The following is a 72,089-nucleotide window of genomic DNA, read 5'->3' on the forward strand; positions in this document are numbered from 1 at the left end:
TTTCAAAAATTATTTGTATAAGAGTTGGTGATAGTTATGACCTCAGTTATAAATATCATGGAATTTTAAATCATCGAAAACCATGCTCATTATTTTCTCACACGTGGAGGAGAATCCAGATCTTCCAAGAATCAATGTTATTTTTCACAGATAGATTGGAAAACAAATTGTCTATGTTTCAGGCTTCCAATGTAGGAATGTCTCTAATAGGGTTGATGCTGCTATCATTTTTCACACAGTGAATGTATGAGATTTGCATCCTTGTAAAGATTGCGTTCTTCCTCAATGGCCCATGAAAGGATTCCTTGGAGGTGTTTTGTGTACTTTTGGCTTGTGGAATTATCTGAGTGACATTTTTACCCATACCAACTGATGTCATCTAAACTCTGTGTTCTAACTCTTTTCCTATTGGCAACATAGTTCCTTATCACAATTTTCAGCTTTCTGCTTGTGTTTTTTGATAGCACTGCCTGATTGTTTACTGTGATAGATATCTCTGTTACTGCTGAAGATAGGAAAGTTGGAATAGTTTATATGTGAGTTAAAGAAGCATTACTGGGAAATTGTTTGTGTAGATTCAGTGCGAGTGATCACTAATTTCAGCATCTGTAAAAGAAAAAAGATAATCCACTGATCTAATCCTGAGCCTTCTCTGAATACTATTATAGTGACCTCAGCTATGTGAGAAGAAATAGTGGACAACAAATATCATATAGAGTGTTACATTAGAGATATCATGACAAACACAACTTATTAAATAGTACAGTGTAGAGATAAAGCTAAGAAATCTACTGACTATTACCTAACACCAGGCTGAGGGTCAGCTCACAGGGGTGTCAGCAACATATGATGACCACAGGGAATTCATAGGTTGATTGTACTCTGGACATGAGAATTTTTTTGATTAACTTCTGAGTAGCCCCATGATATATTGAAGAAAAAAGATAAAAATATTAGTAATATTTAATGAATGAGAAATGAGCTTGTTTACCTTGGATTTGAGTAAAAACATTTAACACAGATATGAGTCCAGTTGATACACACTTTGTAAGTGCTAACATTTACTTAAGAAGCCCAGATTGCCTGATTATGGTCAGTGAGAACTGAATCTTAAGCAGGCCATGAAGGACAGGCCACAGAAACACAGATACTGTGACATGTTTATTGTCTTATTTATTATCAGGAACAATACAAAGGTATTTTCTAGAATATAATGACATTTTCAACTTACATGAAGTGTGAAAGATTATTGTCTAATATCAGTTGCCTTGTAAAACTTCTACATGTTTTTAAGAGTTCTAGAAAACACAGAGAATCAGAAGTGGTTTAAAAGTTTCATGCTTAAGGAATGCCTACATTTCTCAGGATCTTAAATACACACTTTACCAGGTACTAAGGACTTTAACCTGAAAATCTCTGACACATGCCTTTCAATGAAGATAGACCAGGGCAACTCCATGATTCTGTGCAAAACATGATATGTCTAGCAGAAACAAGATGCTTATTTTTCTCCTAGGTACAATAATTTGACATGTTGTGATTTTCTTTTTTGTTGTTGTTGTTGTTTTTTAAATTTTATTTATTTTATATACCAATCACAGTTTCCCCTCCCCGCTCCTCCCACTCACTCCTAACTCTCCTCCAACCCATCTCCCACCCACTGCTCAGAAAGGAAAAGGCTTCTCATGGGGAGTCAACAAAACCTGGCACATTAAGTTGAGGCAGGACCAACCCCTCTCCACCACATTAAGGCTGAACAAGACATCCCATCATAAGGAATGGGCTCTAAAATCCCAGCTCATGCACTAGGGATAGATCTTGGTTTCACTGCTAGCAGCGCCTCAAACAGAACAAGCTACACAACTGTCACCCACATGCAGAAGACATAGTTAGATCCCATGCTGGCTCCCTAGTTGTTGGTCTAGAGACCCTGAGTTTTCAAGACCTCTGGTAAATTTTCTCTGTGGATTTCCACGTCATGATCTTGACCCTCCACTTGCTCATATAATCCCTTGTCTCTCTCATCAAGGAAGTTTGGTACAGGTTATTGATAAAAGAATACCTGGAGTTTGTTTAAAATGGAACATGATTAATTACTGTCATTTTTTGTATATTTTCCATTGTAAAACCTACTCTAACTGTATTTCAGGAAATCCTTCAGAGGGAAGCCCAACACTGCTATGAGCTCTGGGTCGTAATTATTAGGACTTCTCTTGGTCTATTCATATGCCATATGAATTTCAGTCGATTTTCAGTACTGATAAGATAGGGTTCTTCAGCCAAGAATGACATTTCATGAAGATTCTCCCTTATCTTTTTCTTGATGAATCAATATCTTACAAAATTCTTGGAACATTGTTTTTATGCTTGAAAGAATTGTAGAGCGATAGTGTTTTTCTTTTTTCTTTTTTTTTGAATATGAGTAGTTTCACAGGAACAAACATTAAGGTAATAAATGCCATGAATTTTATCATCATGTAATCATGATAAATGAATTCGCTGATGCTGAGGTGCACTGAAGTCCATTAAACTGTCATCTACATTACACCTACATATTTCCACGTCCATGTGTTTAAAAGATAACAATATCCATATTTGTTAAGAGGTTAACTAAGGGGACTACATACGCACAATGCTCAGATACTTTTACATGATGTGAAGGGCCATATTTGTAACTTAGCTCTTCTCAGCTCACTCAAATGCCTGCACAGAAGTACAATAAAGTGGTGATCCAAAAAACAGGACTTGGTTTTATATTGGCATACTATCTGAGATCATGACCTTTGTTCATTACCCTTCAGAGAAACTGATAAATAATTAAGGGAGTTTCTAATAAAATTAATATAGAATTGCTTTATGATCCATAAATATTATTTCTTGGGGTTTATCCAAATATATTGAATTATATGGAAGTATCTTGTCTCCACTTACTATCACATTGTATATATTTTATTGGATAAAACTTAACTATTTTGAACTATTCTTGCACTATTTCTAATAAGAATTCCACATGGCCATAGGAAAGGTACTGCACAAATGATTTCAAGACCAACAGGACTGATAAGAAAGGGCAGCCGATATAGTTCAGTAACACAGTTCTAACCTAGTATATTTTAGGCCCTGGCTTAAGTCTAAAATACCAAAGCAAAAATAAGATTGAGTGTTGGGAAAACAACTCAGTAGGAAACATAGTCCTATGACCAAGACAATCTAAATTTGGCTCCCTAATATCCAATTAAGAAGCTGGGAATAGCAGTGGATAGCTATAGTTCCAACACTGGGGACAAAAGGGGCATCATAGGAGCATTTTCACATGCCAGTAAGGCTCAATTGATGAAATCCACGTTGATTTATAAACTTTAATCTAAAGAGGAGTTATTATTGGTTGAAAGAAACCCAAGACCTCCCTCTAGCCTCTATATGTGTGTTTACACACAAGAACAATCACTTGTATACACAATTGTACATACCCACAACAGTTAAAAACACTTCACACACACACATACACACACACACTTATACAAAGAAAGAAAGAAAATATTAAGTGGACTTATAAAAAGCGTTTCAATACCCAAAACAAAGAGTTAACATTTGGTCCATCAATTTTCTTCACTTTGGTAAACCATAAAATACAAGCATTTGTAATTACTACAAGAAATTTTACACAAATTATCATCTCCTTATAATCTATGCTATTCTACTCTAGAAACCATCATCTGTTGATGGCTGAACATGTGTGCTATTATGATCTACCATGCCGTGCTTTCAGCATTTAGCATGCATGCACTGATTTTATTTACACAATTTGGATGAATTTGAAGGAGATTAAAAGTGAAAAGTTTATTTCCATTTACATGAGACTGAAGGATAAATAAGTCCATAGAGGTAGGCAAGGAAAAGAGGAGGTGAACAAGAGATGTATGGCTTTCTTTGATTTCAGAATAATGGTAAAAGAAGAGAAACCACCATTGAAAATTTTATCATTGTTAGGTTTCTGCTCAGTTAAGTGGTTACTCAAGTGATTACACACAAAGCTGGAGCATGATGAAGAGTTAGAATTAAATGATAAACAATGATTTGAATTGAAATTAATATACCTATGAATGGTACAGTGAATATATTTGGATGCTCCCATAGTGAAATATACATGTAGTTCTGTGTGTGTTTGTGTGAGTGTGTGTGAGTCTGGTTGTATCTAGATTCTTTGTATGAGGTGCTACCATCAGTGTTTATTTGACCTCAGTTACTCTTATATCTATTGCTTTTTGGTTTGTTACTTTTTTATGTTTTAAATACAAATCGCAGTTCCCTCTACATACTCACCTACCACACCCCACTATTTTACACTCTATATCCAACCATTTCCTACAAACTTCGTAATTTCATTATTCATTGGAGAGGAAAAATATTTTCCTATTATATGTAACTCATATACTTTATTTTCTGGTGTGCTTTTGAATAACTTGATTAATTTTAATATTTTGCTGAAATAAACAAAACAGCCACAAACATAAGGTTGTAAATATAAATACATAAGATATAAGATGCTCTGAGAATTTTTCCAATACAGAGACATGAGGATCGTATGTTAGTTCTAGTTCTAGTTTTATGAGAAATCTCCAATCAGAATTCTACAATGGTTGAACCTGTTTTTGCCACCACCACTGTATATGAGGACTACTGTAGTAATAGGGGTGGCAGGGCTGCGTTCCCAACACCCCAGCCCGGCTAGCTTTACCCGAAATAATTACACAGACACTGTATTCATTTAATCACTGCTTGGCTCTTAGCTCTAGCCCTTACTGGCTAATTCTGATATCCCAATCAACCCATCTCTAACAATCTGTGAGCACCGGTCTTACCGGGAAGATTCTAGCCTAAGTCCATCCTGGGTCGGAGCTTCATAGCGTGCGTCTTCCCTGGAGCAGGTAGCATGGCGTCTCTCTGAAGTGTCTGCTCTGGAGAGGAGAGCTGTGGAGTCTGACCTCACTTCCTCTTCCTCCCAGTGTTTTGTTCTGTTTACTCCTCCCACCTATCTCCTAACCAATGAGAGCCAAGCAGCTTCTTTTTATTTAACCAATGACCTTCCTCCATCATTTCCCCTTTTTCGGTTTAAACAAAAAAAGGCTTTAACTTTAACATAGCAAAATTACATATAACAAAACAGTTATCAAGTAAAAGTTACATCAGAAACATTTATACATATAACAAAATTGACTGTAAATCTCTATCAATAAAGCAAAATCTATACTAATGCAAATTATTCATGTCTATATCATATCCCCCTTTAAATGTAAAAGAACATTTATAAACTATATTTGGGAACATAGGCGCAGTTTTTTCTCTCCAAACTGCTTCCTGCTGAATGGGGGCGTCGTTAATCAGATTATTTAGGGTGTAACCTGTGTGCCAGGTTTATCTCAGTTGGCAGTTGAGCAAAGCAATTTTCTGAAGATGTTCACAGCAAACCTTCAGGAGGACGTGGTCCATCATATCAAATCGGAATTGAAGAAATCCATAGAGTCTCATCCTCTGTGAAAACAAAAAAAGAATCTCTTTTCCAAAGTATCATATCCTTAGATCCAAATTCTGAAATCATACCCTCATGATATCCGTTCTGGTTCCACTGGGCAGCCCATATAATGAAATGTCTCTCTGTACTTAGCTCCTTCACAGTCAAAAATTTTAAAGAAAACACAATGTACATAATCCAGACTCTCTGTGAATTTTCCATCTTTACGCGGCTTATTTTTATTTATATCTATAACTATCTGTACTCTGTCTCTTTAAAGACTTTACTTTTTTTTTAACATTAACTTTATTTTCTATATTCTTTTTCTTCTCTCTCCCAAGCCAACGTACATTCATCCAACAGTGTGACTCATTTAGTGGTCTGAATCTGTCCTATTGTGAATCTGCAATTTTTTACTATCCAGGAGCACTTTTGACTTGCGCCTTTAAATCACTAGGCGCTTAAGAATCTAAGCTGTGACATTCCTAGGTTAACTTTTTGCTTTTTGAGCGTATATCTTTGACCTGGAATAACCCTGTAGACCAGGCTGTCTTTGAACTCTCGGAGATCCGCCTGTCTCTGCCTCCCAGGCATTGGGATTAAAGGTGTTTGCTACTACACCTTGAACTCACAGAGATCCGTTTGTCTCTGCCTTTTAGGCACTGGGATTAAAGGCATGTGCTACCACACCTTGAAGTCACAGAGGTTTACTTTAAGAATTTTAACTTTTAGTCTGCATATATTTTTAACACGCTGTAAATCATTCAGAAATTTTCTCTGTCTTTGAATCTCTCTTTACTGTATATCTCTCTGTTTTTTGACCACATGAGTCTTTAATTTACCAAGCAATCTCAGTAGGACTAAAGGCGTGGCTTTGCCGGCTAGATGTAGCCCATTCCTTAGCTTTCCAGCCTCATGGCTGATATACAGTCTGCAGCCATGTTTATAGCCACACCTCTATGGCGGTTCAAGGTCCCTGCCAGCCAGCAAGCTACAACAGACAACACTCAAATCCTCTCTCAGTAGCCGGCCCTCCTGCCTCAAACAGTCAGAGTTTGCCCTTGCAGGATGGCCCAGAAAGCCGGCATTTTTAAACAACACAGGTTTGTTCCTGCTGCTGAGTCAGGAAAATTTCAAAATGGAGGACGTACCATTTTGTGCTAGCTCTGGGGCCACCAGGTAGGAGCGGCACTCAGCACTTTAATTCTGAGACTGAGCGTGCAGCACAGAAATTCTTTTCATCCAAGTTACATCCAAATCTGACACGCAGAGCACTGCGCAGTCTGAAAACACGTCCCTGTATGGTGGCAGGAATCTGCCATGCTCTTCCGCCTGCCTAAGCCTGATTCTGCCTTCTGCCCAGGAGCAGGCGGGGAGCTCTGAGTCATTGTCACAGTCTCAGAGCACTCCTTTCTGATCCCAAGCGGGAATACAAACATAAAGCCAGAGTTTGCACTGGGGGCACAGCCCCAAGAAGCTGTGCTTTAAAATGACACAGCGTTTTTTCTGCTGCAGTTGCCGAATCAGGAAATCTCTCTACAGCACGCCACCAACAAACAGCAAAAATCTGTGTTAAACTCTCTCTCCCTTATTTTTAAGCCTTCTCAGGTTTTTTAAGTGGGTTTAGTCCATCACGTGGGGCGCCATCTGTAGTAATATGGAGCGGCGGCGGGGCTGCGTCCCCAAACACCCCAGCCGCCTGCCCTGCCCGGCTAGCTTATGCCCCGAAATAATTACACAGACACTGTATTCATTTAAACACTGCTCTGGCCCATTCCTATCTAGCCTCTTCTAGGCTAATTCTCACATATTAATTTAGCCCATTTCTAATCATCTGTGTAGCGCCCCTAGGTGCGCTTACCGGGAAGATTCTAGCCTAAGTCCATCCTGGGTCGGAGCTTCATAGCGTGCGTCTTCCCTGGAGCAGGTAGCATGGCGTCTCTCTGAAGTGTCTGCTCTGGAGAGGAGAGCTGCGGAGTCTGACCTCACTTCCTCTTCCTCCCAGTGTTTTGTTCTGTTTACTCCTCCCACCTATCTCCTAACCAATGAGAGCCAAGCAGCTTCTTTTTATTTAACCAATGACCTTCCTCCATCAGACTACTTTCTCTCAGGATCTCAAAAATTTGTCAGACTTTTTATAGCAGCCACTTCTACTTGGGAAAGCTTGTATTTCAAAGTGGTTTTAATTTGAATTAGCATGATGTCTATGAATATTGAACACTTTTAAAAATATTTATTGATGACTGTATGTCTTTTATTTCATCTGTCTGTGTGCTGCTTGGCACTTATATTTCTCTGACCTTTAATTTATGCAATGCCATGTAATTGGATCTTACCCCTTGTGTGATGTGTAGCTGTTAAAACCCCGCTCCCATTCTGCTTTCCATCTGTCTCATTAGTTGCTTAATTCTATTGATTTTTTTTTAGCAATCCTTGCTTTCCTGGTGTTCTCTTTCTTTTGAGACATGGTTTCTCAGTGTAACCTTGGCTGTTCTGTAACACTCCTGCAACATGCTCTATAGATCAGGCTGATCTCGATCTCACAGAAACCTGCCTACTGCTGGCTCCCAAGTAGGCAGGTACAACTAGTGCCCAGATTCCCTAGTGTTCTCTTACTCCTCTTTAGACTCTTACATTCTATCTGTCACCTGTTCTACAGAGTTCCCATTTAGAACTGACTCTTCTGCTGTGTCTCACACTCTGCATATTGTCTGGCAATGGATTTCTATACTTATAATTATCTTATAAAGAGGAAATATGTCTGATTATGACTGAGCTAAACACTGATCTATGAATATTTTAGAATGTCATCAGGAATAAATTTTTGCTAGGTTATTTTAGAATAATACTAGTATTTGACTTTGCCATAGGTCCCTGATCTGTCTCTTCTCTTGTTCTTGGCAATAAGGCCAGTGCTATAAATATATTTCATCTCATAGGGTAATCCTTAAAGGAAATCAGACATTGGTTGATTATTCCCCAGAGTTTTGTGCCAGTATTATGCTAAAACCTACTTCATTCAAGTATATGCTACAGTAATAGCTGGACTGGAATTTATATTTGTCCTCTGGTAGCATGCATAATACCTTTCAGTTCCTGTGAATACTAATCACCAAGGTGGAAGACTCTAGATAGGCAACGGCTCAAGTTATCTATTTTCTTTTTTTTTGTAATTATCTTTTTATTATATAGAGGAAGAATCATGTTATGCTTTGAAAATAGAAAGAAATGGTTCTCACTGCAGCAGTAAACAGCTATGGAAATTAGTAGAACACATAGGTAAAATACACTCAGTAATTGTGCTCTCCTAATCCTTTCGCATATACATCCCTGGTGTCATTCAGTGTTGCAACTGTGCTTTGACAATTTATATACATGAAAATATTTTATACAAGAGAATGAATGTCAAATATATATTTTAAGAACCAAGTTCATTTTTCAATCTCAGTAAAAATATAGCATATGTTAATTAATACAAAGCTAAAATACTTCTTTTTTTAAAATATTTATTTATTTTTTTGTTGAAAAATTTTCTGCCTCCTCCCCACCTCCCATTTCCCTCCCTCTCCTTCCACTCCTCTCCCCTTTCCCCACTTCTCTCTCCCCCTACCCTCACTCCTTTCCCCCTCTCCCCACTCCTCTTACTCTCCACCCACTCCATCTCCCTACCCTCTTGAGTCTGATGAGCAGTCTGGATTCCATGCCCTCTGGGAAGTCCAAGATCCTCCCCCCTCCATCCAGGACCAGGAAGAAGAGCATCCAAACAGGCTAGGATCCCACAAAGCAGGTTCATGCAGTAGGATAGAAAACTAGTGCCTAGCCAGGCGATGGTGGCGCACGCCTTTAATCCCAGCACTTGGGAGGCAGAGGCAGGCAGATCTCTGTGAGTTCAAGACCAGCCTGGTCTACAGAGCTAGTTCCAGGACAGGCTCCAAAGCCACAAAGAAACCCTGTCTCAAAAAACCAAAAAAAAAAAAAAAAGAAAAAGAGAAAGAAAACTAGTGCCATTGTCCTTGGCTTCTCATTAGCCCTCATTGTCCACCATGTTCAGAGAGTCCGGTTTTATTGCATGCTTATTCATTCCCAGTCCAGCTGGCCTTGGTGAGCTCCCAATAGATCAGCCCCACTGTCACAGTGGGTGTGTGTACCCCTCGCAGTCCTGAATTCCTTGCTCATGTTCTACATCCTTCTGCTCCTCAATTGGACCTTGGGAGCTCAGTCCAGTGCTCCAATGTGGGTCTCTGTCTCTAGCTCCATCCATCGCCAGATGAAGGTTCTAAGATCATATGCCAGATATTCATCAGTATTGCTGTAGGGTAGGGACATTTCAGGGTCCCTCTCCTCAGTTGCCCAAGGTACTAGCTTGGGACATCTCCCTGGACACCTGCGAGCCCCTCTAGAGTCAAGTCTCTTGGCAACCCTAAGATGGCTCCCTTAATTAAGATATATACTTCCCTGCTTCGATGTTCACCCTTCCTTTATCCCAACCATCCCATTCCCCCAAGGTTCCCCCATCCTCCCCTTCTCACTTTTCTCAGCCCATTTCCCCTTTCCCTCATCCCACCTCACCCCGAGTTCCCAGTTTTTGCCCTGCAATCCGGTTTACTTCCCATATCTAGGCAGATGACTATATGTTTTTCTTTGGATTTACCTTCTTATTTAGTTTCTCTAGGATTACAAATTATAGGCTCAAAGTCCTTTATTTATGGCTAAAAACCAATTATTAGTGAGTACATCCCATGTTCATCTTTTTGGATCTGGCTTACCTCACTCAGGATAGTGTTTTCTATTTCATCCATTTGAATGCAAAATTCACGATGTCATTTTTTTTTTTACCGCTGAGTAGTATCCTAATATGTATATATTCCATATTTTCTTCATCCATTCTTCCACTGAAGGGCATCTAGGATGTTTCCAGGTTCTGGCTATTACAAATAATGCTGCTATGAACATAGACGAACAAACGCTTTTGTCATATGATAGGGCATCTCTTGGATATATTCCCAAGAGTGTTATTACTGGATCTTGGGGTAGGTTGATCCCGAATTTCCTGAGAAATCGCCACACTGCTTTCCAAAGTGGTTGCACAAGTTTGCATTCCCAGCAGCAATGGATGAGTGTACCCCTTACTCCACAACCTCTCCAGCAAAGGCTGTCGTTGGTGTTTTTGATTTTAGCCATTCTGATAAGGTATAAGATGTAATCTCAAAGTTGTTTTAATTTGCATTTCCCTGATTGCTAAGGAGGTTGAGCATGGCCTTGAGTGTCTTTTGGCCATTTGAATTTCTTCTGTGGAGAATTCTCTGTTCAGTTAAGTGCCCCATTTTTTAATTGGGTTAATTAGCATTTTAACGTATAGTTTCTTGAGATCTTTATATATTTTGAAGATCAGACTTTTGTCAGTTGCAGTGTTGGTGAAGATCTTCTCCCAGTCAGTGGGTTGCCTTTTTGTCTTAGTGACAGTGTCCTTTGCTTTACAGAAGCTTCTCAGTTTCTGGAGGTCCCATTTATTCAATGTTGCCCTAGATGTCTGTGCTGCTGGGGTTATACGTAGGAAGTGATCTCCTGTGCCCACTAATTGTAGAGTACTTCCCAATTTCTCTTCTATCATGTTCAATATGGTCAGATTTATATTGAGGTCTTAATCCATTTAGACTTGAGTTTTGTGCATGGTGATAGATATGGATCTATTTTCATTTTTCTACAGGTTGACATCCAGTTATGCCAGCACCATTTGTTGAAGATGCTTTCTTTCTTCCATTGTAAACTTTTCGCTCCTTTATCGAAAATCATATCATATCATAGGATTGAGGGTTAAAATCCTGCCCCCCCACCCCCACGTTCTTCCTTTTGTCCAGGGCTCATTGGGCTACCAGGCATCCCTGTTTTGGTGCTGAGGAGTTCCATCTGGATGCGTGAGTGTGTGCTATCCAGGGCTGGCCTCTCCCAAAAAAGAGCACAACCCCCCGCCTCCCCCAGCTCCTGCTGCAGGGCTGTCTTTCTTACACATGACCCAGCAACTCAGCCCCCGCCCCTAACCCTGCCCTGCTGTCTGCTAGGTCCTTAGCTCAAGAACAGTTTCCTGATCCTACTCTAAGGTTACCCACCCAGAGAGGTGAGTGCCTGCCTACCAGGCAGGCCTCAAGGTCCCCCACAAGGGAGCACAGGCACCTTCAGCTTGTGCTGCAGGGTCTCTTGTGTTCTACTCTACCCCGTGCTACCCCCTAAGTTCTTCCTTTTGTCCATGGCTCATTGCGCTACCAGGCATCCCTGTTTTGGTGCTGAGGAGTTCCACCTGGACAGGAAAGGTTCCTGCTTCTACACTGAGGAGATCCACCCAGAGAGTCAGTCACAGCAAAGACTTGACCTAGACACCAAGCCTCTCCTGTCTCCATTTGAAGGAAGAGATGGGCAGGTGCCAATACAAGAATTCCTCCAACAACCTGAAAGGCAACATGACATCATTAGAATCCAGGGATCCCTAAACAAGAAGAATTGAACACCTTACTACAGAAGAAATAGAAGAAGTCAACTCTAAACTGAACTATATGAAAATAATAGAGGACCTTAAACAGGAGGTGAAAACTGCCATAAAGAAATAGAGATGACAAACAAAAAAGTAGAGGAAATGAATAAATATCTCAAAGATACCCAAGAAAACCAAGAGAAACAAGAAAAAGCAATCAAACAGGTAAGGGAAATGGTTCAAGACTTGAAGAATGAAATGTAAGTAATGAAGATATCTATTTTCAATGATTTGTATAAGTATTGCCTTTGTCAATATTACCTTACCTATGTGGGCACCAAGTAATATATTTAGCAGTAGACTGGTTTGTTTAGGTGTTGCATGGGACTTGCTTGACAAGTAATCCAATTAGACAAAACCTATTCCTAGACTTGGAGGCCTCATTTGATTATGAGAGATATCCATCTACATCTTCATCTTCCCTGTTATATGTAAATCTATTTAGATTGCATTCATATATGTATGCAAATTAGGCAGCTTCGATTTCATTGTTTTTCATATAAACCTCCAATTGGCCTTTAGTTTTACTTTTCCCTCTCCATAAAACCTCTATTCTTCCCTCTTCTAACTCTCTTACACTTTGATCCTATTCCATTGCACAACATCCCAGTCCATAACTCTGCATTCCATTGCAGCTTCCTGTATAGATTTAACCGGACTTCCTAGTCCCATAATTTAAACCTAAGATGTGTGGTTATGTGGGATAAAACATACTTACCTAAACCTCAAGAGCAAATATCCTCATGTAAGGACATGTATACGATGTTTGTATTTTGGGGTCTGGGTTATCTCACTCAGTATGCCTTTTCTCCTAGATCCAGTCCTCTGTCTTCAAATCTCATGACTTTGAAATTTAAACATCTGAATAAAATTCCATCGTGTTAATGAACCACATTTTCTTTATCCATCCATCCACTGTAGAACATCCAGGCAGAAATAAATATGTTTGAGCAACTGTCTTCATCTTAGTTTGCAAAATCTTCCAGATAACCTCTACTATGATTTCTATAATGGCTGTACAAATTTTTATTCTCACCTGTAAGTGCTCCTTACTCTACTTGACCAAACAATGAGCTGTCATTTGTTTTATTGACCTAGGACATTCTGAATTAGTGTATATTTAAGTCTCAGAGCACTTTTGACTTGCTTTTCCTTCATGGTGGTGAATTTTGAATATTTCTTTTCATCCTTTTCAACGTTTTTGAGACTTCTCACTTTGAGTCTATCCCATTTTAATTGATTTGCTTGTGTTCTTGATACCCTGTTTTGGGGGGTTCTTTAGATATTCAAGAATTTATCCTCATAATGGATGAGAAGTTAGTAAAACAATATTTTCCACTTTGTAGCCTGATCTATGTGTGTGGAGGGAGGGTGTAGTATATTTTTTTTACATTCTTCTACATGAATCCAAATAATTTGGCCAGCTTTATTTGTTGAGGATGATTCCCTTTTATTTCTAGGGGGACTATTGGCTTCTTTTGGGAAAAAAAAAAGGTAAGTGTCCGTAGGTGTTGGAATTATGTAAGTGACTTCAATTTTTTCCATTGATCAACATGCCAAGTTTATGCCAAGACCATGTTATTTTTATTACTACAGCTCTATAGTATGATTTGATATCAGGGATAGTAATACCTTCAACAGTTCTTGTATTTATTAGGATTATTTTAAATTCCTGAATTTCTGTTCTTGTTGTTTTCAGATGAATCTGAACATTGTCCTTTCAATTATGAATATTTGTTGTTGAATTTTGCTGAAGCTTGTATTTAATCTGTAGATTGCTATTTATAAAATGAGAATTTTAGCTGTATTAGTCCTACTAGTTCATTTGAGAGGGAAATCTTTCCATCTCTATTAGCTTTTTCAATTTTTTTCCAATATTTTAAAGTTTTTATCATACAAATATTTTACTTGGTTAAAGCTACCAAAAGATATTTTTGAGGCTCTTGTGAATGTACTGTTTCCTTGTCAAGTTCTATCTCAATTTCATTATCATATGTATATAGAAAGGTCACTGATCTTTGTGAATTTATATCATGTCCTGATATTTAATAATCACATTTCTTAGTTGTAGGAGTTTTCAGAGGGTATTTTAAGGTTAGTTGTATATTCAATCATATCATCTACAAGGATAAATACTTTGAGTTCTTCCCTTTCTAATTTTATCCACTTTATCTCCTTAGTTATATTAATGTTCTAGATAAGACTTCAAGTAATATTTTTAATTGGTGTATAGAGAGTGGATAAGCTTGTTCCTGATCTTGGTGGAAATGCTTATAAATTCTTTAAATTTCAGTTGACATTTGTTGAGAGCTTCCAGTGTATTGCATTTATTATGGTGAAGTATATTCCTTGTTACCCTAGAATCTACGGCATTTTTACGAAGAGATATTAGATTTTGATAAACTCATTTTCCAGTCCTATGATATGATCATATGGATTTTGTCTTTTAGTCTGATTGTGTTATAGATTACATTTGTAACTTTACATATGTAAAACTTTACTTCATCTCCGGAATGAGTCTTACTTCCTCATGGTAAATGATATTTTTCATTTATTCTTATATTAAATTTACATATTTTATTATTAATTTACACACAGAAATCCCCTTTTGTTATCAGAATCCTAGTGTCTTTACTGTAAGACTTCCGCAGAACATTTACAAACATATTAGGACATGCTATCTCTTAGCTACCGCAACAGAACGTATATAGCAGGAAGGCATGCAAATAATGCCCATTTGTTCTCATGAAAACCAGATAAACCCTGACTCTGAAGCTCAGGCAAAGAAATCAGTCCTGGATGCCCAGGTCTTCCCATTCAGTGATCAGCACTGAAAACAAAACACACAATGGATTTGGTGATGATTTGGGTTTTCCTTGTTGCTTGTTTAAAAGGTAACTGATGAAGAAGAGATACTGAGTGTGTTAGTGAACATGAACAAGATATGTAAAAGATAGAGCTTCTGTGGTAATTTACTAACAACATTCTCTGTGTTTGCAGGTGTCCAGTCTGAGGTGAAGCTTGTGGAGTCTGGCGGAGGACTGGTGAATCCTGGGGGATCCCTGAGACTATCCTGTGTTGCGTCTGGATTCACTTTCAGTGACTCCTGGATGAACTGGGTCCGCCAAGCTCCAGGGAAGGGGCTGGAGTGGGTTGGAGAGATTAATAAAGACAGCAGTACAACAAACTATGCACCATCTGTGAAGGATCGATTCACCATCTCTAGAGACAATGCCAAGAACACTCTGTACCTGCAAATGAGCAGTGTGAGATCTGAGGACACAGCCACTTATTACTGTACCACAGTGATGGGACTTCAGTATTAACTCAGACATAAACCTCACTGTTAGGCCACTCAGGGCCACCAGGGGGTGCAAAAGACACAGAATACAAGGTCATCTCAGGAGTTTATGCAGACATGATTAGATTAAGAACTCTTCTCAGGTGTTTGACCTGCATTTCTTTTACACTTTCTTTGGAATTCTCTCCACATGTATGTTGTGAGGGGATCCAATGTCCTCAACACATTATATGTTCTTGTGCTATTTTATCATATGAGGCACAGACTCCAATGAACAAAGTGTAAACTGACAACTACATAGTACCCTACATTAGTCATTGAAATTTCATGAGAAGGAAATACATGGACACTTTGAGTTTTTTCATATTTTAGGCAGAGGTCATGTTTTTGATTATAGAAGCATTAATGTTTGAGGGAAAACCAAAAGGAAAATGACACCATGATCATTAGGTAAAAAAAAAATCCTAGCATATTTGGATGTCCTCTCTTCTCCTTGAGGATTGTGCACTCAATTTCAAATGAGAGCCTGGTGTGTTTCTAGTTCATTTAGTTTATTATTCCATGATTTTCATCTTGGTTCATAATATAAATTTGTATAAATAGATACCGTCAAGAAAACTTAATGGGAAGTGTGATCTACCTACTTAGAAAATCAAAAACACACAATTTGCCATTGTTATGTGAATCTACCATAGGTCACATTCGGTCTTTGAGGTAAAATCTGATCACTGGCAGAGGAAGTTCATTTCTCTTAGATTCACAGAATTCTTCACCATAGTGCAAAACACTAAGGATATTTGCCTTGGTTATTTTTCTATTGCTATGAAAATACACTAAGATAAAGGCAACATATAATGGACACATTTATTATGCTTAAAGCTTCAGAATATTAGAGTGGACTATGACTGAGTCAAGGCTTAGTGCCTGGAACAGCAGCTGAGGATCTCAAGTTCAATCTGAAACATAAAGCAGAAGTCTCTGAACAAGCAGGAGTCTTTAATATAATCTAAATTTTCAAAATGACATACCTCCTACAAGATAAAATCTCCTAATATTTACCAAACATTTTCTCCAAGTGAGACCGGTATTTAAACATACATGTCTATGTGAGGCTTTCTTATTCACATTTATATATCCAATGAAGGGACGACAGTTTGGGCCTCATGTATGAGAAATATAGAGTTGGAAAAGAAGGGGACTGTTCTCAGGATCACCTTTCCCAACCTTCCTAAATTCAGTTAACATTATTCTTCATGTCTTGCTGTCCCTGAGAACAGTCTCCTTCTTTTCCAGCCTCTATAGAAACCATTTTCATATCATACAGAAAGACATTCTACATGATTTCCTTTTCTATTTAATCAAAAAGGAAGGCTTTAACTTCATTATTGTAAATTACATATACCAAAACAGTTATTAAGCAAGGATTTCACTTCCAAGATTTAGTGTATTTGTAATTGATAAAATTAAATAAAATATTCTACCATCCATCCTATTTTTACGAGTCTAAAGTTTCATATTTAATTTATTATTTTTCCTAAATAAGGAAAACAATCATTACAACTATCTACTCTTCAACTACATCAAAGATCCCAGAATGATACTGTGTTATGTAATTAAAAAGAAAATTTATTGTAAATAAATGACTAACCTCTAGGAATGGCAGAGACATTAGGCTGCCCGGACAGTCACCCAAAGTTCATAAGTAATGTTGGGGCATCCATTTCCAACTTATAGACTGACATTATCTGGTAGGTTTCTCAGTGATGCAGAGAATCTGAAGTACTATCTTTCCTATTTTGGTAACATTAGTCTGTCACTTTCTTTTGTTTCTTGAAGAATGTCTGACAGATTCTTCCTTGAAGCAGGATCTGTGACGTACCTGTCTCACCTTTTTTGGCAAGTCCCAGTTATCATTTCATGGGTCCTGCATTCAAGATTATACAAAATTTTGTAAAGCTGTCCAGGAAACAATACATTCTTGACCAAATGGTTAGCCTTGCCGTTTTGAAGGCAAGCTGCATAAAGGGCTTCTTTGATGCCCATTATATTCTTGAATTAATTGTTGCTGCCAGAAGCAGTCATTTCATGTCCAAAGAGTTCTCTGTTATTAAAACATTTTTAAAGTCATATTCTAGAGAACTTTGAAGTGTCTGAAGATTATCTATTCTTATGAAATGTATTTTTGTATAGTTAAAAAAATTAATAAGTCTGTATGTTTCACTATTATAGATGACTATTGATTTGGGTTCTACACTATATCGCATTTTAAATGATCTGCATAAATACAATACCTTAAACAAGAATAGAAATATACATATAATATAAAATTTGTCATAAATTTGTATCAAACAAACAAAATATATAACCATGTAATGTATTTTGAGATTAATAGTTGGTTTTGAATTAAAATAGATTTAATAACCTATATTTTTATTGTTTTACATCACAGTCACCTTTTCTCTTTAGAAAGAGATTGATTATGACCACTCACCATTTATAACCAACCTCCTTTAAATAAAATTAAACCTTTATTTATTTAACATTTGCATATTGGAAATTTGGGTGTAGTTTTATTTTGGGGGAATGTAGTTTTCTATACTACTTCCTGTTGATTGGTGGTACTGGTAGTCTTACACTGATTCTGAGAAAATATAGAATTTTGGCTAAATATTTGCAGTAGTATTCTGTGTGGATCGAATGTCTAAGTCAGTTGACTTTAAGCTGTTTTGGATGTTAAATCACCTGGGCTATTGCTCCCATGGAGACATCTCAGGTGTCTCAACTTGTTCAAACCATATTAACCTAGAGGAACCCACAGTTTCTCATTTCAGTGGAAATAAAATCATAAGTGTTTTCCAAAGCAACCTATCCTTAGACACAAATTATGAAGTCAAGATACCTTTATGTTTGTTTATCTAGGCAGCCCTCACAATCAAATGTCTCTCTGTAGCTCGCTCATTAATAGTCAAAAATTTAAAGAAAAGCCGGGCGGTGGTGGCGCACGCCTTTAATCCCAGCACTTGGGAGGCAGAGGCAGACAGATCTCTGTGAGTTGAAGACCAGCCTGGTCTACAGGAGCTAGTTCCAGGACAGGCTCCAAAACCACAGAGAAACCCTGTCTCAAAAAACCCCCCAAAAAAAATTTAAAGAAAACACAATAGTATATGTAATTCAGACTCTCTGGGTATTTTTCATCTTTATGTGGCTATTATAATATTTTGCTCTATTTTATTTTTATGAAATTTATTTTTCCTTTTAATTATATTTTTATTAATATCATCTTTATTGAGCTCTACATAATTCTCTGATCTCCTCCTTATCTTTCCTTTCCTGTCTTCCATCTCCCAAGATCCCCATGCTCCCAGTTTACTCAGGAGATCTTGTCTTTTTCTACTTCTCATGTAGCTTATATCTATGTTTGTCTTTCTTGGGGTCCTCATTTTTGTCTAGGTTCTCTGGGATTGTGACTTGTGGGCTGGTTTTCTTTGATTTATGTTTAAAAACCACTTATGAGTGAGTACATATGCTAATTGTCTTTCTGTCTCTGGGTTACCTCATTCAAAAAGATGTTTCCTAGCTCCATCCATTTTCCTGCAAAATTCAAGATGTCATTTTTTTCTGCTGTGTAGTACTCCATTGTATAATTATTCCACTCTGAGATTCCATCTTACACCTGTAAGAATGGCCGAGATCAAAAACACTGATGACAACTAATGCTGCAGTGGTTATGGGGTAAAGGGGACACTCCTTCATTTCTGGTGGGAATGCAAGCTGGTGCAGCCTTTTGGATATCAGTGTGGCTGTGGCTATATCTCAGAAAATTAGGAAATAACCTTCCTCAAAACCCAGTAATACCACTTTTGGATGTATATCCAAATGATGCTCAATCATACTATAAGACATTTACTCAACTATGTTCATAACAGCATTGTTTGTTATAGCCAGAAACTGGAAATAACCTAAATATACTTTTAATCTATGACTCTGTCTATCCTGTATCCTCTATCTCCCAAGACTGCATATTTATCAAACACATTATGACCATTTTAGAGGCTTTTTATGAATTTCTCTTACTGCATATCTGTAATTTTTTTCTTATTTTACCTGAAGAGTTTTTAGAACATTAAGATGATGTGGGTAGGACAAAAGTTGAGGCTGTGGTTGTTGACTCTGACCCGTTTGGCTTTCTAACGTGGTGGAGCTATGTTCACCACAAGCTTCTGGAGCCATGTTTACTGCCCCAATTCCAGGAAGCAGTAGTAAACATCTTGTAGCTATGCTATGCTTTTCACCCTACAACTGTGTTCTCAAGCCCACAGGCAGCTGATGGGATCCTCTTTACTGTATCACATTAAGAGACTGAAGGACTCTACCATGTGTTCCAGCCCATGACAACGGGATGCCAGTTACATCTCCCAGGCAGTTGTCTGGACATGTGTCTGTGAAATGGCCAGCATTGAGAGATTAGGGTGCCCAATGTGACTCCTTTTTTTTTCACTTAGAATCTTTAGAAAGCTTTTAAAAGTCTTATATGGATCCATTCCCCATGTTGGGTGCCATATGTAGTTGGAGGTTTCTCATCCCACCTGGTTCTGCACCTGCTTTTAAATAACCATTCAGAGGTTTAATATTAATTATAATTGTTTGACCCATGACTTGGGTATAGTTATGCCAAGGTTTTATGTATAAATTAACACAGTTCTATTAGTTTATATTTAACCATGAGGTTCATGACTTGTTACCACACATCTTGCTTCTCTAGTGGCTACTGGCATCTCCCTAACTCTGGTATTTTTCTCCCAGTAGGCCTGTTTGGATTTCTCACCTGGCTTTATTCTGTCTGGCTGTGGGCCAAATCGGCTTATTGTTTAACCAATGATAATAAAATATATTTACTGTATACAGAAAGAATCCCATATTACATGTCAGGAATTATGCTCATGTATCCTATTCAAGTATAATAATGTGAAAATACAGTAGACATCAACAATGACTTTCCACACTATCATCTGTGTCAGACATTTAGTTTTAAAATATTTTTAGTTGTTAAATAATAATTTCTTATAAATAAGTTATTATATTGTTTTAATTTATGAACACAGTATGGAAACATAAACAAAGTCAATTAACATGTTGTCTCATATCATTATTTCTAGTTCAAATATGTAATATATATCAATGAAAACTTTTGAAATTTAAATCTCACCTGTGTTGTCTGAACTATAAAACTGGGAGTTTCACACATCCAATATCAACTCCACTTTGGACTTCATCCTCTGCTATTTAGAACAAAGCTCTCCTTTCCAGGATGTCCACCTTTCAATACTCCATCTAACCAATCAGGCATCATTTCTTTTCACATATCTGTGTTATCTCACTTGCTGTAACTTAATTGGGTCCATTTTGTTCTCTCATAGGACAGCACATTCTTCACCTCAAGGTGACATAACAGTATTTCTTCATCCATTCCTTCAAATATAAACAATGATTAATTTTTCCATAATTATTATATTGCATTTTGACTATCTTATAACACACCATTTTTTATGATAATCATCAGCCATTGTTCTGGCAAACTCTTGGATTCCTACACCCCACATATCTATCCCTATTTCTTAAGGAATTAAATATCTTATCTTGGCTTCTGTAAATAATCATGCAATGATTGTGTCAGTTGGTATAAATAGTTCATTGACACAAGTTCCTTTCTTACACACATATCCACTGGAGACATCAGAATTTATGGTGGTGCTCTTTTGCTTGTTGAAATGTACACGTCATGTGACCACTCTTATCTACAGTAAAATTAATGACATATTCTTGTTATATCATAAGATGTGTGATGTACATATCTTTTTATGTTTATTTTATGTTTCAGTGATGATTAATAATTTGGGTTATTTTTATATATTTTTAAGTATATGTAAATGTTGTTCAGAAAAATTTCTCTCTAATATGTCTACAAATATTATAATCCTCTTTGATATGTCTCAGTCATTCTCAAGATTTGTTTGTGTTTATCAATGTTAGATTATTTTATATGATTTTTTCTGTCAAGAAACAGATTTAAAACTATGCCTACTGATGAAAATAGCTTTTGGTTATTTTAATGTTTTCTATGACTTTGGACAAATCAGTTTTCCATTGCTATTTTTTCCAAAATTGAAGGTATTAGATGTTATTGTACCAGGGCTGAAGTTGTGAGGTTTAACATTCCTAGTAGCTTGACTTAACTTGAGATCATCTAAGTCTCTTACTCAGTAGATGTGAGAGTATTTTCACAGAGGTGTAATGGAGAAGGGAAGATTCACATTTAATATAGATGGCACATTTTTGTGGGCTGCAGGTCTGCAGTCAGTAGAATAATAAAAATGGGAATACTGCCTATCCCCAATTAATTCATTTGTATATTCTATGATCTTTGCTCAAGAAAGAAAAGAACATAAATGATAAGAGAATGCCATTAAAGCTTTCATGTGACATGATGATCACATAACGCACATAGATACTGATGTAGAAAAAATATTTCTTGTTATAAATTAGGTTGATCATTTTGAAGGGAATGTTTACTCTGTGACAATGTATATAGGAACAAATTTCTTTTTCTTATTTATTCATTTAAAAGGAATTCCGATTTGCTGCCCATTGATTTTGTGCAGAAGCACATACAATTTTTATAAAGCAACTGTTAGAATATGCTGGTACCCTAATATAGACTTTTGGAGACACAGTTTGTAATTGGGACTTCAACTCCAGCATCATTCTCAGTAGGGATAACTCCTATAGCTAAGTTTTCTTAACTTTGAACCATGTACCATGTCTTACTGTGGTAGAAACATGGGAGATTTTAGTGTGAACTCAGACACAAACCTTCATAGGCAGGAGCTCAGAAACAGCAGAGAACCTAAAGAACTACTAAAGCTACTTGGAATGAACAGGTGCCACTAATATTAAAGGCAGTTTTGAATTTCTATCATGTGATTTCTTATAACCAAGCACATGTCTGTTTACATTTTAGAATATGTGTTTTTCCCTTCCTGTTCAAAAAATCTGTTTGCTTTGTTGTATTCTATGACAATTATGATGTGCTTAATGTCTAACAAGCATATTGCCAAATGGAACATCTAAGATAACCATTTGTTACTTGTTATCAGATGAAATGAACATAAAATCTTTTCATGTTTTTCTACAATGTCTATAATTTTAAGAGTTGGTTATGTTAGTTTTAGTTGAAAACTACTTGGAAATTTAAATAATCTGAAAATCTTTCTATTTATTTCCTCTCATGATGAGTAAACTTCAGATCTTCCATGAAGGTGGGAATATATATTGTCTATTCTTTCCAGATTCCAGTGTGTTAATACTCTAACAAGGTAGAAATGATTAACATTTTCACACAAAGCATATTTAAAATATCATCCTTCTAAAGATTATTTTACAACCCAATTTCTCACATAATGATTCCACTGGAGGTGTTTCTTGTGTCACCATCTGGTTGAAAAGTCTGAGTATGAATGTGCAGCTGCGAGGTGATATGGCAACAGAGTTCCTTGTCACAGTTTTCTGCTTTTTGCTAGTGTTTTTTGTAAACATGTCGTGCATGACTGCTGAAGTGGAACTCTTTATTGCTGCTGAATATAGGAAATATTGAATGTTTTACGTCTCAGTTAGATTAGCATTAGTGGAGAAGTGAAGTTTGGTGTTGGTCCAGTGTTAAGAATTACACGTTTTAGGAATTTGGAAAAGGAAAAAAAGACTCTCCTGGTCAAGACCTGAGCCTTCTCTGGATAGTATAATAGTGATCTCAGACTTATATTAAGAATTTTTGTAGAACAAAGAGGCTATAGAATATGGGATTACTTAGATGTAGACAAACACAGCTCAATGAACAACACAGTGTAAGGTGAAAACCAAGGAATCCACAGGCTGTTTCCAAATGACAGGAAAACCAGCAGCCCACATTGGTGCCAGTGACCTATGATGACCACAGTAAATCTGAATGTTGGGCACACTCTGGATTTTAGGATTCCATGGAATTACTTCCTCATATCTTCCACATACATTGAAGAAAAGATATAGATATATGATCCATGTTTAATGAATGTGAAATGAGTTTTTTTTGGTTAGTATTGGGGAAAATAATTCTTCAACAATGAGATTACTACATTTGATACAATCCTTGTAACAGCCAGTACTTACTTACCAAGCCAGGGTTTCCTGAGTATGGTCAGTCTGTACTGAATTTTAACCAGATCAGTATGAAGCACCCACAGCAAGACTGAAGGTGTGACAAGTTTATTGCTAACAATCTCAATTTTTACACTCTTTTTAGAATGATAAGTGTAAATAATAAGAATATTAAAAGTGTATTGGTAAGTTCAGTTACATGCCAACTAGAAGGGTGCTCAAGACCAGCAGAGGGCACAATGGAGCCAACAATCAACAAGACAGAAATGAGAAATGGAGGGGATTCCATAGACTCTGTGAACTCACTCCTTAAAGTCTACTAGCTGAACAACACATGCTACAATTGATACGAGATGTCTCAAATTTTCAAACCCAGTAAAAATTCATTGTTAAATATTCCACTGAAGTTTTCTCATTTTTTAATTAAAATTTGTTTATTTTTTGAATATTTACAAGTTTTTTTCAAAAAATATATTAAGAATGAATTCCATACCACAACACCTCTAAGAACATTACCATGTTTGTATTACTAAACTACAAAATCTTTGTTTCTCAATATAGAAAGCAAACAATAGACTAAAAGAAAAAAAGTCACCATATACTAATAGCTTAAACCTAATGGAAAAGCAAATATTAATTTCTTAAACGTGAAAAATGATTAGAAATTCTCCTAATTTAGGGGTTTTGGGAGTTTCCAGTCACATTATTCTCATCACTACCATCACCTGTAAATCAGTTTTGTCAACAAGAAGACCAAATATCTCAGATTGTGATTCTATTTTTAAATTAAGAGATTAGGCCTTGTTGTTATGTCCGCAGGGTCTGCATAGGTCTCAAGAATATATACTTCCTCAGACATGGTGAGGATTTGGATCGCAGCATTCTGTTGCCTGATACAGGTCTCAGCTACCTCCTTCTTCTCCATCTAGAATAGGTACTTATGTAAGAAATAATATCCAGGCCTCATGGATATACAAAACATATGGGTGTATGATGATCAATACAGGGATGTCTACATCCCACAACAACTTTCGATCAGTGTCTTCTCCAGAGTCACTAAGTACACATGCCTCCACCATGGAATGGAGTTGGATTATCTTCTTTCTCATGGCAACAGCTACAGGTAAGTCATTTCTTAGTTCCAGTCTTGAAGACGGTCTACACCCTTAGTTATCAGTGACTCTACTATGCCTTTCTCTCCACAGTTTCCTACTTCCAGGTCCATCTGCAGTGATATGGGGCTAAGCTTGTGAGGCCTGGTACCTTGGGGAATTTCTCCTGCAAGACTTCTTGCAATACTTTAGCTACTATATGCACTGACTGATTAGTGACCAGGGTAGAGCTTGAAGTGAATTGAAGAGTTCATCTTGGAAACGGAAGTATTCTTTATGAACAGAAGTTCCAAGGCAAAGCCACCCTTATTGTAGGCAAATCCTCCAGAAAAGCATGTATGGAGCTCAGAAGCCTGACATCTGTGGCCTCTGTCATCTCTTACTGTGCAAGACACAGTGCTACAACTACATGGTGAGTCTGTCAAAACCCTGGAGGATGATGAAGTTGAGATTACATTGAAGATTAGCCTGGATAAAATATCAGAAGCAATCAATCGGAATGTCTGTTTGTCAGCCATTTCTTCACATTCTTGTATGGTGTTGATCAACATTTCAAAAGAACATCAGAGAATGAAGATATGCTGATTCTGGATGTCACTTATAGTCCACCATACTTTGACAAGATCTTTATTGGTTAATATCTTAGACATGCTTCTGCTTTCGAGAAACAAAAAAAAAAATAGCAAACTCTGGCATAGCAAACTTTGACATCTTATTATATTATCAATATATTTAGAACTGTGTTTGGAGTAAATGAGAATATACTCTAATATTAATTTCTCCATTAAAATACAAATCAAAAATATCAGGGCAAGCTAAAACCCTTTTCAAAATTCAATTTGGTGTACCTGTATACCACATACTTTGTTGGATGTTTTTTCCACAGTTTTATAAGAAGTCATTTTACCTTTCATCATAAATATACTTTTATATATTTATTAATAATTAATTGTAATCCTGTCTTGCTTTGGAGGGCAATGATCAAATTTCTTATTGTTTTATAAAGATGTACCTACATGTCATTCTGTGGAGTATACATATGTGGAGTCTCCTACTTTGACAACATTTTGGACTCTTGCTCAGAAGACATTGGGCCAGAGGTGTAGGGTTCAAAACTGGTATTGTAAAGGACTAGTTAAAGTCATGAGGAGCCCTGCATGCTCATTATCCTGTTTCCTGAAATGTGATTGTTTGTACTAGTTAGATGGAAGTGAATCAGATTGGGACCCTATAGAAAACTCTTAACCTTTTGCAACTCATAGTTATGCTTCCTTTATTACGAGGAGCAGAAGGAGGGAGAACATGAGCAAGGAAGTCAGGACCGCGAAGGGTTCGTCCACACACTGAGACGGTGGGACTGATCTAATGGGAGCTCACCAAGGCCAGCTGGACTGGGACTGATGGAGCATGTGATCAAACCAGACTTTCTGAATGTGGCTGACAACGGGGGCTGTCTGAGAAGCCAAGGACAATGGTACTGGGTTTTCATTCTACTGCATGGACGGGCTTTGTGGGAGGCTCATCTGTTTGGATGCTTACCTTCCTAGACCTGGATGGAGGGAGGAGGCCTTTGGACTTCCCACAGGGCAGGGAACCCTGACCTCTCTTAGGACTGGAAAGGGAGTGGGAGGAGGGGAGGGGGGAGGGGGAGGGAAATGGGCGGAAGGAAGGAGGAGGAAATTTTAATAAAAATAAAATAAAATACAAAAGCTTTGAAAAAAAATAGTTTATAAACACTGACCTCATAGAGGAGTGCTACATATTACACAGCAAATAAAAGACTAGCAATAAATATTAATAGATGAGTTCAAATTTTAGATATCATTTACAGAAAAAATCATAGCATATGGCACATACATATCACTGTTTTTCAATATTGGATATCAAATTCCAGGCATTTTTAAGAATCAGCACTAAGCTGCACCATTGTAAACCATTTCTACAATTTCATATCTGGATTCAACATTCATAAAAATTTTCTAATCCTTCTAAACAAATTCCTATATCCACTATCATTCCATATAAAATTCATGAATTTTAAATTTTAGTTAACATTTACCAGTGTCTCCTCCCTCCTTCTCTGTCTTAATTTGTGTGTGTTTATGTGTTTGCCTATGTCTATCATATTGACCTCAGTTATAGCTACTTATATGTACATATGTGTAAAGCAGTCTAATTGAGTGGTTAATGGTATTGCCTGTTCTTCAAAATTTCCTGCGTTCAATTCCCAGCAATCACATGGTGCCTCATTTGTGATGAGATCTGGTTTCTCTTGAGGAAGACTCAGCTATACTAATAAATTAGGCAATGACCCAAAATGGACAAATTCAACAGAAACACCATATATGAACTACCTACCCGTACATGCTTCAGCATTGCCAGGGCATACCATCATTTTCCATTTTTCAACCTATCAGGGAGCTTGTCCCTGAAGGAACCTGATTCTTCTTCTCTCAAAAGCTATTCATTACCTGTAGCTCTTCATTTAAGGGTGAGAAACAGAGAGGTTTCCTCCTATGGATTGGTATCTAGATTAGGCTTCAATATTGTAAAGATTTCATGGGTGAAGAATTCCTGCTCCATCTAGAAAATACTATCTCATAATTACATCCTGGTTCTCTAAATTTTACGATAGTTTTATCTCTTCTTCAGGACTTGCCCTGAGTTTTTAGTATATGATTTGTATTGAAGATATACCAACTGTAAATGTTCATCACAGCATCACCTTTTCTCTGCATGCTTGCCTAATATGAATCTCTGCAATAGCCTTCATCTACAAATAAAAGTAAGAACTTTATTAATGTGCATGTTAGAACTTTTATCTGACAGTATATATTCTCAGAACATAGTTAAAATATATTAGTGACTTTCAAGCTGAAATTATTAGAGGTCAAAATAGTTTGTGGGCTGGGTTGCTCTTTATCCTTTTACTTTGGTACCATTAAGCAGAATAACTTTTGCTGGTATAACCAATCAATCTTGGATTGCATCTCAGAACCACTCTCTGACATTATACATATTACTGACACTGTTCAGCTGACAAAGAACGAGATACTAGATAGCTCTGGGAACTAGGAGAAAACGAAGTAATACTGTCCTGCTAAAGAAGGCATGGGGAGGAACAATTCTGAAGAAAACCAAGCCAGTCTGGCCAGACTTGGGAGAATGAACTATGAGGAGGAAACCTCTTTGCTAACCAAGAACAATGTCTAATGTAGTGGACTTTCAATTGCATTTCAATAAATAAAGCCTGCCTGAACATCTGAGAGTATCAGAGCCCCCACTAGTAAGCCTCACAGGTAAGGTAATCATAATACACACTACAAATCCCAGTAACCACAGTGACATGTGCCTTTAATCCCAGTAGCCACACTAGTTGTCATAGAAACCAGGCAGTACATGCTTTAATCATGGTGGTGCATGCTTTTAATCCCATCTCTAGAGAGGCTTATAAGATGGGAGGAAATAACTTTTGATACATATTCTCATAATGAGAATCCTGAAGGCAGAATCAGCATTTTGGACTAAGGTCAAGATAAGAGTCAGTGGATTGTTGTTTTGTTTTTCTGACTTTCAGTTTGATCTCCAATTTCTCATTCTGAAATTTTATTAACCATGCTTTATTTATTAATTTTTTTTAACTTTTATTAATAGTGCTCCATTCTACCAAGCAGTTCAAGAATCAAGACCATCGTAATAACTGCCTAATATATTGGAAGAACAAAACAACATTGTGATGTGGAGAAGAAGGCAACAGGAAGAGAGTATATTTTGGGATAGGAAGTATCCGTATTACTTGGTGCTGCAGTTCAGGCAAGTCTCTTAAAGGTTCAGGTGAATATTTACTGTGACAGAGAGCATAACACGATTTTATGGAAAAAATTGGCAAGTCATTGAGGAACCCAAGAGCAGAAGGATATGAAATGAAGACATATGCCCACTTGAATTTTTAGGAATGTCACAAAAGAGCTGGGAATACCTTTGTGATGGGGAGTAGCAGTTATATATAGTAGGTTTGAAAGGTCAGTCCTGGACCCTAAATGCTTAACATGGGTCTATATTATGTGTTTGTTATCACTGATCAAATAATAATCTCTAATACTCCTTAATTTTATATAGCGGCACTTCTATTTTTGACAATCTTAGGGCTTTAGGGCAAAAATGCTATATCAGTGATCTATGGACTCAGCCTTGGTTTCTTACTTCAATTCAATGCAAACATATATTATTCACTAAACTTTATACAATCTGTGTCAAATCATATAGTATTTCTGATCTTATAAGAAATGATTTAATAATTTATGCAAAGACAAGAAAAGGGTTTACAATTTTATAGCTTAATAAGAACAAAAACATATATTTCTACATAAAACCATAAATTTGTACTAAGTAAATTTTCTTTTTTAAAAAAATCCTTCCTTATTTTCTATTGTTTTTTTACACTGTTTCATTCAGACAAATCACTACTCAAATGTATGTTTCTCCTGTTCTAATATCTCACTTGTCATGCCATGGTGAGAAAGAACACTGTTCTTCAGGTATGCAGAGCAATACTCTTCCACCTGGGCTATGTTCCCAGTGCAATAAGTGATATTTTATGCTATCCAAGGGGTACAGACTGGAAGGAGTAAGTCTTGCCATAGTTTTTCAACATTCACATGTGACACAAATTCTTGGTAGCTCAGGACACAATTTTCTTTCATGAGGACATACATAAATCTTTGCTTTCAGATAAGGAATATCCACATTTTCGTTGAATGTTTAAACTTAATAAAAATTATTTAAAGTCTCAAATATTCATTTTGTGAGAATATCACTGTTACCATGGTTAATATAAATCTCAATCATTGCTAGAAATTTCAGGTGAATGTCTAGGAGTGTGTCAGCACCATTAAAAATGCCATTATTTGCTGCTGAAATTAGAGAAATCTCGATACACAAAGAAGTTCCTTCAAACATAGATAAATAAGACTCTTACTTTACTAAATGATTTGTTAGTGCCTTTGATTTTCTACATTTTTACTAAGGCCTCAGATATACACCAGCAAAAGGACCATGGAGAAATTCTTTTGATAAAACTGATCATGGAACTTTAACGACACATCAGTAAATAGACTCATCTTTCCATGACTAAACATAGCTCTATATGGACAAGAATAGCTGCTCCTGTCAGCACCACCTACTTAGATAAAGATGGACATTGAAGAGGTTCCTTAAGGCATTTGCTAGTCATTTGGGCAAAAAACTGTTCTTGCTTGGACTGTATAACTAAACAGGCAAAACCCACAGAGAGATGATTGCTACACTTGCCTAAAAGTGAGATGATCCTTCAGGGTTTCTGCTTCATGAAAGAGTCTGAAATATTGTGCATGACACCAAAATGTGGCTAACAAAGTGTCAAAATAGGCAGAACTGTCTTTAAAATTTTCTAGTTCATTAAAAAGTCTACTGGATATTATGAGCCAGTAGGCTAAAGATGGATTCCCCAACAGTACAAAAGAACTTAGGTGTGGGCCCTATACAACAACAATATGTGAGTGGTCAAATTTTATAGGAAAGTTGGAAACTTGTAGGCAGTCTTTTCTTTCTCCAGTCTGTCTGTAAACAAATAGCATATACTGAGAATTAATAAAAAAATAATTTTTGGCCAATATTACAGGATTGTTACTTTTATTTATATTAAAACATTTCTATGATTCCACATGCTGTACATAGCTCTTGTCTTTACCTCTCCTCCATCCTGTACCCTCTGCAACTTCAGGTGACCTCTTCTAACTCTGCCTTACATCTACTCAGAATTCTCCTAGTCTTATTCTCCTGCGCCATCTTTACTACCCAGGTGTCTATCCATCAGCATTTTAGTAACCAGTGAGAATAATGCATATTTAAAGTGTGTAAAAATTGTTAAACATCAGAATCCCATCTCATGGGTGAGAAAAAGGAATGACATTAGTAGCAGTGTGGGACTACTAATCAAAAATCAAGAACTCAGGAAATGTAGTGTGAAGAGAAGGTTAGCACTGAGGGGTGACCTTAAAATACAGAAACAGAAGAATTTGGTGGGGATGTGGGCTAGAAAGTAGATGCAGGTTCATGCCAAGATGTCTTTACTGTGATGAGTGTAGTACCTATGCTCTGTTATTTCAGTCTCTATCTGTAGGAAGTCAGAGACACTGTTGACCATATTGTAATAACCAAGTAGGATAGTATCCACCTCCAGTTTATAAAGTCTAGCCTGACTTCCCTCATGCAAATGTATCTTCTAGCTCTGTGTTAAATCCCCTCCTGTACTGTGGGAGCTCACATCTCTCTCACCGGAGGCCGACCTCTGAAGAAAAGGAGGTGTATCCTAGAAGATGAAACTGTTTGATCTTCTTTACCTGGTGACAGCCCTTCCTGGTGAGTGTTCCCACTACACACATGTGTCCATGTGGGGTTCTGACAACATGTGATTGATAGAATTCACTTTTTTGTTTGAAGGAATTCTGTCCCAGATTCAGCTTCAGGAGTCAGGACCTGGCCTGGTGAAGCCGTCACAATCACTGTCCCTCACCTGCTCTGTCACTGGTGACTCCATTACCAGTGGTTACTACACCTGGAGCTGGATCAGACAGTCCCCAGAGAAGAAGTTGGAGTGGATAGGGTACATATACAGTAACGATGGTAGTACTAATTACAACCCGTCATTTAAGAGCCGCATCTCCATCACTAGAGACACATCCAAGAACCAGTTCTTCTTGCAGCTGAACTCTCTGACCACTGAGGACACAGCCACATATTACTGTGCAAGAGGCACAGTGAGGGAACTTCAGCATTAGCCCAGACACAAACCTCCCTGTAGAGGACCTCTGGACCAGCAGGGGGAGCTCAGCCCTAACTGATCTCAGGAACTTTAAAACTTCAGGCAGAGAAAGAAAACACTTGGTTGTCTCTGGCTTTTCTTCTTACTGCCTAAGAACAGACTGGATAGAGGTTCATTCCTCTCTCTGATCATGTATTTGTTTCTAACTGTGTCACTGAAGACAGGGTACGAGGCAGTATTTCATGTTATTTTGAATGTGGATGAAGTCTTTACCAACAGAGCCATCATTTTGGTTGTAGGAATATGTTTTAATGATAGTAGCTCTTTGGAACTCATCAGGTTTTACATGACAGTAATTTTCCTGTAACAATTGTGATTCCACTTTTGATTGTTTACACACTCCTCTCTGTGTGTTGGAGCACATCCTAGTCTGTTCACACAAACCAGTTGCTGGGATGTCTACAGAATGATACATATTGTGTTTGGGGCTCCACATATCACTACTTCTGTATTACCAACTGTGTGATGCAAAGCAGGTATGCACTGGTGTCACGTGTGTAGGATGGAATGGATGTAATAACTCTGTTGTCAATATTAACTGACTTGCAAAGACAGAATATTTTGTGCAAGAAAATATATCAATTGATAGTAGAATTTAAAACATCATATGAAATAAATACTGTGTTCAAATTAATTATTAATATATTTAAATGTGACAGAGAAGGATCCACCTCTGATGTAGAAGAAAATTGAAAAGTTTGTGTTTAGATATACTTGGACCTTCACATTGAGAGATTGTTCATTGATTTGTGATTTTATATTAATAATATAAGAGGAATGTAATTCTAACCCAAATATAGGCCCTGAAACTTAGTGCCTCACTTATGTAACTAAAAATCAACAGTGTAAATGGAATCTTATCATGCCCCCACTTAAGTGAACAACCACTCCATTCAGTTAACAAGACATATATTAAATTCTGGGATATTTTTGTCAAACTCTTTCTGAACATTAGAAAAATTTAAACAAACCAAGTGTAATAAATATTGACTGAATTAATAACCCCCAAACTATCATAACTTTACGAACAAGGTGGGACAGCATGCAGAGTTGTTGCAGTCCCTCAGAACCTGCTCTGAACATCTGCCTCTCTATTGAATATATCTTTCACCATCATGGAAAAACACAGCCTAAAGATCATTCAGAAAGAATTAACAACTCAAATATAAGATTTCTAGGAATGAAGAACTGGATGGACATCCAGCCAGGCCAACCAAGACCTACAGACTAGCCTCAGTTTTAAGGATGGCCTTGTGAAAAAAGTAGTGGGATTCCAACCTGAGATTGACTGGAAGAGCAGGGATTCTGTCCTCAGCAGCCCTGGGCTGTGCTCATTCCCCACATTTCTGAAGCTGGATTGTGTCTTTCACCACTTTCAGATGGACATCAAGAGAGTAAAAATAAGTTTTATATTTTGGAGATGTTTTAGAGGGAGTTTTATTTTTTAATTTGATTTTAAGTAGTAAGTTTTGTTAGTAAAGTTTGTAGAAATGAACATTTTTCTCCAATACAAACACACACTTTTGAAACACATAGAAAAACACAAGGATACTGACATAATCTGAGTCTTATGTTCCTCTGTGCCAATATTTTGCCATACTTTTATCAAATCAGAATACTATGAGAAGTGTTAGAACCTACAGTATGGAGCTTCTTATAATTAGAAGAAGGAAGAAAGAATGACCTTCTTTACTTTCCTTCTTCCTGAATAAAACTTGTATATACAATCAAGAGAGTCATGAATGGCGCTAAAGTTTATGTCTATAATTAGAACATTGCCTATTGAAGTATTATTATCAGAAACTTTATTCCAAGCTTTTAATATCAGCTTGGGTACTTTGGCCATTAACCATATGAGGACTGGAAAACTGTTGGGCAACTGTTTGGAAGACCCCTACCCTACAATTTGATAATAAGTAATTCTTAGAGGAATCCTTGCATTTGGTTATAAGATGCATTGCATAGGGATTGGTTTATACTGTATTGAAGTCACAGATAAACTGATGGTTGGTGAGATTTTTCTTAGGGTTTGCCACTCAAAGGGTATTCTATCATGCATACTTGACATACATCTACCATTCAGGTAGTGAAAATACTCTCATCCCCATTCTATAGAACAATTTTTAAAATTGTTCTATATGATGAATGTAAGATTTTCAAGTGCAAGGTTTTGCTGAACTTCTATTTCTAAATTGATTTTTATTATGATCTACATTTTTCCCTGCACCCCTTCCTGTCTCTCCTCACCTTCAATCCTCCTGCAAAGGTCCCCATGATTTCAACTTAGTCAGGAGATCTTGTCTTTTTCTGCTTCCCATGTAGATTAGATCTATGTATGTCTCTCTTAATGTGTTTATTTCTGTATAAGTTCTCTGGGATTATAATTTGTAGGCTGGTTTTCTTTGCTTCATGTTTAAAAACCACTTAGGAGTGTGTTCATGTGATAATTGTCTTTCTGTGCCTGGGTTACCTCAGTCAAAACAATGTTTTCTAGCTCCATCATTTTCATGCAAAATTCAAGATGTCATTTTTTTTCTGCTGTGTAAATTTTTATTATCCATTCTTCAGTTGAGTGGCATTTAGGTTGTTTCCAGGATCTGGCTATGACAAACAATGCTGCTATGAACATAGCTGAGCACATTTCCTTGTGGCACAATTGTGTATCCTTTGGATATATACCCCAAAGTGGTATTACTGGGTCTTGAGGAAGGTTGTTTCTTAGTTTTCTGAGAAATCTCCACACTGATATCCAAAGAGGCTGTACCAGCTTACATTCCCACCAGCAATGGTGATGTTTTCCTTTACCCCACAACCTCTCCAGCATAAATTGTCATCAGTGTTTTTGATCTTGGCCATTCTTATAGGTGTAAGATGGAATCTCAGAGTTGTTTTGATTTGCATTTCTTTGATGACTATGGATGTTGAGCATTTCTTTAAGCATCTTTCAGCCAATTCAGATTCGTCTGTTGAGAGTTCTCTATTAAAGTCTATAATCCATTTATTATTGTATTATTTGTTCTTTTGATAACCAATTTTTTGATTTCTTCGTATATTTTGAAGATCAGCCCTGTGTCTGATGTGGGGTTGTTGAAGGTCTTTTCCCATTCTGTAGGCTTTTGTTCGGTCTTCTTGACCATTTCCTTTGCTTTACAGAAGCTTTTAAGTTCAGGAGGTTCCATTTTGCTGTGGGAGCTTTTTCTACTTCTTCAGCCAATATCTGCTGAGATACCAGCCTACTGTGGAATGGTCTTTTTCTCTTTAAAAAATAGCAAGAGCACTCCAATTGCTCTCTTGCTCCAGTGACTAGACCTCTTTCCTGGCTGTCATATAGGATGGTGTTCTGTAAGTTTTCCCCCTCAAATAAATAACCCTTTGAATCCAAACTCTTGTGAGATTGTTTTGTGCTTTATCTGGCACCCAACGTTTGCACCCCCATCCCCCAGCTCAGCTGCCTGCCTCTAGCTTGGCTGTCTGCCACCTTCTTGGCTTGGCTAGCTCGGCTTGGCCAGCTTGTTGTGGCTTGAGCCCTCACTCAACAGAGGAAACTCCATGCATCCAGGGTTCGATGTTCCCGGGCAGTCTTAGCAGGTTTTAAGCTCAGCACTTGGGCAGCAGGAGTCAGAACACATGCCATTGCCCCATACAGTGGAAGCGCTATTTGAAATACTCACCACAGCATTCACACATAGATACTTTAGAAGGTAAATATAATTTTGCCTAAATTGTTCCTGAAGAGATTCAAAGAGGAGATTCTGTTAATTACCTAGGTTACAGAATAGGTTTACTGAAAATTAGGACAAAAATGGCACAAATTAGGAGAGACCAGTTATGGACTCTTAATGACTATCAAAGTTTGTTAGAAGACATTTCCAGTCTACGACTGGCTGTGGGAATAACACCTGATCTAAGGATTCATTTAAACACAACCTTAGATGGTGACAAAGTTTTGAATAGTCCCAGAGAATTAATAGCTGAAACAGAAAAGAAACTGATGATGGTTGTGGAAAAATTACAGAAGGCACATGAGGATAAGGTGAATCCAAATCTTAGTTGTATTCTAGTTATCTTGCCTTAGAGAACATCTCCTACCGGAATTTTAATGCAGAGGGAAGATATTATTTTAGAATGGATCTTTTTACCACACAAACCAAGTAAAAAAATAAAGCTTATATAGAAAAGCTCTCTGAATTAATTACAAAAAGTAAACTTAGACATCATCAACTAACAGGCATAGACCCAGCAGAAATTATAGTGCCTTTCCCTACTGATGAAATAAAAAAGCTATGGGAAGACAATGAACCATGGCAAAGAGCTTTTGCTATTTTTTGGGAGAAATTAATAGCAACTATCCCAAAAGTGGTAGACTTAACCTTATAAGGAGAATGTCTTGGGTTCTTCCTTGAATTGTATGTGATGCTCCAATAACTGGAGCCCATACATTTTATACTGATGCTAATAAATGAGGGAAGGCGTGTTACAAATTAGTCAAATTGAGGAAGGTGGAACAAAGCCCTTATACTTCTGTCCAGAAGCCAGAATTATATGCCATTCTAATGGTGCTAAGGGATTTTAAAGAAACTCTTAATGTAGTTACAGATTCACAATATGCAGAAAGAGTTATCTTGCATATTGAAACTGCTGAATTTATACCAGATGATACAGAGTTGACTTCATTGTTCATCCAGGTACAAGACATAATCAGGAATAGGCTTTGTCTGATGTACATAACACACATCTGGTCCCTTACGGGTTTCCAGGTCCTGTAACACAGATAATGAAGAAATTGATCAATTATTGATTGAAAGCATGTTGCAGGCTTCAGAATTTCATAAAAAACACTATGTTAATAGCAAAGGTTTAAAGAAATAGTTTTCCATTACATGGCAACAAGCTAAAGAGATTATAAAGAGATTCCCTACTTGTTCTTTATATTACCAAACATGACTAACTGAAAGGACTCACCCAAAGGGTACTCAAAGGAATGAAATCTGGCAGATGGATGTGTTCAACTTTGCAGAATTTGGAAAATTGAAATATGTAAATCACACCACTGACACCTATTCAGGTTTGCAGTGGGCAACTAATTTAAGCTCAGAAAAAGGTGATTCATTAATCACACATTTATTAGAAGTTATGGTCATCATGGATATACCTGCACAAATAAAAACAGATAATAGTCCAGCTTATGTCTCTAGGAAAATGAAAAGTTTTTCTGCTTATTATAATATTAAGCATGTTACAGGTATACCATACAATCCTCCAGGTCAAGCAGTCATAGAAAGATAAAATTGAAATATAAAGGATATGTTAAATAAACAGAAAGTGGTGGAAAATGCCCCCAGAAATAGATTACATAATGCCTTATTAAACTTGAATTTTCTTAATGCTAATGAGAAAAGAATAACAATAACAGAAAGACTTTGGTTTATGGAAAAGTCTACTGAACTAAATCAACTGGTTTATTTCAAGGATGTGCTGACCTCTCAATGGAAGCCAGGAGATGTTCTATGTTGGGGAAGGGGTTTTGATCTTGTTTCCACAGGAGAAGACAAAATGTGGATACCATCAAAATTGATAAAGGTTTGATTTGAAGAGGAGATACTTCTTTGAACTGTGAAATGAAAGCTCATCCACAATGATGATATTCATACAGGTGGTAAGAAAAACATATAGAATGGGGGCAGGGTTCTGTTCTTATCCCTGCAGGACAACACTCAGCTTCAAAAAATTCAAGGAATGCTGATATTTGAATACTGACAGATGGAAAAAATTACTGCCCAATATGCATCACCCAGAAAATTGAATAGGTTCCATAAGTAATAATGTTTACAAATATTTTTGTTTATTTATATTCACAAATATATAGAGCTGGTTTTGGAATTGGACTCTGGCTCAGTCCCTTTTTAATTCCAAACCTGTTGTTAAGAAAAAAACCCAGAGTTTCTGTGTCATGTCAAGAGCCATGATATGGGACAGAACAAAAAAAAAAGGAATTTAGAAAACATCTTTGCTTTTCTTCATATCTATCATACTTTTCATTGAACATATTTATCATACCTTTCATTGAATATATGTATGTCTGTATATGTTTATATAATTAATGTTTAAGTTTTCCACAATGAACAATGAATTTCCCTGCAGTTATCTTTGAAGTTTCCAGGAAGAAGTTGGGGTCCCGTAACAACAAGTCCACCTGGTTCATATGACATCATGCTACCGATAGCGCTATTACAAGGCCGTTTTGGGTGCCAGCCACTCAAGACAGTTCCAATTTGGTTAGCTGAAATGGTGCACATCTTTTACAACATTCTGGCCTGACCAAGAGACTATTTCCAATCTTAGCAGACATTAGACTTGAAATTTAGCCATCATTTTATTTTTACAGGGTCCCCCAGAAAGAATGTCTCCCTCATGACAACTGGAAGTAATTCTAGAGGACAATGTCCCCTCTCCCAGTAAAGTTTTTCCTTGAGTTTAAGGACACCATTTAGGGATTGATTATAATTAGTATATGGTTGAGGGTTGGGAAAGGAATTTAATAAGCGCAGGGAACTTTTGAAAAAAAAAAAGGAAAATTGGATATGGGATAATAGATTGGTATTGGCATAGATTTTTGTGTATGGATATAAAATTAAATTATATTCAATACTGTATGCATGCATGCTTCTACCTCTGTTTAAAACCTTTTAAATGTATATATATATATACATATATGATATATTTACCATATTGCAGTATGCATTTCTTCCTCTGATTAAGATGATTATATATTGTTATGATTGGTATATACATATACCATATTGGTTTACATTGTTTACATTTGGAGGTCATTGTCCTCATTTATTGCACAGTTGTTTATTCTCTTAGTCTTTAGGTTAGATAGGTATTAAGAATTGTAGATCAATAGTCATCTATATTTGTCATATTTATACTTAGACTAATCAGGTTCTTTAGATACATAGAGATTATATTCTCTATAAATAATCTTCAACCTCTTCAAAGAGTTGTAGAAAATGGCATTTAATCTAACTTAGAGTTCTGCGGTACTGATACACAATCACTCCCGGCACACCAATCTATTCCCAAGAGATTGTGGAGCCCCAAAGACACTCCACTTGGAGCTTGTCTTCTTCTTGGCAAAATCAGCCTCTGGGCAAGTAACTGCACATATCTCTTAATATTCTTTCTTTATTCTGTATATTTTGTGTTTTGATTATTATATGGCGAGGGGATGTTTTTGTTTTTTTTTTTTTTTGATCCAGCCTATTTGGTGTTCTGTATGCTTCTTGAACGTTCATAGGTACATCTTTCTTCAGGTTGGGAAAGTTTTCTTCTATAATTTTATTAAGTATATTTTCTGTACCGTTGAGCTGCACTTCTTCTCCTTCTTCTACTCCAATTATTCTTAGGTTTGGCCTTTTTATTGTGTCCCATATTTCCTGAATGTTTTGTGATGAGAATTTGTTGGTTTTGCTGTTTTCTTGGATCAGTGTGTTTATTTTCTCTATGGTATCTTCAGTGTCGGAGATTCTCTCTTCTATCTCTTGTAATCTGTTGTTAGTACTTGTCTCTGTAGTTCCTGTTTGTTTAACCAGATTTTCCATCTCCATTCTTCCCTCGGTTTGTGCTTTCTTCATTGCTTCCATTTCATTCTTCAAGTCTTGAACCGCCTCCCTAACCTGTTTGATTGCTTTTTCTTGTTTCTCTTGGTTTTCTTGCGTGTCTTTGAGCGATTTATTCATTTCCTCTATCTTTTTGTTTGTAATCTCTAATTGTTTATGGCAGTTTTTCACCTCCTGTTTAAGGTCCTCTATTATTTTCTTATAATTATCTTTTGAGTCGATATTTTCTAATTCTTCTAGAGTAGCGTGTACAATTCTTCTTATTTCGGGATCCCTGGATTCGGGTGATGGGCTACCGGCGGGCCTGTTTAGTTGCTGAGGAATCCCATCTGGATGGAGATATACCCAGAGAGGCAATCACAGCAAAGACTGGACCAAGACACCAGGCCTCTCCTGGCTCCATTTGAAGGAAGAGATGGGAAGGCGCCAATGGAAGAATTCCTCCAACAACCTGAAAGGCAACATGACACCACCAGAACCCATGGATCCCGAAATAAGCATAATTGTACACCCTACTCCTGAAGAAATAGAAGAAATCGACTCAAAAGTAAACTATATGAAAATAATAGAGGACCCTTTTAAATTCTTATATTGTCTTTTATCAAGGATAATTGTGGGAGATTAACTCATGGAAGGTTGTTTGATTGCCCATGCAGAATTGGAAGTTACACTACTGAGGTATTTTGGGAATACATCCCATTTTGAAGGGAGAAAATCCAGGATTTCACAATGATTCCATAGAATTAACAGTGACTTATCCAAAAGACAAATATTCTCCTAGCTCTGCTGAATAGGTTGTTTATATGGAGTAGTCATACTCACATGGATTAGTATAATATATCTGTCAACTATACATTTACTGAATAATACTTGTGGGCTTGCCACTATCATGTGCATATGGGATTTCTATTATGAATTGAGTCAATGCTTATGGAACTATTTGACATAGTTTAGCTGAATATATATGCTTATATTTTATTAGTATATGTTAATCATGTAAGGTAAGAGTTTTAATTTTCTTACATTCAATGTATGCATTTACAATTCTTTGAAATCACGGCTTTCTATCACCATCCTTATATATTATCATCTGTCTTCCCCTAATATAAACAAACTAGTTTCAAATTTACATTGATATCATCTTTTAAAATCATGCAATTGAAAAGAATTTTAATGACATGTCCCTCACTTTTCATAACTCATAATCTCTAATTCTATACATTTTCCTATTATTAAAATGATTTCATATATTGTCTATGACAATTCTACCTATTTCCTATAAGTAACATGCTTATTGCTGAATATCTAATATATATTATACATGTATGTATCTGTTTGTGTATATCACTAAGCTTTAGTATAAAATTTTGTTTTACTGTAAAATATTTATTGATAAAAATAACATGAGGTCTTGGACTCACTCAGACTCAGGGTATCTGGGACTCATTTCTTTACAGGTTGGCAGGAGCAGATCACATTCAGATATGTGAAATGCATTGCAAGGATAGTTTCATGCACACTGAATTAAATATTTTTACATTATGTCAAAATTTCAATTTACTTCAAAATACTATAATAACACAGGAAGACAATAAGGGGCTGTTAATTATCATTCAAGATTTAAGTATAGCTGAGAGAAAGCATAACAGATGGTTTACATGTTGTATCCTGATGAGAGAAGTGTCCAATGCTTCCTAGGTACTAAGTGTTAAACACGGTTCCAAATTCCTAAAGTGTGGTTAGGATATACTGAGAAGACACCATGTAAAGCAGGTGCAGAGAAATGTTAAAGATTGTTTTCCTGTGCCTGGAAATTGTCTCTTCCTGAAATATGTATTGTGCAATTGTTTATAGTATTATTTCTTTTATATTATATTTTGAGGGTTATCAGTTTCATGTATTCTGTGCTTTTCTCAATCATATTAAAATTACAAAGAATATCTTGAGCTCTGATCCTTCTGAATCAAGTTATTACTTTTTCTATGACATAATTGCATGGGACTGATCGTACAGGGTGAAGTGGTTGCACAAGGGGAAGCCATTCCCATAAGGGGCTGTTGCAGATGACACAGGCCCCAGCAAGTCCCCTGAGACTTTGGTGGGTTGGGTCACCTTAGTGGGTGGAAGAACACAGCAGGTGGGAGACAGAGGTACATCACTAAGAAAGAGTTTGGATATAGAGCTTATTTAGTGCATTATAGAGTAAAAAGAAAAGGAGGGAGGGGAAAGGGGGAAGAAGAAAGAGAGGCACAATGAGACAGACATAAAGACAGAGAGAGAGGAGAAGAGAGAGAGAGACAGAGACAGAGAAAGACAGAGAGATACAGAGAGAGAGACACAGATAGAGAGAGAGGTGGGGGAAAGAGCAATACCTCTTTGTGACAGAGAATAAAAAAAAGAGAGTATGCATGCTGGAGAAGGTAGGATAGTCACTTCTTTTGGGGGAAAGAGAGAGGTTAGGAGTGGCCAGTTCTTGTCTCTTAAAGGGACAGGGTACACTGGTAATAGACCAGGTCAGCAGCTCAACTTATCACCCCAAGAGTTCCAGTTGTGATGCAAGCATTATGACATGGGTTGTTATGTTGTGTGCAAATGAATCCACTATTTTGTGCATACTGGGCAATTGCTTTATTGCTGAACTACATATCATTCAGTTTCTATTATTTTAATTACTACATGAAAAAGTAAAGAAACTAATGAACAAAAAGCTTGGTTTCTATTGTGAATTTACGTAAATAATTTTGAGATCATAATATATTTTGTTTTTTTTTCTTTTTTTATACTAAGATTCCTTTGTAGACTCCTGTTTTCATTCAAGTTCATTGCCTTTTTCTTTACTTTGTAAATATGTTTGCTTCCCTCTCTCTCAGCTGTGTGTATGTGTGCGTATGCGTAAATGTATGTGTATGCATATATGTGTGTATCCCTAATTATGGAAATCCAATCCCATCACTGCCTATAATGTTACTTGTAAGTATGTTTTCAGGATTGTACAGTATTGGAAAATGTATTAGTACACTCTTATCACTTGAAGACTATTTCTCCTACTCATGGCTCCTTAATTGTCTATAATACTTTGACTAGAACCGAGGCACAGTAAAGTCTCCTTCTTCCATATTAGCATGTTTATTGGTTTCATTCTGCATTAGGTCATGTTTTTGGAGCCTTGTTAGTTAGGCTTCTTGATTAAGTCTTCTCTACCACTTATAACAGACATAATATTAGAGGAAAATTAGTTATCCTGGCTCACACCACTGTCCATTCCCTCTTACACAATACCTTCTAGGCCTATGATGCATAAGTATTGTTGTAGATATACCAGTCGCAGTTTGCCTAACAACTATGTGTTTTCTCTGCAATGGTCTCCAAGGTTTGCAAAGAGGAGTTTCCTTGAGGGGAGAGATAACTATGCCTATTTGTACAAATTTATAGTACAGTTAGAAATTAAGCTAGTTAAATTAAATTTTAATATTTATTTTATTACCTTTAGTCCTAAACCCATGCACATTTATCAAACATTGTGACCCATTTAGAGGTTTTCTTTCTGTCTAAATCAGCATTTCTATTATATCTGTAATGCTTTTCTTGTACAAGAGCACTTTTAAAATGTCAAACAGTGTGACTAGGATAGCACTGTGGCATTGCTTTTTGGCTTTGCCTCACTAAAAATGGGAGAAGTATGTTCACTGCCAGCTCTATGAGTCATGCTAACTTCCTACTTCCACGGATGCAGGAGGTCTATGTTGCCATTAAGCAACTTGTAGCTCTCTGCTTACAAACCCCATTTAAGTGCTCTGTAGCAGGACTTTCTGAAAGGGCTGTCAGAAAGAACCAGGAAGCTATCTCTTAAAGGAGCTATGCCTCTGCTTGTGGCCAGCAAATAGAGCTTATTTGGAAAACTGTGACTACCAAGACACTCCAATTTACTCCATTTGGAGGGGTTCTAGAAGTCCTTTTATTTAAGTTGTCTTAGGCTTTATGTGGATTACATTGCTGAACATTAGGTGATATTATGTAAGTAGAGAACCTGCTTTGGTTTCCTGACTACTCAGACACAAATTGTCACAGAGAAACTATAATAATTTGAACACAGTTTAGCCAATATTTATGACATATTCCTAGTTAGCTATTACAACCTAAATTAACCCATTTCTATTAATCTATGTATAAACAGGGAGCTGTGGCTTACCTATATGATTCTGGTGTCTTTCTCTTTTGGCAGCTACATAGTGTCTCTTTGACTCTACCTACTCTATATATTTGTGTTTGGATTTTCCATCTGACTATACTCTGCATTCCCATAGGCACAAGCAGTTTTCTTACCAACCATTGGTAATAAACTATATTCATAGCATTCAGAGGGAAATCCCACATCAAGTTACAAACAATTAGTTGTTGTTGAGTGAAGGATAAATATTCTCCAAACTAAAATTTCATGATAGGTGTTACATACACAAATATTAGCCCTAAGTAAGCTGACTCAGTACATTTTACAAATAAATGTGTGTGTGTCTGTAAGAATGAAGATATATCTGAGTTGTGATGTCATGTCCCTTTGTGATCACTAGCAATTTATAACTGAATTCTGTTGGTGTAGAGGCCTGAACAAGGTGTATGTTTTTAATTATTACTTTTCATTTTCTTTCATATAACTATGTGGCCAAAGACAATTTAAGAGAAGAAATTTTGTTTTGCCTCATTACTTCAGAGATAGAATCCAAAGGAGCATGGAGGAACCATAGTAGCTAATAGTGGACAGAAATCTGAGAGATCACAGGCAAAACGCAGAGAGAAGTTGGATGAGGGTATGAACTCTCACAGCCCACCATTAATGATGCTGTTTCTGCAGGAAAGTCACCATTCACAAATCTTTACAAAAAAAAAATTGTAGTGAGGAGGCATACAGGTCTGTTTTTTGTCCCGCCCAGCTCCCACACAGCAAGTTTAGCCCCGGAAATAACAACACACAAACTGTATTCATTTAAACACTGCCGGGCCCATTATGTCTTGCCTCTTCTTGGATAACTCTCACATCTTGCTAAACCCATTTCTAATAATCTGTGTAGCCCCACGATGTGTTGGCCTACCGAGAAAGATTCTAGCCTACATCAGTCTCAGGTAGGAGAATCATGGTGTCTGACTCACTTTCCTTTTTCCCAGCATTCTGTTCTGTCTACTCCACCCACATATATTCTGACCTATCAGGATAAGCAGTTTCTTTATTAATTAACCAATGAAAGCAACACATAGAAAGAAGACCCACCTACATCAAACCATCATCTGAGACCAAGATCAAACGACTGTACTTATAATACACATTTTTATTCAAATAAGATATTCTTCTGTCCCAGAGCCCTTGGTCTGCCAACCCTTATACCCTAATACTGATCTCATAAAGCCCACATTTATTCTAGTGGAAAAGAAAATAATCTGTTTTTCCCTGATCCCCTAATGATCAACAGATAACATGTACTTCTATTAAATAATTATTTATCTGTGAATGACATTTTTGTATAAAAATACAAGTCATCTATGTGACAAACTCATGTCATCTGTGAACAATTTTATATTTTGGATTACTATTCTGTTCCATAAATGAGGATCAGGCTATTTGATTCAAGTGGACATCGTTGAGACAAGAAAGAGACAAATTATTTTAGGTATTTCTTGATCATTATGATTATAGTTGTTTTATACCCTGTGATTCATCCATCTTCCAGTTCCTGGCAGTCAAGGCATTGTACTGCATGATCTTCCTTTTGTGCTTGGGTTTCAATTAGACCAGCCATTGGTTGATTACTCCCTTAATCTCTGAACCACCATTACCCTAGCACATCTTGCAGGGAGGACACATCTGTGTTGTAGGTTTTGTGACTAGGATAGTTTCCCAATCTAACCATTGGGAGCCTTGCCTGGATAAAGAAGATGGCAATTTCTGGCTTCATATTCTCAATTACTGGGATTCTTCACTAGCATCACCCTCATATGTTCCAGGAAATTTTCACTCCAGTCTTTCCACATCATCCCCTAAGTGTCCACAAATTCCAGTCATATTTCTCTGTCGTCTTTCTCACCCTGACCTGATCATTTGTGTTCCCATTAATGCCCACAACAAGATAGGCAGAATTGAGAAACATCCTAAATGTCTCTCATGCAAAGAATGGATAGAGAAAACATGGTGTATTTATTTATACAATGGGGTATTACTCAGCCGAAAAAAAAAGAAACCATGAAACTTGCAGACAAGATCATCCTGAGCAGGCAACCCAGACCCATATAGTCAGACATGACATGAAATGAATCATTTGTTTTCTTAACGACTGCCATTCTGATTGTGACTGTATAGAATCCATATTCAGTAAAAAAATCAGCTTTAGTATGCTTTTATCTAACATTATTTTGGGTTGTAAAGCAGAACAAATGGCTTTCTATTGTCTGTCCAACTGGAGTCTTCAACAACTCCATCTTCTCTTACCAAGCCTTCTCATAAGCAGTTTCAACCCATTGTTTCACATTGTTGGGATTTTGATATGACCAGCCATTTCCTTTCTTTTTCTTTTCTTTTCTTTTCTTTTCTTTCTTTTTTTTTTTTTTTGATTTTTCGAAACAGGGTTTCTCTGTGTCTTTGGAGCCTGTCCTGGAACTAGCTTTGTAGACCAGGCTGGTCTCGAACTCACAGAGATCCGCCTGCCTCTGCATCCCGAGTGCTGGGATTAAAGGTGTGTGCCAACATCGCCCGGCTTGCGCCACCATCGCCCAGCTCCAGCCATTTCCAATTAGGTTTCTATGTTTATGTTCTTCCTTGCTTCTAGTGACAAGGAAATATTTCCATTATCTATATCCTTTCCATGAAATTTCTCTGTAAAATAATTGTTGCACTGGTGAAACTTCTAGTAGTATTGTTCATAAGTCAAGTATTATTAAATATTCAATGTGAGGCACCTAACTGTGTATAAAGTGTTATGACTTTATCATGAAACCTCTTAGAAAAAGTAGAGTTAGTTCCCACTATGAATTGCAAATCTGAGGAGAAGGTCACCAGGAGACATTTCATAGGTCAGCACATATATGGGGAATGTGTAAACACTGAATCAGAGAAGTGCCATGTAAATAGAAGTAAGCAGAGAACATGGGTAAGATATTGGGGAAAGGAAAACACATTTCAATATTGCTTTTATGAAAATTTCCACCGATCTCCAATAAAAGATGAAGCAAATACTGTTAGGAACTGAGGAATATTAATATAATAGATGTATAACTTCTCAAGACATTGACAACCAAGTGGTCAATGTACCCATAGAATGATATGTGCATATTGCACATTATAGGTGGATTAGAAGTTTCAAATATTTTGTTTTCCTCTCCCTGTGTTTATAGGTTATTTCTTACAGCCCATTGATTTTGTACAGAAGCACATACAAATTTTATAAAGCAACTGTTAGAATATGCGGATACTATACTATGGACTTTTGGAGACACAGTTTGTAATTGGGACGTCAACTCCAGCATCATTCTCAGTAGGGATAACTCCTATAGCTAAGTTTTCTTAACTTTGAACCATGTGCCATGTCTTACTGTGGTAGAAACATGGGAGGAGATTTTAGTGTGAAATCAGACACAAACCTTCATAGGCAGGATCTCAGAAACAGCAGAGAACCTAAAGAACTACGAAAGCTACTTGGAATGAACAGGTGCCACTAATATTAAAGGCAGTTTCGAATTTCTATCATGTGATTTTTTATAAACAAGCACATGTCTGTTTACATTTTAGAATATGTGTTTTTCCCTTCCTGTTCAAAAAATCTTCTAGAGTACATTTGCTTTGTTATATTCTATGACAATTATGAAGTGTTTAATGTCTAACAAGCATATTATTATTGCCAAATGGAACAACTAAGATAACCACTTGTTACTTGTTATCAGATGAAATGAACATATAAATCTCTTTTCATGTTTTTCTACAATGTCAATAATTTTAAGACTTGGTTATGTTAGTTTTAGTTGAAAACTACTTGGAAATTTAAATAATCTGAAAATTTTTCTATTTATTTCCTCTCATGGTGAGTAAACTTCAGATCTTCCATGAAGGTGGGAATATATATTGTCTATTCTTTCCAGATTCCAGTTTGTTAATGCTCTAACAATGTAGAAATAATTAACATTTTCACACAATGCATATTCAAAATATCATCCTTCCAAAGATTACTTTACAACCCAATTTCTCACATAATGATTCCACTGGATGTGTTTCTTGTATCCTCATCTTGTTGAAAAGTCTGAGTATGAATGTGTAGCTGCGAGGTGATATGGCAACAGAGTTCCTTGTCACACTTTTCTGCTTTTTGCTAGTGTTTTTTGTAAACATTTCGTGCGTGACTGCTGAAGTGGAACTCTTTATTGCTGCTAAATATAGGAAATATTGGATGTTTTACGTCTGAGTTAGATTAGCATTAGTGAAGAAGTGAAGTTTGGTGTTGGTCCAATGTTAAGAATTACACGTTTTAGGAATTTGAAAAAAGTAAAAAGACTCTCCTGGTCAAGGCCTGAGCCTTCTCTGGATACTATTATAGTGATCTCAGAGTTATATTAAGAAATTTTGGAGAACAAAAAGGCTATAGAATATGGGATTACTAAGCTGTAGACAAACACAGCTCAATGAACAACACAGTGTAAGGTGAAAACCAAGGAATCCACAGTCTGTTTCCAAATGACAGGAAAACCAGCAGCCCACATTGGGGCCAGTGACCTGTGATGACCACAGTGAACCTAAATGTTGGGCACATTCTGGATTTTGGGAATCCATGGAATTACTTCTTCATATCTTCCACGTACATTGAAGAAAAGATATAGATATATGATCCATGTTTAATGAATGTGAAATGAGATTTTTTTTTGGCTAGTATTTGGGACAATAATTCTTCAACAATGAGATTACTACATTTGATTCAATTCTTGTGACTGCCAGTACTTACTTACCAAGCCAGGGTTTCCTGAGTATGGTCAGTCTGTACTGAATTTTAACCAGATCAGTATGAAGCACCCACAGCAAGACTGAAGGTGTGACAAGTTTATTGCTAACAATCTGCATTTTTACACTCTTTTTAGAATGATAAGTGTAAATAATAAGAATATTAAAAGTATATTGGTAAGTTCAGTTACATGCCAACTAGAAGGGTGCTCAAGACCAGCAGAGGGCACAATGGAGCCAACAATCAACAAGACAGAAATGAGAAATGGAGGGGATTCCAAGACTCTGTGAACTCACTCCTTAAAGTCTACTAGCTGAACAACACATGCTACAATTGATACGAGATGTCTCAAATTTTCAAACCCAGTAAAAATTCATTGTTAAATATCCCACTGAAGTTTTCTCATTTATTTAATTAAAATTTGTTTATTTTTTGAATATTTACAAGTTTTTTTCAAAAAATATATTAAGAATGAATTCCATACCACAACACCTCTAAGAACATTACCATGTTTGTATTACTAAACTACAAAATCTTTGTTTCTCAATATAGAAAGCAAACAATAGACTAAAAGAAAAAAAAGTCACCATATACTAATAGCTTAAACCGAATGGAAAAGCAAATATTAATTTCTTAAACGTGAAAAATGATTAGAAATTCTCCTAATTTAGGGGTTTTGGGAGTTTCCAGTCACATTATTCTCATCACTACCATCACCTGTAAATCAGTTTTGTCAACAAGAAGACCAAATATCTCAGGTTTTGATTCTATTTTTAAATTAAGAGATTAGGACTTGCTAACAATCTCAATTTTTACACTCTTTTTAGAATGATAAGTGTATAAAATAATAAAAATATTAAAAGTATATTGGTAAGTTCAGTTACAGGCCAACTAGAAGTGTGCTCAAGACCAGCAGAGGGCACAATGGAGCCAAAAATCAACAAGACAGAAATGAGGAATGGAGTGGCTTGCATTTTTTGAATAATTACAACGTTTTTTTTCAAAAAAAATATATTATTCCCGGCAATCTTGTCTACTCCCCATACTCAGGATAACAACTATATGTTTTTCTTTGGGTTCATCTTCTTTTTTTATTTTTATTTTTATTTGTTTGTTTGTTTATTTATTTATTTATTTATTTATTTATTTTGGTTTTTCGAGACAGGGTTTCTCTGTGGTTTTGGAGCCTCTCCTGGAACTAGCTCTTGTAGACCAGGCTGGTCTCAAACTCACAGAGATCCACCTGCCTCTGCCTCGCAAGTGCTAGGATTAAAGGCGTGCACCACCACCGCCCGGCTTGTGTTCATCTTCTAATTTAGCTTCTTTACGATCACATATTATAGACTCAATGACCACTATTTGTGGCTAGAAACCAATTATGAGTGAGTACATCCCATGTTCATCTTTTTGGGTCTGGGATACCTCACTCAGGATAGTGTTTTCTATTTCCATCCATTTGCATGCAAAATTCGAGATGTCATGGTTTTTTACCTATGAGTAGTACTCTAATGTGTATATTTTCCACACTTGTTTCATCCATTCCTCTATTGAAGGACATCTAGCTTGTTTCCAGGTTCTGGCTATAACAAATAATGCTGCTATGAACATAGTTGAACAAATGCTTTTGTCATATGATAGGGTATCTCTAGGGTATATTCCCAAGATTGGTATTGCTGGGTCCAGGGGTAGGTTGATCCCGAATTTCCTGAGAAACCGCCACACTGATGTCCAAAGTGGTTGCACAAGTTTGCATTCCACCAGCAATGGATGAGGGTACCCCTTCCTCCACAACCGGGCAAAAAGTTGGAAACTTGGGGGTGGGGTGGGATGGGGGTAAGGGGAGATGGGGAGAGAAAAGTAAGAAGGGAAGAATGGGGGGAACGTGGGGAAACGGGATGATTGGGAAAAAGGAAGGTTGAATAGAGGATCAGGGACTCACATAACTTAGTGGGGGGAGGAGGAGAAGAGTGGGAGGAGGGGGGGAAATGGGAGGCTGGAAGGAGGCAGGAATTTCTTTTTTTATCTTTCAATTTTAAAAAAAATATATTATGAAAGAATTCCATACGCAACTCCTCTAAAAACATTACTATGTTTCTATTACTAAATTCCACAATCTTTGTTTCTCAATATAGAAAGCAAACAATAGACTAAAAGAAAAAGTGTCACCATATACTAATAGCTAAAACCCTCTGGGAAAGCAAATATTAATTTCTTATACATGAAAAACAATTAGAAATTCTCTTAACTAGGGGTTTTGGGACTTTCCAATCACATTATTCTCATCACTACCATCACCTTTAAATCAGTTTTGTCACCAAGAAGACCAAATGTCTCAGATTGTGATTCTATTTTTAAATTAAGAGATTAGGCCTTGTTGTTATGTCCGCAGGGTCTGCATAGGTCTCAAGAATATATACTTCCTCAGACATGGTGAGGATTTGGACCTCAGCATTCTGTTGCCTGATACAGGTCTCAGCTACCTCCTTCTTCTCCATCTAGAATAGGTAGTTATGTAAGAAATAATATCCAGGCCTCATGGATATACAAAACATGTGGGTGTATGATGATCAAAACAGGGATGTCTACATCCCACAACAACTTTCGATCAGTGTCTTCTCCAGAGTCACTGAGTACACATGTCTTCACCATGGAATGGAGTTGGATTATCTTCTTTCTCATGCCCACAGCTACAGGTATGTGGTTTCCTAGTTCCAGACTAGGAGAGAGTCCACACACTTAGTTAACAGGGACTCCACTCTGCCTTTCTCTTCACAGGTTTCCACTCTCAGGTCCATCTGCAGTGATCTGGGGCTGAGCTTGTAAGGCCTGGGTCCTCTGAGAATGTGTCCTGCAAGACTTCTAGCAATACTTTAGCTACTATATGCACTGTGTGAATCAGTGACCGGGGCAGAGTTTGAAGTGAATTGGAAGAGTTCATCTTGGATATGGCAGTATTCTTTATAAACAGAAGTTCCAAGGCAAAGCCACCCTTATTGTAGGCAAATCCTCCAGAAAAGCATACATGGAGCTCAGCAACCTGACATCTGTGAACTCTGTAATCTCTTATTGTACCAGACAGTGTAGCAACCTCATGGTGAGTCTGTCAAAATCCTGGAAGTCCAGGAAGTTGAGATGACATTGAAGATTAGCCCGGATACAGTAACAGAAACAACCATTCTGAGTGTCTCTTTGTCAGCCATTTCTTCGCATTCCTGTATGGTGTTTCTCAACATTTCAAAAGAACATCAGAGAATGAAGATGTGCTGATTGTGGATGTCCCATACAGTCCACCATACTTTGACAAGATCTTTATCAGTTAATATCTTAGACATGCTTCTGATTTAGAGAAACAAAAAATAGCAAACTCTGGCATGGCAAACTTTGACATCATATTATATAATCAATATATCCTTTAAAGCTAAGAGTTTAAAACTGTATTTGGAGTAAATGAGAATATACTATAATATGAATTTCTCCAGTAAAATACAAATCAAAAATATCAGGACAAACTAAAACCCCTTTCAAAATTCAATTTGATGTACCTGTATACCACATAATTTGTTTTAAGTTTTCCCTTAGTTTTACGGGAAGTCATTTTACCTTTCCTCATAAATATACTTTTATATATTTGTTAATAATTAATTCTGATCCTGAATTGCTTTTGAAGGCATTATTCAAATTTCTTATCGTTTTATAGTTAAAGATGTACCTAGATGTCATTCTGTGGAATGTTCTCATGTGGAGTCACCTACTTTGACAACATTTTGGACCGTTGTTCAGAAGACATTGGGCCAGAGGTGTAGGATTCCAAACTGGGAATGTAAAAGACTAGTTAAAGTCATGAGGAGCCCTGCATGCTCATTATCCTGTTTCCTAAAATGTGATTGGCTTTATCTCAAGTACTAGATTGACATTGATTGAAAATGAATGGATGTCATTTTGTTGTGCACTACTCCCACGAACACACATAAATATACATACACATACAATTGTTTTATTATTAGAAGCAACAATGGGACTTTTATTGATTTTTGGCTCTGTCATAAATTTTACATGTCTGAAATCAAATATTTCTCACAATGTATGTTTCTTAAATTTTGTTTTATTTTAAATAGGAGAATTCACATATATATTAGCTAAAAAATGGCTGAATGTCCAGAGCAGAAATAATACTTCCATTGGTAACATGCCTACAATCTGGCTATTTTGATTAAGACAATAAAAAGGAAAAAAGAAAAATGAAAGCAACAAAGTGGACACTGGGATTCTCTGGTATAAACAGTTTTATTTTATGTTCTTATATGTTTATGCAATTATTATCTATTTATTGTTGCGAATAAAAGGCAGACTACTGTGTACACAAGAACCTGCAACTAGGATACCCAGTTTCTTTCCCTTCTCACAGACATGAGCACCCTCAGGTTGACTATAGATCAGAGTATCTGTTGTTTTGTCACTGCATTTATTTTCCTTCTGAAATTTTTTTCTCTCAGTTCATCACTATCCTTCTTTATTTCCAGGCATTTTCCAGTAGATCACATGATAGTGGGGAAATTTCTTCTGCACCAAGAAAAACTGAACAGAAATTTCTTATCTTTTACGTCCTAATGCCTTTCTGTGCAACACAACATGTCAGTACTATCAAGAACTCTCCTGTTCAAATATAAATTACAAAGTCAAGGCTGAATTAAAGACAGGTTCTCTTATTTAGATATTCTGGGTAAACATCAGCAGGAATTCTAAGAGTGGTATGAATGGAGGGTTATTATTAGATTTGAACTGGGTAGACCCATGCAGTATTCTTAGTACTGACTTTTGCAGGAATAAGCTAGCATTTTCAAGAAGAGCCAAAGCTTCCATCCGTCACAAAATTGTGCCTTCTGCATACTCTGATACATCACAATAACACAAGATTCCTAGGACAGCCTATCTGACCTACACAGGATGGCTGACAGAATATAAAAGTGGCTACAAACTTTTTAAAACAATCACTACATGGGAGGAAGGTCAATCAATTGAAGATCCTGTTCTGTCAAACTAAATGAAGGTGAAACACATTCAGATATTGTATATTGTGAGTGTCAAATGATATAAAGTCCATATGAACAAGAGCATTGCTAAATATGTTTGCCATAAAGCAGCATCTCCTGGTGACTTATTGTAACTCTGCCCTGCATCTTCTCAGAATTCTCCTAGGCTTAGACTTCTGCACCATCTTTCCTACCCAGGTGTAGACCAGTCAGATTTGTAGTAACCAGTGGGAATAATGCATCTTTAAATTGTACAAAAATTGTTACACATCAGAATCTCAACCCATGAGTGAGAAAAGAGAATGACATTAGTAGCAGTGTGAACATACTAATAAAAAATCAAGTACTCAGGAAATGTAGTGTGAACAGAAGGTTAGCGGTGAGGTGTGACCTTAAAATACAGGAACAGAAGAATTTGGTGCGGATGGTGGGCTAGGAAGTGGATGCAGGTTCATGCTAAGGTGTGTGTATGTATGAGTGTAGTACCTATGCTCTCTTATTCCAGACTCTATCTGTAGGAAGTCAGAGACATTGTTGACCAAATTGTAATAACCAAGTAGGGTAGTATCCACCTCCAGTTTAAATAGTCTAGCCTGACTTCCCTCATGCAAATGTATCTCCTAGCTCTATGTTAAATCCCCTCCTGTACTGTGGGAGCTCACATCTCTCTCACAGGAGGCCGACCTCTGAAGAAAAGGAGGTGTATCCTAGAAGATGAAACTGTTTGATCTTCTTTACCTGGTGACAGCCCTTCCTGGTGAGTGTTCCCACCTCATACGTGTGTTCATGTGGGGTTCTGACAACATGAGATTGACAGAATTCCCTTTTTTGTCTGAAGGAATTCTGTCCCAGATTCAGCTTCAGGAGTCAGGACCTGGCCTGGTGAAGCCGTCACAATCACTGTCCCTCACCTGCTCTGTCACTGGTGACTCCATTACCAGTGGTTACTACTGGAGCTGGATCAGACAGTCCCCAGAGAAGAAGTTTGAGTATATTGGGTACATAAATAGTGGTGGTGGTACTAGTTACAACCCATCATTTAAGAGCCGCATCTCCATCACTAGAGACACATCCAAGAACCAGTACTTCTTGCAGTTGAACTCTCTGACCACTGAGGACACAGCCACATATTACTGTGCAAGAAGCACAGTGAGGGAACTTCAGCATTAACCCAGACACAAACCTCCCTGTAGAGGACCTCTGGACCAGCAGGGGGCGCTCAGCCCTGACTGAACTCAGGAACTTTAAAACTGCAGGCAGAGAAAAACACTTGGTTTTTCTCTGGCTTTTCTTCTAACTGCCTAAGAACAGAGAAGATAGAGGTTCATTCCTCTCTCTGATCATGAAATATTTTGTTTGTGTAAATACACATTTTTTATTATAACTGTGTCACTGAAGACAGGGTACAAGGCAGTAATTCATGTCATTTTGAATGCAGATGAAGCTTTTACCAACAGAGCCATCTTTCTGGTTGTAGGAATATGTTTTGATGATAGTAGTTCTTTGAAACTCAGCAGGTTTCACATGACAGTAATTTTCCTGTAACAATTGTGATTCCACTTTTGATTGTTTACACACTCCTCTATGTATGTTGGAGCACATCCTAGTCGGTTCACACAAAATAGTTGCTGGAATGCCTATAGAATGATACATATTTTGTTTTGGGCTCCACATATCACTACTGCTGTATTACTACTGCTGTATTACCAGAATCAGAATCACTACTGCTGTATTACCAGAATCTCAGAGGCATTTTAATTTGCATTACTCTGATGAGTAAGGATATTGGACATTTATTTAAGCATCTTTCAGCCATTTTGGATTACTCTGTTGAGATTTCTCTATGTCTGTACTCCATTTATTATTGTGCTATTTGTTCTTTTGATGATCAATTTTTTGATTTCTTTGTTTATTTTGAAGATCAGCCCTTTGTCTGATATTGTGTTGTTGAATATGTTTTCCCATTCTGTAGGATGTTGTTCTGTCTTGTTGACCATGTCCTTTGAATTAGAGAAAAATTTGAGTTTCAAGAGGTCCCATTTATTAATTGTTTCTCTCAGTGTCTGAGCTGCTGGGGTTTTATTTAGGAAGTGGTAACCTGTGCCAATGTGTTCAAGTGTATTTCCCACTTTCTCTTCTATATGGTTTAGTGTCCCTGGCTTAAGGTTGAGGTCTATGATCCATTTGAACTTGAGTTTTTTGCATGGTGTCAAAAATCAGGTGTTCAAAGGTGTGTGAATTAATATCTTTGTTTTCTATTCAGTTGCATTAGTTCTCTTTTCTGTTCTTATGCCAATACAAGGCTGTTTTCAGTACTGTAACACTGTAATGCAGCTTGAAGTCAGGGATTGTGATGTCCAAAATTTCTTTAATGGAAAAAATATTTCTTCCTTAGGAGCCTTTTAAAATTTTCAGTGACTATGGATCACTTAATTTATTACTATTTGGCAGGAAATCATGCAGAAATTATATAAGAAATTCAATAGGAAAAAACATTTCTGATATTTCTTCTTCCTTTTTTGAGACTGTTTGAAAGTCCCATGTTGTAGGATGCTGCTTCTTCATTTCCCATCTGCACAAACTCCAAAAATAATCATACAGAATGTATATTATTTAAATCACTGCTTGGCCAATCACTCAAGTGTATTTATAGCCAGCCCTTACATCTAGAATTATCCATTTTCCATTATTTTATATTTTACTATGGAGTTTTTGGTCTACCGGCAAGAAGCTACCTGACAGCTCATGTCTTTCCCTTCTGGCAGCTGCATGGCATCTTGTGATTCTGCCTTGTTTCTTCCAGGATTCAGTTTAGTTTTCCCCTGCCTACCTCTGTTCTTCCGTGCACAGGCCCAAGACAGTTTCTTTTTTAACCAATGGTATTCAGAGCATGATTATTAGAATACAACATCCCCTCCCCTTTTCTGTTTAAATAAAATGGAAAGTTTTAATCCAGACTCTCTATGTATAATCCATCTTTATATGGCTTATTATTCTTTAATCTATTCCTGTCTGTACTTTTTCGCTTTAAAACTTTACCTTTAAAAAACATTTACTTTATTTTATAACTGTCTATATTCTTTTTCTTTTCTCTCCCAAACCTATGTGCATTTATCCAGCACTGTGACACATTTAGAGGTCTTTTAAAAATCTTAATCTGTCTTTATTGTCTATTTTCAATCATTTTCTGTCCAGGAATGCTTCTTAAAATGCTAAGTGCTTCTTAAAATCCTAAGCGGTGGCATTGCTAAGGCAAACAAGGCCCTGCCCGCTTGCTCCACCCCGTCCAACATGATGGGAGTCTGTTTATTGCCTTGGAGACTGCTGGGTTGGAGAAGTCCTCACCACCTCAACTCTGATAACCAGTTAGCCCATGCTGCCAACAAGTAACTTGCATCCTGCTTTTTACAATTGTATTTAAATGCTTAGCCTGCTGAAAGAATTGCAGGTTGTGCTGGCAGCATGGCCCAGAAAGCCATCATTTCAAAACCACATGGCTTTTTTCTGCTACTGTTCAATCGGGAAAATCTCTCTTAAAGGATCTTCCACATGCTGACAGAAAAAAAAAATGTGGCTAAACTTTCTTTTTCTGTGTTTAGAGTTTCTTTCCGAGATTTCTCAGGTTTTATGTGGATGGAGTCATCCTCATGCCGTTGTACCAGTTTGTTGTGGTAGGCTGCTTGTTTGTTTCCCAACTCTCCAGACTCCTGACATAATCCCACAGAAACCGCTTGTTCCTTGCGTTGGAAGTTGAAATAGAATCCAACAGAACCATTTACAGGAAGGGAAACAAGAAAATAGAAGACTGCTTTTGGGCACAGATCCAGCTACTTTAGACCTGAGAAGTACAATTTCCCTTTACTGTGGAAACTCTCTACAGCTAAAAACGATAAGGGAGGAACCTTTGGAAAATATTTAGAATCTCATAGCTTTTGATGAAAATTATGACCAAAATCAATGTCCTCCACAAAGGATCATCCCTATTAAGAGTTCAGTGTATCCTTTACTACCACTGGTGCTCCAAAATATTTCACTAATACATTAAATATTCCCAACCAAATAAGCAGGTTTATTCCATTAATGGTTCCTCACACAAGTTTCTAAATGTAGAGATTCTAACACACTAATAATAAACACATATTCAGCAAAACTTCTTCCACATCACATTAAGGAAATGAATCAAAAACTTGCTCTTGATGTCATTTAACATAGAGCAAGGCCAAACTTGAACTTTCTACTTTATTCTCCATATGTCTACTTTTGTTACTATTTTTCTAATGTCTGAGTCTGAATCTCTGTTTCCATTTATCCACCTCTTTTTCTTCCTTCTTTCCTCCCTCCCGCTGTCTGTGTGTGTATGTAAGTAAGTGTGTTCATATATTCATGCGTGTGTGTGTCTGTGTGTGTATGTGAGACATGAGTTCATTTATTCATGTGTGTATTGAGGGTACAAAATTATCAAAGATATTTTTCTTTTTATTTATTGAACCACACAGAAATAGAGGGGTATTTACAGACATATTTAACCCAGGTGTTCAAGGGTGATCTCTTGTTACTGATTAAAACTGATTCAAGTAATATATATTATAACAACATTATTGTTTAAAAATCAATATCTGTATGATTTCATCAAAATTTTGATATTCATTCTTGAAGACTTTTTCAAACTTATACTTTGTGTTCTTGATAAATGGTTGTCATAACACACATAAAATCATATTCAATAGCTTTTAGTCAAAAGTATTGAAGAGCATATTATTTAATATTAGAACTGTGAACAAGGCCTATGCCAGCAATCTCTGCCAGAACAGGTACAAGGCATAAACCTCCGAGGGAGCAGGCCTGAGACATTGACCCCTGTAGGAAAACGACAAAGCCAGTCACCTCCACGGGAGCAGGACAGAACCAGTAGCCCCTGATGGACCAGTTCAGAACCAGCGACCTTCACGGAAGCAGGACTGAGCCAGCAACCTCTGCAGGAAAAGGACTTAGCTAGTTAACTCCATTGGAGAAGGTTAGGACCAGTGACCTCTGATGGACCAGGTCAGAACATCGACCTCCGCAGGAGCAAGTACAAGGGTGCAGCTTCCCAGGAGCAGGCCAGAGTGAGTCACCTCCAAAGGAGGAGACCCAAGACAGTGAACGCTGTAGGATCAGGCCCAAAGCAATGACTTCAGTCAGAGCCGGCCCAAGTCAATGACCTCCACAGTAGCAGGCCCAAGCAAGAAACCTCTGTGGAGGCAGGCCCAGATGACCTTTAGGATTGAAAACCAACCTCCGATATTGCTGGGTGAACTCTGGGCGTGCCATCCAACTCCTGCGATGATTGGAACTGTGGTCCTGACTGCACTACAAGGAGCAGCAATCTGAGCCTTAGATCCCCTGCCACCTGGAAAATTGATTACCATCCCATGTGTATTAGATCCATGTTTGTCTGTCTTATGTTCATCATTGTTGTCTAGATTCTCTGGGACTGGGAATTATAGGCTGCTTTGCTTTATGTCTAAAAGGCACCTTTGAGTAAATATGCTATTTGTCTTTCAGGGTCTGGGTTACCTCATTCAATATGATGTTTTCTTCATCCATTCATTTGCCTGCAAATTTCAAGATGTCATTTTTTCTGCTATGTAGTTCTCCATTGTGTAAATGTATCACATTTTCTTTATCTATTGCTCAATCAAGGGAATTTAGGCTGATTCCATGTTCTGGATATGACAAACAATGTTGCTGTGAACATACTATAGCACATGAGCTTGTGGTTCAATTGAACATTCTTTGGGTATATAACCAAAAGTGGTATTCCAGGGTTTTGAGGAAAGTTGTTTCCTAATTTTCTGAGCCAATGTCATATTGATATTTAAGGGGCTGTATTGGTTTGCACTCCCTCAGTAATGCAGAAGTCTTCCCTTTACCCAACATCCTCTCCAGTATAAGTTGTGATCAGTGTTTTTGATCTTGGCCAATATTTCAGGTATAAGAAAGACTCTCAGAATTCTTTTGATTTGTATTTCTCTGGTGGCTAAGGATTTTGAGCATTTCCTTAAGTGTGTTCAGACATTTTAGGTTCCTCTGTTGAAAGTTCTCTGTTTAGGTCTGTACCCCATTTTTTAATTGGATTATTTGTTCTTTTGATGACCAATTTCTTGATTGCTTTATATATTTTGAAGATCAGCCCTGTGTCTGATATGAGGTTGTTGAAGATCTTTTCCCATTCTGTAGGCCGCTATTTTATCTTATTGACTACGACCTTTGCTTTACAGAAACTTCTCAGTTTCAGGAGCTCCAATTAATTAATTGTTGCTATCAGTGTCTGTGCTACCAGGGTTACAATTACGAAGTTCTCTCCTGCACCAATGAGATGAGAATGATATCAGAGAAACACCACAATTCACAATAGCCACAAATAACATAACATATTTTGGATCAACTCTAAACATACAAGTGGAAGACCTATATGACAAGATTTACAAATCTTTTAAGAAAAAAATTGAAGAAGACACCAGAAAATGGAAAAATCTCCAATGTTTTTGGTTAGGTAGAATTAACATAGTAAAAATGGCAATCTTACCAAAAGCAATTTAAATGCTCAATGCAATGCCCAACGAAATTCCTGCAAAGTTCTTCACAGCCCTTGTAGGAACATTACTCAACTTCATATGCAAAAGGAAAAGCCCAGAGTAACAAAAATAATGCTGTAAAACAAAGGAACTTCTGAAGACATCACAATCCCTGACTTCAAACTCTACTGCAGAGCTACAGTACTACAAACAGCCTGGTTTTGTCATTAAAACAGACAGGAGGACCAATGGAAACAAATCAAAGTCCCAGATAGATATTAATCCGTACACCTATTAACACCTGATTTTTGATAAAGAAGCAAAGAAATGTCGAATGGAATAAAAAGAAAGCATATTCAATAAAAGTGCAGGCATAACTGAATATCAACATGTTGAAGAATTAAAATAGATCCATATCTATCAATACACACAAAACCCAAGTCCAAATGGATCAAAAATATCAACATAAAACCAACCACACTGTACCTCATAAAAGAGAAAGTGGGAACCCCATGTACATTTTTGGAACACCAGGGCTTAAAATTAGAGTTCAATAGCAGCACAAATTTTAGAAAGCTCACAAGCATATAGAAATTTCACACTGCTCACCTGAATCACCAAGGGGTCAAGAAAGATACAAAGAAATAAATTAAAGACATCATAAAATTTAATGAAACTGGCCACACAACATACCCAAATTTATGGAACACAGTTAAAGTAGTGTTAAGAGGAAATTTCATATCACCATGAAGAAGCTGAAAACATCCTACATTAGTGAGCTAACAGAACATCTGAAAACTCTAGAACAAAAAGAAGCAAACTCTTCCATGATGATTGGATAACAGGAAGTACTCAAATTTAGAGTTGAAATAAACAACATAGAAATAAAGAAAACAATGCAAAGAATCATTGAGACAAAGAATTGGTTCTTTAAAAAAATCACCAAAATAGACAAACCATTATCCAACTGAGCCAAAAATCTGAGAGTGAATATGCATATTAACAAAATCAGAAATAAAAAGTGGAATATAACAACAGACATAGAGGAAATCCAGAGAATCATCAGATCATATATCGAATACTTATACTCAACAAAACTAAAAAAAACTTAAATGGATTCTTTCCTTGATAAATATTAATTTAATTACCAAAATTAAATCAAGGCCATATAAGCAAATTAAATAGACTTATAAGTGCTAAAGAAATATAAACACCATCAAATGTCTCCCAAGCAAAAAAGTATAGGACCAGATGGTTTCAGAGCAGAAACCTATATGATTTTCAAAGAACTAATGCCAGTACTCCTCAAATTGTTCCACATAACAGAAGTAGAGGAAACATTACTAAACTCTTTTCATGAGGCTAAAATTATCTTGATACCCAAACTACACAAAGACATTACTAAAAAAGAGAATTACAGACCAATCTCACTCATAAACATAAATGCAAAATACTCAATAAAATACTAGGAAACTGAATTTGAGACATATCAAAAAATATCATCCACCACGACAGCGTGTCTTCATCCCAGAGATCAGGGATAGTTCGACACACAAAAATCTGTCAATATAATATACCATATAAACAAACTGAAAAACAAAACCACATGATCATTACATTAGAAGCTGAAAAAGCTTTCAATATAAAACAACATCTCTTCTTGATAAAGCTTTTGGAGAAAGCAGCAATATGACGAACATAACAAAACACAATAATGGCAATATACAGAAAGCCAGCAGCCAACATCAAACTAAATAAAGATAAACTCAAATTGATCCCACTGAAATCTGGAACAAGTCAAGGTTGTCTACTCTCTCTATATCTATTCATTATAGTATTTGAGGGTCTAACTTGAGCAATAAGACAACAAAAGGAGATCAAGGGGATTAAAATTAGAAACAAATAAATCAAATTCTCAATATTTGCTGATAATATTATAATTTCCATAATGGACCCCAAAATTTCTACCAAGGAATTTCTACTACTCATAAACACAACTTCAATAATGTAGCAGGATACAAGATTAACTACAAAACTGGTAGCCCTCCTTTAAACAGATGATAAATGGGCTGAGAAGCAAGTCAGAGAAACATCACTCTTCACAATAGCCAAAAATAATATAAAATATATTGGATTAATCTACCCAAACAAGTAGAAGACTTGTATAACAAGTATTTTACATCCTTAAATTAAGATATTGAAGAAGAGACCAGAAAATGAAATGACCTCCCATGAATTTGGTTAGGTAGAATTAGCAAAGTAAAAATATCAATCTTAACAAAATCAATGTACAGATTCAGTACAATCCCATCAAACTCCCAGCAAAATACTTCACAGACTACAAAAGAACAATAATCAATTTTATGTTGAAAAGCAAGAAACCCAGGAAAGACAAAACAATCCTGGAAAAAAAATAACTTCCAGAGGCATCACAATCTCTGACTTAAAATTCTACTATAGAGCTATAGTACTGAAAACAGCCTGGTATTGGCATAAGAACAGAGAGGACCAATGGAACTGAATAGAAGGCCCAGATATTAATTCACACATCTTTGAACACCTGATATTTGACAAAAAAGCAAAAAAAAATGTCAAATGGAAAAAAAGCATATTTAACAAATGGTGCTGGCATAAATGGATATCAACTACTGAGAGAGGGTAAGACATATTGCTTTGGAGAAGATCAAGGCTCTTCATACTATATCTAAGCTGAGTAAGGTATCCTTCCAAAAAGAATAGGTTCCCAAAAAGACAGTACAAGAAGTAGGGGTAAATTCTAGTGACACTTCCAGTGGCCCCACAGTCTGCCCCATCCATGCAACTGTCTCTCACATCCAAATGGTTCAGTTTGGTCCTATGCTGGTTCTTTTCCTGTCTTACTGCAGTTGGTGAGCATCCATCAGCTCAGGTAAACTCTTGCAGTGGATGTCCCCATTGTGCTCTTGACCTCTTTTCTCCCTGGACTTTGGGAGCTCAGCCAGCACTCTGCTGCAGGTCCAGGACTTTGTTTCCATCAGTTTCTGGATGAAGTTTTATTGTTACTTTGATATTCATCAATCTGACTATAGGGCAAGACCACTTCAGGCACCGTTCCTCTATTGCTTAGGGTCTTAGCTGGGGTCATCATTGTGGATTCCTTAGAATTTCTGTAGTGTCAGGTTTCAGGCCAGCATGACAAAGGCATGCTCAGTTAAAATATCTCTCTCCTTGCTCTCGATCTCTGTCCTTCCTCCATATCAACTATCCCATTAACTCAAGTTCTCTTCACCTCTCCCCTTCTCCCCTTCTCTTCCCTTTTGACCTTCCTATACCCCTCCATATCATGTTCCCAATTTTTCAGGAGATCTTGTTTACTTCCCATTTCCATGTGGATCTATATATGTTTATTCTTAGTGTTAACTTTGTTACATAGCTTCTCTAGGGTCATGGACTTTAGGCTTGTCATCCTTTGCTTTACAGCTAGGATACACTTATGAGTGAGTACATACCATGTTCATCTTTCTGGGTCTGAGTAACCTCACTCATAATTTTTTTTCTAGTACCATCCATTTGCATGCCAATTTCAAGATTTCATTTCATTTTACCACTGAGTAGTAAGTACTCCACTGAGTCAATGCACCACATTTTCTTTATCTATCCTTCAATTGAGGGGCATTCGGGTTGTTTCCATGTTCTTATTATTTCAAATAATGCTGCTATGAACACAGCGTGCATCATGTTCTTAAATTTGCTCCCTGGTGTCTAGGTTCAATGGTATCTTTAGGGGATCCTGAAAAGAAAAACTTAGGTTGATTATCAAGCACTGAAAAGGTAGCCACATCATATTTTGTCTAGTTTGTGTAATGGGAAGTGCAGTGCTTGTCTCAAGTCCTGGCTACAGTAGTCTGTTAGGCTGAATCATCACACCTAGCCGCTTAAAATTGTTCAGAGCAAGATTGTAATTCAAAAACAATCTTTAGGTGGTGTTTTTCACTTTGGCTGTGCTACCATAGTCCTCGAGGAAATAACAGGTGTGGAACCCTAGCCTCCTTTTTTTTTATTTTCAAAGGTCACTGTTAGAGCTCCTTATCATTCATGGCTGAAAAGGAATAGAGACTTGATCCCAAATCATGTACAAAAAGCTTAATGAAGCTTTTTTTCTAAAATTAGTTATTACTCTATATGGCTATTAATATCATGATAAAAAGTTTTATATGTTTCAATTACAAAAAGCATACATTAAGAAAAGCTGTAAAGAGTAGAGATAAAGCAAAGCAGTATGAGCTTATTGACAACATAATAGTGCTTAAATAACTGTTTTTCTACTTTCCCATATGCTTTTCTGACATGGGTCAGAGACATTGAATTTTACTTTAATAAGCATGTTTTTGTTTAGGGAAAGAGAAAGCCACATTCAACTCCAAAGCTATCTTTGATTTTTTTATTGGACTAGAACTACATCTCCTTATGTTGTCGTTTGCTATTGCTATTTCTAGAACTTCAATTACTATATGGAAGAGGTATGGAGAGAGTGGACAGACTTGTCTTGTTTTTTATTTTAGTGGAATGGCTTTAAGTTTCTCTCCATTTAATTTGATATTATCTGTTGTATTTCTGTATTTTACTTTTATTATATTGAGGTATGAACCTTGTGTCCCTGATCTCACCAAAACCTTTAGCATAAAGGGGTGTTGAATTTTGTCAAATTCTTTTTATCAGCATCTAATGAAATGATCATATGTTTTCTTTTTCTTTCAGTTTATTTATATGATGGATTAAATTGATGGATTTTCATATGTTGAACCAGCCCTGCCTCTCTGTGATGAATCCTACTTGATCATAATGTATAATTTTTTGGATAATCTTGGATCGGTTTGCCAGTGTTTTATTGAGAATTTTGCATCAATGTTTATGAGTGAGATTGGTTTGTAATTCCCTTTCTTGGTTCAGTCTCTGTGTGGTTTTGGTATCAGCATAACAATATCTTCATAAAAATAGTTTGGCAATGACTTTTCTGTTTCTATTTTGTGAAACACGTTAAGGACTATAGGTATTAGCACTTCTTGGAAGTTCTGGTAGAATCCTGCATTGAAACCATCTGGTCCTGGGATTTCTTTGGTAGGGAGGTTTCTGATTACAGCTTCTAATTCTTCTTGACTTACAGGTTTATTTAAATTGTTTATCTGGTCTTGATTTACTTTTGGTACATGGTACTTATCTAAAAAAATTCCCATTTCTATCAAATTTTCCAATTTTGTGGCATAAGGGCTTTTATAGTAAGATCTAATGATTCTTTGAATTTCCTCTGTGTCTATGGTTATGTCCCCATTTTCATTTCTGATCTCGTTAATTTTTTATGTTCTCTTTCTGCCATTTGATTAGTTTGGATAGGTGTTTGTCAATCTTGTTTATTTTCTCTAAGAACCAGCTCTTTTTTCATTGATTCTTTGGATTGTTTTCTGTGTTTCTATTTTGTTGATTTCAGCCCTCATTTTGATTATTTCCAGTCTTCTACTCCTCCCAGATGAATCTGCTTTTTTTCTAGAGCTTCCAGGTGTGCTGTTAAGTCTGTAATGTGAGCTTTCTCCATTTTTTTTTTCTTAATGTGGGCACTTAGTGCTATGAACTTTCCTCTTAGCACTGCTTTCATAGTGTCCCACAGGTTTGGGTATGTTGTGTCTTTATGTTTTTGAATTCAAGGAAGACTTTAATTTCTTTTTATTTCTTCCTTGACCCAGTGGTGGTTCAGTAGTTGAATGTTCAGTTTCCATGATTAAAGGGTAGAATTGTTGTTGAATTCTAACTATATTCCATGGTGATCTGATAGTACACAGGTGGTTACCACAATTTCTTTGTATCTATGGATGTTTGCTTTGTTACCAATTATGTAATCAGTTTTTGAGAAGGTTCCATGAGATGCTGAGAAGAAGGTATATTTTTTTCTCTTTGGGTGGAATGTTCTATAGCTGTCTGTTAAGTCCATTTGTTTCATTACATCTGTTAGTTCTTTTATTTCCCTGTTAAGTCTCTGTCTGGTTGACCTGTCCATTGGTGAGAGAAGAGTTTTGAAACTCCTACAATTAAAGTGTGGAGTTTGATGTATGCTTTGAGTTCTAGTAATGTTTATTTTATATATGTATGTGTTTTATATTAGGGGCATAGATATTCAGGATTGAGACGTCCTGCTGGTAAATTGTTCCTGTTATGAGTATGAAGTGTCCTTCTCCATCTCTTCTGACTGATTTTAGTTTGAAATCAATATTGTTAGATATTAGTATAGGGACACCTGCTTGTTTCTTTGGTCCATTTAATTGGAAAACTTTTTCCCAACCCTTTACCCTGAGGTAGTATCTATCTCTGAGTTTGAGGTACACTGAAGTCCATTAAACTGTCCTCTACATTACAATTCCTCCTACATGTATTTAAAAGATGATAATATCCATATTTGTTAAGAGGTTAACTAAGGGGACTACATGTGCACAATGCTCAGATACTTTTACATGATGTGAAGGCCATATTTGTAATCTAGTTCTTTTCAGCTCACTCAAATGCCTGCACAGGAGTCCAATAAAATGGTGATCCAAAAAAACAGGACTTGAAGGCAAATCTTTGGTTTCATATTGGCATACGATCTGAGATCATAGTCTTTTTTCATGACCCCTCAGAGAAACTGGCAAATAATTAAGGGAATTTCTAATATAATAAATAGAGAATTGCTTTATTACCTAGAAATATTTTTTCTTGGGGGTCCATCAAAAAATTAATTTTTCATATGGAAGTATCTTGTCTCCACTTACTATCATACTGTGTATATTTTATTGAGTTAAACAGTATTTTGAACTATTATTGCTCTATTTCTAATAAGATTTCCATGTGGCCATAGGAAAGGCACTGCACAAATGATTTCATGATCAACAAGAGTGATAAGAGGGGACAGCTGATATAGTTCAGTAACACAGTTCTTACTTAGAATATTTTAGTCCCTGGCTTCTATCCAAAATAGCAAAGCAGAAGAAAATTGAGGTTGGGAAAACAGGTCAGTTGGTAACAGAGTTCTATGACCAAGACACTCTAAAAAATTTAGATCTCTAATATCCAAATAAGAAGCATGGAATATCAGTGGATATCTATAGTTTCAATACTGGTGATAAATACATGCATCATAGGAGCATTTTGACATGTCAATAACACCCAATTGATAAAATTCATATTGATTTATAAACTCTAATCTAAAGAGTGGTTATTTTTGGAGATGAAAGACATCAATCCAATGATCTACAACTAGCCTCTATATGTGTGTTTACACACAAGAACAATTGTCTAGCAATGGATTTCTATACTTTTAATTATCTTATGAAGCAGGAAATATGTATGATTATGGCTGAGCAAACCACTAATCTATGAATATTTTAGAATATCATTAGGAATAAATTTTGCTATGTTATTTTAGAATAATACTAGTATTTGACTTTGCCATAGGTCCCTGATCTGTCTCTTCTCTTGTTCTTGTATTTCATTTCATAGGGCAATCTTTAAAGGAAATCAGACATTGGTTGATTATTCCCTAGACTTTTGTGCCAGTATTATGCTAACAACTACTTCATTCAGGTGTATGCTACAGTAATAGCTGGACTGGAATTTATCTTTCTACTCTGGTAGCATTCATAATACCTTCCAGTTCATGTGAATACTAATCACTAGTGGTGAAGACTCTAGATAGGCAACGGCTCAAGTTATCTATTTTCAGTGATTTGTATAAGTATTGCCTTTGTCAATATGACCTTACCTATGTGGACACCACGTAATATATTTAGCAGTAGACTGTGTTGTTTGGGTGTTGCATAGGACTTGCTTGGCCAATAATCCAATTAGATAAAACCTATTCCTAGACTTGGAGGCCTCATTTGATTATGAGAGATATCCATCTACATCTTCATCTTCCCTGTTATATGTAAATCTATTAAGATTGCCTTCCTAGGACAAGAGCAGAGGCCGAACTTAGGTTCCGACAAGATGGATGGGCTGCCCCTCAGGATCATCAAGAAAACCCAGCGTTTGCTGGCAGAACCAGTTCCTGGCATTAAAGCAGAACCAGATGAGAGCAATGGCCGTTATTTTCATGTGGTCACTGCTGGCACCCAAGTTCCCCCTTTGAATGAGGGACTTTTAAACTTGAACTATTCCTTCCAGAAGAATACCCAATGGCAGCACCTAAAGTACGTTTCATGACCAAAATTTATCATCCTAATGTAGACAAGTTGGGAAGAATATGTTTAGATATTTTGAAAGATGAATGGTCCCCAGCAGTGAAGATTCGCACAGTTCTGCTATCAATCCAGGCTTTGTTAAGTGCTCCTAATCCAGATGACCCGTTAGCAAATAATGTGGTCGAACAGTAGAAGACCAATGAAGCCCAAGCCATAGAAACAGCGAGAGCATGGACTAGGCTATATGCCATGAATAATATTTAAGTCAATCAGATCATCAATTGTACATCACTTCTCCTGTTCTGCCAAGACTCTTCCTTTTCTGTTTGCATTTAATGGACACAGTCTTAGAAATATTACAGAATAAAAGTCCAGGCATTTTCATCTTTGGTGATTACATGCACTTTAGCAAATCTATGTCTTGTCCTGATTCACTGCTGGAAAGCAGGAGCAGAGGCTAGAAGTGTCATCCGGGTTGTTGTGAAGTGTTTAAAAGCAGTGACTGCTTGGATTCATTTCCCCATCGTGGTTTAAGTACAAAGCACTGTGAAGAAGGTAGTTGTCAGGGTTAGCTGTCAGGGGTGTGGGTGTTTTTATTTTATTTTTTAGGGGGAAAGTTTTATTTTAATTTTATGGTTTCCTTTCTTCCTCCCCCTCTTATGGGATCTATTTGCAGTGGTTAAATGCAGCTAACCAGTTTTTTAGCATATGCTCTCTAGCCAAGTCTACCTTTAGACGCTGTAGATGGACAAGCTTGATTGTCTGAACTAAAATGGGAACATTAAATAAACATCACGGCCCTCACTAATAATAACATTGTGACTTTGAGGTCAAGTGTTGATTCTCTGCCCCATCACCCCAAAAGAAGAAGAAGAAAAAAGCTTGTGACCATTTTATATGGCTTGTCTGGAAACTTCTGTAAAGCTTATGTTTTAGTAAAATATTTTTTGTTATTCTAAAAAAAAAGATTGCCTTCATATATGTATGCAATTTAGGCAGCTTCTATTTCATTGTGTTTCATATGAACCTCCAATTGGCCTTTAGTTTTACTTTTTCCTCTCCATAAAACCTCTATTCTTCCCTCTTCTAACTCTCTTACACTTTGATCCTATTCCATTGCACAACATCTGCATTCCATTTCAGCTTCCTGGATAGATTTAACCTGAGTGCCTAATCCCATAATTCAAACCTAACATGTGTGGTTATGTGGAATAAAACATACTTAGCTAAACCTCAAGAGCAAATATCTCATGTAGGAACATGTATACCATGTTTGTGTTTTGGGGTCTGGGTTACCTCACTCAATATGCCTTTTTCCCTAGATCCAGTTCTCTGTCTTCACATTTTATTACTTTGAAATTTAAACATCTGTATAATATTCCGTTGTGTTAATGAACCATATTTTCTTTATCCAACCATCCACTGAAGGACATCTAGGCAGTAATAAATATGTTTGAGCAAGTGTCGTCATCTTAGTTTGCAACATCTTCTAGATATATGAATAATCTGAAACTTGAGGTAGATTTCTTTGCATTCCTGAGGAACCTCTACTATGATTTCTATAATGGCTGTACAAATTTTATTCTCACCTGTAAGTGCTCCTTACTCTACTTGACCAAATAATGAGCTGTCATTTGTTTTATTGACCTAGGACATTCTGAATTAGTGTATATTTAAGTCTCAGAGCACTTTTGACTTGCTTTTTTTTCATGGTGGTGAATTTTGAATATTTCTTTTCATCCTTCTCAACCTTTTTGAGACTTCTCATTCTGAATCTATCCCATTTTAATTGATTTGTTTGTGTTCTTGATACCCTGCTTTTGTGGGTTCTTTAGATATTCAAGAATTTATCCTCATAATGGATGAGAAGTTAGTAAAACAATATTTTCCACTTTGTAGCCTGATCTATGTGTGTGGAGGGAGGGTGTAGTATATTTTTTTACATTCTTCTACATGAATCCAAACAATTTGGTCAGGTTTATTTGTTGAGGATGATTCCCTTTTATTTCTAGTTGGACTTTTGGCTTCTTTTGGAAAAAAAAAAGTCAAGTGTCGGTAGGTGTTTGGAATTATGTAAGTGATTTCAATTTTTTCCATTGATCAACATCCAGGTTTATGCCAAGACCATGCTATTTTTATTACTAGAGCTCTATAGTATGATTTGATGTCAGGGATGGTGATACCTTCAACGGTTCTTGTATTAATTAGGATTATTTTAACTTCCTGTATTCCTGTCTTGTTGTTTTCAGATGAATCTGAACATTGTCCTTTCAATTATGAATATTTGTGGTTGAATTTTGCTGAAGCTTGTATTTAATCTGTAGATTGCTATTTATAAAACAAGAATTTAGCTATATTAATCCTAATTCATTTGTGGGGAAGATCTTTCCATCTCTATTAGCTTTTTCAATTTTTTCTTCAATATTTTAAAGTTTTTTTATCATACAAATAATTTACTTGGTTAAAATTACCACAAGATATTTGTGAGGCTCTTCTGAATGTACTGTTTACTTGTCAAGTTCTATCTCAATTTCATTATCATATGTATATAAAAAGGTCACTGATCTTTGTGAATTTATATCATGTCCTGATATTTACTAATCACATTTCTTAGTTGTAGGAGTTTTCAGAGGGCATATTAGGGTTAGTTGTATATTCAATTATATCATCTACAAGGATAGATACTTTGAGTTCTTCCCTTCCTAAATTTTGTCCACTTTATCTTCTTAGTTATATTAATGTTCTAGATATGACTTCAAGTACTATTTTGAATTGGTATATAGAGAGTGGATAACCATGTTCCTGATTTTGGTGGAAATGCTTATAAATTCTTTTAATTTCAGTTGATGTTTGTTGAGAGCTTCCAATATATTGCATTTATTATGGTGAAGTATATTCCTTGTATTCCTAGAGTCTCACGGCATTTATCATAAAGAGACATTAGATTTTGTTAAACTCATTTTTCAGTCCTATGATATGATCATATGGATTTTGTCTTTTAGTCTGATTGTGTTATGGATTACATTTGTAACTTTACATATGTAAAACTTTACTTCATCTCTGGAATGTGTCCTACTTGCTCATGGTAGATTATATTGTTCATTTATTCTTATATTAAATTTACATATTTTATTATACATTTACACACTGAAATCCTCTTTTGTTATCAGAACCCTAGAGTCTTTAATGCTAGACTTCCCCAGAACATTTACAAACATATTAGAACACACTATCTCTTAGCTCCAACAATAGAACTTATATAGCAGGAAGGTATGCAAATAAGGCCCATCTGTTCTCATGAAAACCAGATAAACCCTGACTCTGTAGCTCAGGCAAAGAAATCAGTCCTGGATGCCCAAGTCTTCCCATTCAGTGATCAGCACAGAAAACAAAACACACAATGGATTTGGTGCTGATTTGGGTTTTTCTTGTTGCTTTTTTAAAAGGTAATTTATGAAGAAGAGATACTGAGTGTGTTAGTGAACATGAACAAGATATATAAGATAGAGCTTCTGTGGTAATTTACTAACAACATTCTCTGTGTTTGCAGGTGTCCAGTCTGAGGTGAAGCTTGTCGAGTCTGGGGGAGGCCTGGTGAATCCTGGGGGATCCCTGAGACTATCCTGTGTAGCCTCTGGATTCACTTTCAGTGATTACTGGATGTCCTGGTTTCGTCAAGCTCCAGAGAAGGGGCTGGAGTGGGTTGGAAATATTAATAAAGACAGCAGTACAACAAACTATGCACCATCTGTGAAGGATCGATTCACCATCTCCAGAGACAATGCCAAGAACACTCTGTACCTGCAAATGAGCAGTGTGAGATCTGAGGACACAGCCACTTATTACTGTTCTAGAGGCACAGTGATGAGACTTCAGTGCTAACTCAGACATAAACCTCACTGTTAGGCCACTCAGGGCCACCAGGGGGTGCAAAAGACACAGAATAAAGGTTCATCCCAGGAATTTATGCAGAAATGATTACAATAAGCACTCTTCTCAGCTGTTTGACATGCATTTTTTTTACACATTCTTTGGAATTCTCTCCACATGTCCGTTCTGAAGGGATGCAATGTTCTCAACACATTATATGATCTTCTTGTGCTATTTTAACATATGAAGCACAGTCTCCAATGAACAAAGTGTAAACTGACAACTACAAAGTACTTGACATTAGTTATTGAAATTTCATGTAAAGAAAATACATGGACATTGTTGAGTATTTTCA

General features: G+C 36.7%; 1 long non-coding RNA gene, 1 pseudogene and 3 gene segments (V, D, J or C); all 5 read left to right on the forward strand.

Moving 5' to 3' along the window:
* Nucleotides 1-14,798: 14,798 nt before the first annotated feature.
* LOC142835209 (Ig heavy chain V region 441-like) lies at nt 14,799-15,364 on the forward strand. The segment is given in 2 exon segments: nt 14,799-14,932; nt 15,039-15,364. Coding segments are annotated over 2 exon segments (372 nt in total).
* A 9,170-nt stretch (nt 15,365-24,534) lies between these two features.
* On the forward strand, nt 24,535-31,456 carry LOC142835210 (Ig heavy chain V region 3-6-like). The segment is given in 2 exon segments: nt 24,535-24,649; nt 31,119-31,456. Coding segments are annotated over 2 exon segments (453 nt in total).
* A 22,313-nt stretch (nt 31,457-53,769) lies between these two features.
* LOC142834969 (Ig heavy chain V region 3-6-like) lies at nt 53,770-54,328 on the forward strand. The segment is given in 2 exon segments: nt 53,770-53,878; nt 53,960-54,328. Coding segments are annotated over 2 exon segments (375 nt in total).
* Nucleotides 54,329-67,670: 13,342 nt separating this feature from the next.
* Nucleotides 67,671-68,386, forward strand: LOC142834850 (ubiquitin-conjugating enzyme E2 N pseudogene; annotated as a pseudogene).
* A 2,695-nt stretch (nt 68,387-71,081) lies between these two features.
* LOC142835328 (uncharacterized) overlaps nt 71,082-72,089 on the forward strand; it is a 17,774-nt gene continuing 16,766 nt past the window's right edge. Inside the window, exon 1 of the long non-coding RNA XR_012907783.1 lies at nt 71,082-71,310. This is a non-coding gene — a long non-coding RNA (uncharacterized LOC142835328). The remainder of the gene's footprint in view (nt 71,311-72,089) is intronic.

The sequence above is a fragment of the Microtus pennsylvanicus genome, chromosome 14 (assembly GCF_037038515.1).
Source record: "Microtus pennsylvanicus isolate mMicPen1 chromosome 14, mMicPen1.hap1, whole genome shotgun sequence".
Classification (NCBI taxonomy): Eukaryota; Metazoa; Chordata; class Mammalia; order Rodentia; family Cricetidae; genus Microtus; species Microtus pennsylvanicus.